Source organism: Bufo gargarizans, chromosome 11 (genome assembly GCF_014858855.1).
Source record: "Bufo gargarizans isolate SCDJY-AF-19 chromosome 11, ASM1485885v1, whole genome shotgun sequence".
Taxonomy (NCBI): domain Eukaryota; kingdom Metazoa; phylum Chordata; class Amphibia; order Anura; family Bufonidae; genus Bufo; species Bufo gargarizans.
Window position 1 is genome coordinate 78556153 of NC_058090.1, and position 72089 is coordinate 78628241.

Below are 72089 nucleotides of genomic sequence, written 5' to 3' on the forward strand. Positions count from 1 at the left end.
GTTTTAAAAATGAAATCATTGTGTAAAACTTACATAAATAAATACAAAATTGTATACATATTAGGTATCGCCACGTCCGTGACAACCTGCTCTATAAAATTACCACATGATCTAATCTGCCAGATGAATGTTGTAAATAACAAAAAAAAGTGCCAAAAAAGCAATTTATTGTATCCTTGCCGCACAAAAAGTGTAATATAGAGCAACCAAAAATCATATGTACCCTAAACTAGTACCAACAAAACTTCCACCCTATCCCGTAGTTTCTAAAATGGGGTCACTTTTTGGCAGTTTCTACTCTAGGGGTGCATCAGGGGGGCTTCAAATGGGACATGGTGTCAAAAAAAACAGTCCAGCAAAATCTGCCTTCCAAAAACCGTATGGCATTCCTTTTCTTCTGCGCCCTGCCGTGTGCCCGTACAGCAGTTTACGACCACATATGAGGTGTTTCTGTAAACGACAGAATCAGAGCCATAAATCATGAGTTTTGTTTGGCTGTTAACCCTTGCTTTGTAACTGGAAAAAAAAATTTTTTATGGAAAATCTGCCCAAAAAGTTAAATTTTGAAATTGTATCTCTATTTTCCATTAAATCTTGTGCAACACCTAAAGGGTTAACAAAGTTTGTAAAATCAGTTTTGAATACCTTGAGGGGTGTAGTTTCTTAGATGGGGTCACTTTTATGGAGTTTCTACTCTAGGGGTGCATCAGGGGGCTTCAAATGGGACATGGTGTCAAAAAATCAGTCCAGCAAAATCTGGCTTAAACAAACATACGGAGCACCTTTCACTCTACGCCCCGCTGTGTGGCCGCACAGTAGTTTACGGCCACATATGGGGTGTTTCTGTAAACGGCAGAGTCAGGGCAATAAAGATGCAGTCTTGTTTGGCTGTTAAACCTTGCTTTGTTAGTGGAAAAAATGGGTTAAAATGGAAAATTAGGCAAAAAAATTTAATTCTCAAATTTCTTCCCCATTTGCCAATAACTCTTGTGCAACACCTAAAGGGTTAACGAAGTTTGTAAAATCGGTTTTGAATACCTTGAGGGGTGTAGTTTATAGAATGGGGTCATTTTTGGCGGTTTCTATCATGTAAGCCTCACAAAGTGATTTCAGACCTGTAGTGGTCCCTAAAAATTGGGTTTTTGTAAATTTCTGAAAGATTTCAAGATTTGCTTCTAAACTTCTAAGCCTTGTAACATCCCCCCCATAAAAAAATATAATTCCCAAAATAATTCAACATTTAACATGAAGTAGACATATGGGTAATGTAAAGTCATCACAATTTTTGGGGGTATTACTATGTATTACAGAGGTAGAGAAACTGAAACTTTGAAATTTGTAAATTTTTCCAAATTTTGGTAAATTAGGTATTTTATTATGCAAAAAAAATATTTTTTTTTTATTTCATTTTACCAGTGTCTTGAAGTACAATATGTGATGAAAAAACAACCTCAGAATGGCCTGGATAAGTCAAAGTGTTTTAAAGTTATGAGCACTTAAAGGGACACTGGTCAGATTTGCAAAAAATGGCCTGGTCCTAAGGTGAAATAGGGCTGAGTCCTTAAGGGGTTAACCATAACCTGTCACCTTTACCCAGTCCTCTGCCCCCCTTAATCATACCCAGTGTCACCCATATCCAGTCCCCTGCCCCCTTAATCATACCCAGTGTCTGTCACCCTTATCCAGTCCCCTGCCCCCTTAATCATACCCAGTGTCACCCTTATCCAGTCCCCTGCCCCCTTAATCATACCCAGTGTCACCCTTATCCAGTCCCCTGCCCCCTTAATCATACCCAGTGTCACCCTTATCCAGTCCCCTGCCCCCTTAATCATACCCAGTGTCACCCTTATCCAGTCCCCTGCCCCCTTAATCATACCCAGTGTCACCCTTATCCAGTCCCCTTCCCCCTTAATCATACCCAGTGTCTGTCACCCTTATCCAGTCCCCTGCCCCCTTAATCATACCCAGTGTCTGTCACCCTTATCCAGTCCCCTGCCCCCTTAATCATACCCAGTGTCTGTCACCCTTATCCAGTCCCCTGCCCCCTTAATCATACCCAGTGTCACCCTTATCCAGTCCCCTGCCCCCTTAATCATACCCAGTGTCACCCTTATCCAGTCCCCTGCCCCCTTAATCATACCCAGTGTCACCCTTATCCAGTCCCCTGCCCCCTTAATCATACCCAGTGTCTGTCACCCTTATCCAGTCCCCTGCCCCCTTAATCATACCCAGTGTCTGTCACCCTTATCCAGTCCCCTGCCCCCTTAATCATACCCAGTGTCTGTCACCCTTATCCAGTCCCCTGCCCCCTTAATCATACCCAGTGTCACCCTTATCCAGTCCCCTGCCCCCTTAATCATACCCAGTGTCACCCTTATCCAGTCCCCTGCCCCCTTAATCATACCCAGTGTCACCCTTATCCAGTCCCCTGCCCCCTTAATCATACCCAGTGTCACCCTTATCCAGTCCTTTGCCCCCTTAATCATACCCAGTGTCACCCTTATCCAGTCCCCTGCCCCCTTAATCATACCCAGTGTCACCCTTATCCAGTCCCCTGCCCCCTTAATCATACCCAGTGTCACCCTTATCCAGTCCCCTTCCCCCTTAATCATACCCAGTGTCTGTCACCCTTATCCAGTCCCCTGCCCCCTTAATCATACCCAGTGTCTGTCACCCTTATCCAGTCCCCTGCCCCCTTAATCATACCCAGTGTCTGTCACCCTTATCCAGTCCCCTGCCCCCTTAATCATACCCAGTGTCACCCTTATCCAGTCCCCTGCCCCCTTAATCATACCCAGTGTCACCCTTATCCAGTCCCCTGCCCCCTTAATCATACCCAGTGTCACCCTTATCCAGTCCCCTGCCCCCTTAATCATACCCAGTGTCTGTCACCCTTATCCAGTCCCCTGCCCCCTTAATCATACCCAGTGTCTGTCACCCTTATCCAGTCCCCTGCCCCCTTAATCATACCCAGTGTCTGTCACCCTTATCCAGTCCCCTGCCCCCTTAATCATACCCAGTGTCACCCTTATCCATTCCCCTGCCCCCTTAATCATACCCAGTGTCACCCTTATCCAGTCCCCTGCCCCCTTAATCATACCCAGTGTCACCCTTATCCAGTCCCCTGCCCCTTAATCATACCCAGTGTCACCCTTATCCAGTCCCTTGCCCCCTTAATCATACCCAGTGTCACCCTTATCCAGTCCCCTGCCCCCTTAATCATACCCAGTGTCACCCTTATCCAGTCCCCTGCCCCCTTAATCATACCCAGTGTCTGTCACCCTTATCCAGTCCCCTGCCCCCTTAATCATACCCAGTGTCACCCTTATCCAGTCCCCTGCCCCCTTAATCATACCCAGTGTCTGTCACCCTTATCCAGTCCCCTGCCCCCTTAATCATACCCAGTGTCTGTCACCCTTATCCAGTCCCCTGCCCCCTTAATCATACCCAGTGTCTGTCACCCTTATCCAGTCCCCTGCCCCCTTAATCATACCCAGTGTCTGTCACCCTTATCCAGTCCCCTGCCCCCTTAATCATACCCAGTGTCACCCTTATCCAGTCCCCTGCCCCCTTAATCATACCCAGTGTCACCCTTATCCAGTCCCCTGCCCCCTTAATCATACCCAGTGTCACCCTTATCCAGTCCCCTGCCCCCTTAATCATACCCAGTGTCACCCTTATCCAGTCCCCTGCCCCCTTAATCATACCCAGTGTCACCCTTATCCAGTCCCCTGCCCCCTTAATCATACCCAGTGTCACCCTTATCCAGTCCCCTGCCCCCTTAATCATACCCAGTGTCACCCTTATCCAGTCCCCTGCCCCCTTAATCATACCCAGTGTCACCCTTATCCAGTCCCCTGCCCCCTTAATCATACCCAGTGTCACCCTTATCCAGTCCCCTGCCCCCTTAATCATACCCAGTGTCTGTCACCCTTATCCAGTCCCCTGCCCCCTTAATCATACCCAGTGTCACCCTTATCCAGTCCCCTGCCCCCTTAATCATACCCAGGTCACCCTTATCCAGTCCCCTGCCCCCTTAATCATACCCAGTGTCACCCTTATCCAGTCCCCTGCCCCCTTAATCATACCCAGTGTCTGTCACCCTTATCCTGTCCCCTGCCCCCTTAATCATACCCAGTGTCTGTCACCCTTATCCAGTCCCCTGCCCCCTTAATCATACCCAGTGTCTGTCACCCTTATCCAGTCCCCTGCCCCCTTAATCATACCCAGTGTCACCCTTATCCAGTCCCCTGCCCCCTTAATCATACCCAGTGTCTGTCACCCTTATCCAGTCCCCTGCCCCCTTAATCATACCCAGTGTCTGTCACCCTTATCCAGTCCCCTGCCCCCTTAATCATACCCAGTGTCACCCTTATCCAGTCCCCTGCCCCCTTAATCATACCCAGTGTCACCCTTATCCAGTTCCCTGCCCCCCTTAATTAGACCCTGCCCCCATTTAATAAAAGATATTTGGTAAAAAAAAAAACAATAAGAACAGGTACTCAATATTTGAAGTCTGCTCCCTCCCTGTCTGCAGAGCACCGGCCGCCGCCCTCACACATTGAGCGGATCCTTCCGCGGCTCTCTGTGAAGGCGCAGCACTTGGACGCTGTGCCTGTGCCCCTAAGCTCCTCCTCCACGCTCCGGAACCTGATCTGACAGCTGCAGCGGCTCAGCTCGCCTCACACAATCTCGGGCCGGCCTGCTGTAAGAGACCGACTGCAAGCTGTGTCGGCCACTGGGCGCCCCTGTTGCCATGGCGCCCTGTGCGGCCGCACAGCTCGCACACCCAAAAAGCCGTCCCTGACTTTGAAAGGGCTGTGGTATATGTTAAGGGGCATGACTGCGAGATGAAAGAACTGTCTATGCCACACCTTATAACCACCAGGATTGATGTACCCAAAAGTTGGCAGGAATGCTCCAACCACATTTTTGGGATTTTACAGATGGTTGACATTCCAGCTGTCTGTAGCTACAGGGGAGGGCAGTATTTAAGGGCGGTCATACAATATGAGCAAATTAATTTCCTACATTTTCTTAACCACTTCAGCCCCCCTAGCTGAAACCCCCTTAATGACCAGGCCACTTTTTACACTTCTGCACTACACTACTTTCACCGTTTATCGCTCGGTCATGCAACTTACCACCCAAATGAATTTTACCTCCTTTTCTTCTCACTAATAGAGCTTTCATTTGGTGGTATTTCATTGCTGCTGACATTTTTACTTTTTTTGTTATTAATCAAAATGTAACGATTTTTTTGCAAAAAAATGACATTTTTCACTTTCAGCTGTAAAATTTTGCAAAAAAAACGACATCCATATATAAATTTTTCGCTAAATTTATTGTTCTACATGTCTTTGATTAAAAAAAATGTTTGGGCAAAAAAAAATGGTTTGGGTAAAAGTTATAGTGTTTACAAACTATGGTACAAAAATGTGAATTTCCGCTTTTTGAAGCAGCTCTGACTTTCTGAGCACCTGTCATGTTTCCTGAGGTTCTACAATGCCCAAACAGTAGAAAAAACCCACAAATGACCCCATTTCGGAAAGTAGACACCCTAAGGTATTCGCTGATGGGCATAGTGAGTTCATAGAACTTTTTATTTTTTGTCACAAGTTAGCGGAAAATGATGATTTTTATTTTAATTTTTTTTTTTCGTACAAAGTCTCATATTCCACTAACTTGCGACAAAAAATAAAAAATTCTAGGAACTCGCCATGCCCCTCACGGAATACCTTGGGGTGTCTTCTTTCCAAAATGGGGTCACTTGTGGCGTAGTTATACTGCACTGGCAATTTAGGGGTCCAAATGTGTGAGAAGAACTTTGCAATCAAAATGTGTAAAAAATGGCCTGCGAAATCCGAAAGGTGCACTTTGGAATGTGTGCCCCTTTGCCCACCTTGGCTGCAAAAAAGTGTCACACATCTGGTATTGCCGTACTCAGGAGAAGTTGGGGAATGTGTTTTGGGGTGTCATTTTACATATACCCATGCTGGGTGAGAGAAATATCCTGGCAAAAGACAACTTTTCAATTTTTTTTATACAAAGTTGGCATTTGATCAAGATGTTTATCTCACCCAGCATGGGTATATGTAAAATGACACCCCAAAAAACATTCCCCAACTTCTCCTGAGTACGGCGATACCAGACGTGTGACACTTTTTTGCAGCCAAGGTGGGCAAAGGGGCACATATTCCAAAGTGCACCTTTCGGATTTCGCAGGCCATTTTTTACACATTTTGATTGCAAAGTACTTCTCACACATTTGGGCCCCTAAATTGCCAGGGCAGTATAACTACGCCACAAGTGACCCCATTTTGGAAAGAAGACACCCCAAGCTATTCCGTGAGGGGCACTGCGAGTTCCTAGAATTTTTTATTTTTTGTCGCAAGTTAGTGGAATATGAGACTTTGTAAGGAAAAAAGAAAAAAAAAATCATAATTTTCCGCTAACTTGTGACAAAAAATAAAAAATTCTAGGAACTCGCCATGCCCCTCACGGAATACCTTGGGGTGTCTTCTTTCCAAAATGGGGTCACTTGTGGCGTAGTTATACTGCCCTGGCAATTTAGGGGCCCATATGTGTGAGAAGTACCTTGCAATCAAAATCTGTAAAAAATGGCCTGCGAAATCTGAAAGGTGCACTTTGGAATATGCGCCCCTTTGCCCACCTTGGCTGCAAAAAAGTGTGACACATCTGGTATCGCCGTACTCAGGAGAAGTTGGGAAATGTGTTTTGGGGTGTCATTTTACATATACCCATGCTGGGTGAGAGAAATATCCTGGCAAAAGACAACTTTTCCCATTTTTTTATACAAAGTTGGCATTTGACCAAGATATTTTTCTCACCCAGCATGGGTATATGTAAAATGACACCCCAAAACACATTCCCCAACTTCTCCTGAGTACGGCGATACCAGATGTGTGACACTTTTTTGCAGCCTAGATGCGCAAAGGGGCCCAAATTCCTTTTAGGAGGGCATTTTTAGACATTTGGATCCCAGACTTCTTCTCACACTTTCGGGCCCCTAAAAAGCCAGGGCAGTATAAATACCCCACATGTGACCCCAAGGTATTCAATGAGGGGCCTGGCAAGTTCATAGAATTTTTTTTTTTTTGCATAAGTTAGCGGAAATTTTTTTTTTTTTTGTTCTTTTCTCACAAAGTCTCACTTTCCGCTAACTTAGGACAAAAAGTTCAATCTTTCATGGACTCAATATGCCCCTCAGCGAATACCTCGGGGTGTCTTCTTTCCGAAATGGGGTCACATGTGGGGTATTTATACTGCCCTGGCTTTTTAGGGGCCCTAAAGCGTGAGAAGAAGTCTGGGATCCAAATGTCTAAAAATGTTTACGCATTTGGATTCCGTGAGGGGTATGGTGAGTTCATGTGAGATTTTATTTTTTTGACACAAGTTAGTGGAATATGAGACTTTGTAAGAAAAAACAAACTAAATATATATATTTCCGCTAACTTGGGCCAAAAAAATGTCTGAATGGAGCCTTACAGGGGGTGATCAATGACAGGGGGGTGATCAATGACAGGGGGGTGATCACCCATATAGACTCCCTGATCACCCCCGTCATTGATCACCCCCCTGGTAAGGCTCCATGATTTTTACGGATCCACTGATCGGATCCGCAAAACACATGCGGACGTCTGAATGGTGCCTTACAGGGGGGTGATCAATGACAGGGGGGTGATCAATGACAGGGGGGTGATCAATGACAGGGGGTGATCAGGGAGTGTATATGGGTGATCACCCCCCTGTCATTGATCACCCCCCTGTAAAGCTCCATTCAGACGTCCGTATGATTTTTACGGATCCATGGATACATGGATCGGATCCGCAAAACACATGCGGACGTCTGAATGGAGCCTTACAGGGGGGTGATCAATGACAGGGGGTGATCAGGGAGTCTATATGGGTGATCACCCCCTGTCATTGATCACCCCCCTGTAAGGCTCCATTCAGACGTCCGTATGATTTTTACGGATCCATGGATCGGATCCGCAAAACACATGCGGACGTCTGAATGGAGCCTTACAGGGGGGTGATCAATGACAGGGGGGTGATCAATGACAGGGGGTGATCAGGGAGTGTATATGGGTGATCACCCCCCTGTCATTGATCACCCCCCTGTAAGGCTCCATTCAGACGTCCGTATGATTTTTATGGATCCATGGATCGGATCCGCAAAACACATGCGGACGTCTGAATGGAGCCTTACAGGGGGGTGATCAATGACAGGGGGGTGATCAATGACAGGGGGGTGATCAATGACAGGGGGTGATCAGGGAGTGTATATGGGTGATCACCCCCCTGTCATTGATCACCCCCCTGTAAGGCTCCATTCAGACGTCCGTATGATTTTTACGGATCCATGGATACATGGATCGGATCCGCAAAACACATGCGGACGTCTGAATGGAGCCTTACAGGGGGGTGATCAATGACAGGGGGTGATCAGGGAGTCTATATGGGTGATCACCCCCCTGTCATTGATCACCCCCCTGTAAGGCTCCATTCAGACGTCTGTATGATTTTTACGGATACATGGATACATGGATCGGATCCGCAAAACACATGCGGACGTCTGAATGGAGCCTTACAGGGGGGTGATCAATGACAGGGGGGTGATCAATGACAGGGGGTGATCAGGGAGTGTATATGGGTGATCACCCGCCTGTCATTGATCACCCCCCTGTAAGGCTCCATTCAGACGTCCATATGTGTTTTGCGGATCCGATCCATGTATCCGTGGATCTGTAAAAATCATACGGACATCTGAATGGAGCCTTACAGGGGGGTGATCAATGACAGGGGGGTGATCAATGACAGGGGGGTGATCAGGGAGTCTATATGGGGTGATCATGGGTGATCAGGGGTTCATAAGGGGTTAATAAGTGACAGGGGAAGGGGGGGGGGTGTAGTGTAGTGTAGTGTTTTGTGGTACTTTACAGAGCTGCCTGTGTCCTCTGGTGGTCGATCCAAACAAAAGGGACCACCAGAGGACCAGGTAGCAGGTATATTAGACGCTGTTATCAAAACAGCGTCTAATATACCTGTTAGGGGTTAAAAAAATCACATCTCCAGCCTGCCAGCGAGCGATCGCCACTGGCAGGCTGGAGATCCACTCGCTTACCTTCAGTTCCTGTGAACGCGCGCGCCTGTGTGCGCGCGTTCACAGGAAATCTCGGCTCTCGCGAGATGACGCGTATATGCGTCGCTGAGCGCAGGGCTGCCACCTCCGGACCGCAGATCTGCGTTAGGCGGTCCGGAGGTGGTTAAAGGGGATCAACCCTATTATAAACCAGGCAACCTGGCGAGTAGGGTTGACTTTGCTGATTAAAACGATACCTGTCTTATGAAAATCGGTTGCAGCATTCCCGAGAAAAAGGCTGCAAGAGAAGGCTTCAGTGCACCAAGAGGTGGAGCCTAATGATCCTGTGCAGCTCAGCTTTCCAGTGCTGGCCACACCCCTCCGTTCACTGAAGGCGCACTTGCATACAGACTAATAGTATTTTTTTCTCTGCAACATCACAACCGATTTTCACAAGACAGGTATCATTTTGATCGTAAGGACAAGCCCTATCAGGCAGGACGTCTGGTTTAGTAGAGTTGATCCTGCTAAGACGTGCCCTTTAACCACCTCAGGACCTCCGAACGCAGGATTGCATCCTGGCGGTGGCCCAGTTATTCCTTATTTCCTGTGAACACGCGCACACAGGAGCACTCGTTCACAGGATCGGGAGGTAAACAAGTGGATCTACAGCCTGCCAGCGGCGATCATTCGCTGGCAGGCTGTAGATGCGATTTTTTTTAACCCCAAAAAGGTATATTAGACGCTGTTTTAATAACAGCGTCTAATATACCTGCTACCTGGTCCTCTGGTGGTCCCTTTTGCTTGGATCGACCACCAGAGGACACAGGCAGCTCTGTAAGTAGCACCAAACACCCAGTGGCGTAGCGTGGGTTGCCAGCACCCGGGGCAAGCCAAAAATTGCGCCCCCCCCCCCTACAGGCACGCCCCTTTTAAAAGATACTGTAGTAGATCACTAGCAGTCCTATGTAACACCACAGATAACATAGTGATAACTCTGAGTACAGATAATGTAGTAGATGGGTGTAAGCCCCCAGAATTCAGAACACGCACAGTGTGATCTGAAGTCTGGGGCCGAATGCGGCAGGGTGGGCCAAATTCTCAATCTCCTCCCCCAACCCTACCGTGAAACAGATATGTGCATGGACATTATTATTACAGTATAATACCGCACCATACCTGTTACATCCAGTGACGTCTCCTGTGATGTAGACTCTCCTCGACGTCTTCATTCAGAGATAAGACCGCTATGATACTTTCTTTCAGCCGCTTCTCGTCTCTTCAGTTTCACAGAATTTTTTTTAGGTTCCTCACTTTACTCTCATCCTCTCCTTCCTTGTGTCTCAACAACTCATCCTGCTGCCCCCCAATACTGTGCTAGAGCCAGATAGTCCCCCATTCCTCATAATATTATTTCCTCCTGTATATTATAATGGCCCCCTCTTTATTATTAATATAATGGCCCCCTCTTTATTATTAATATAATAGCCCCCTCTTTGTTATTAATATAATAGCCCCTTCTTTGTTATTAAAGGGGTTATCCCATCTTAGACAATGGGGGCATATTGCAAGGATATGCCCCCATTGTCTGATAGGCGCGGGTCCCACCTCTGGGACCCGCACCTACAACAAGAACGGAGCCGGGGAGAGTTGTGGCTGGAGGACCCCGGGTTTCCCAGTGTCCAACCACCACCAGGCACAGCTCCCCACCTCTCCCATTGAAGTGAATGGGAGCGCACCGCACATGCGCGCCCAACGCTCCTATTAATTTCTATGGGGCCGACGGAAATAGCCGAGCCAGCGCTCTGCTTTTTTCGGCGGCTCCATAGAAATGAACGGAGGGCGGCTACGCATGCGCAGTGCGCCCTCCTCCACTTTCTCTGCTCCGTTCTCCTTGTAGGTGCGGGTCCCAGCGGTGGGACCCGCACCTATCAGACAATGGGGGCATATCCTTGCGATATGCCCCCATTGTCTAAGATGGGATAACCCCTTTAATAGCCCGCTCTTTATTATTAATATAATGTCCCCCTCTTTGTTATTATTATAATGGCCCCCTCTTTGTTATTAAAGAGGGGCCATTATATTAATAATAAAGAGGGGGCCAATACATTAATAATAAAGAGGGGGCCAATACATTAATAATAAAGAGGGGGCCAATACATTAATAATAAAGAGGGGGCCAATACATTAATAATAAAGAGGGGGCCAGTACATTAATAATAAAGAGGGGGCCAATACATTAATAATAAAGAGGGGGCCATTATATTAATACTAATGTATTGGCCCCCTATTTATTATTAATATAATGTCCCCCTCTTTGTTATTAATATAATGGCCCCCTCTCCCCTCCTCTCACCTAATTACACAGGGTGGGACTCTGCACTCCGGGACTGTCACTGACTCAGACTGTCACTCACTCTGGGTTGCTTAAATTACTCTCTGCCTGGCCTGGAGTCTGGACTTCTGCATCTTCATTCATGCTCCGGCTATTGGCTCTGCACTGCCTTTCCCGCCTGGAAGGTGGGCGGAGCCTATCGGGAACTGCCGTGCATGCCCCGCCCCCTCTCCCCTCCTCACTCTGCTCTGCAGCCGGACGCTGTGTGAAGAAAAAAAAAAACACAGCGTCAGGCTCGATTTAACTTGTGCCAGCCCAGCGGACAGCCGCGCCCCCCTGCAGTGTGGCGCCCGGGGCAACGGCCCCCCCGGCCCCCCCCACGCTACGCCCCTGCAAACACCACTACACTACCTCCCCTGTCACTTATTAACCCCTGATCACCCCATATAGACTCCCTGATCACCCCCCTGTCATTGATCACCCCCTGTAAGGCTCCATTCAGACGTTCGTACGTGTTTTGCGGATCCACGGATCCGCAAAACACATACGGACGTCTGAATGGAGCCTTACAGGGGGGTGATCACCCCATATAGACTCCCTGATCACCCCCCTGTCATTCATCACCCCCTGTAAGGCTCCATTCAGACGTCCGTATGTGTTTTGCGGATCCACGGATCCACAAAACACGCACACCGCGGATCCACAAAACACGCACACCGCGGATCCGCAGAACTCGGACACCGGCAATGTGCTTTCCGCATTTTGCGGATCCGCACATTGCCAGAACTATATAGAAAATGCCTTTTCTTGTCCGCAATTGCAGACAAGAATAGGACATGTTCTATAGGCTCTACAAAAAACGCAGTGTTCGCCCAATCAGGCCTGATCTTGTGCGCACACTTGCGTTCAGTCAGCCCCACCGCAGTGACAGAATATATTTATTTCTGATCACTGCAAAAACACCGTAAAATCGCTGCGGCGCTATAAAAAGATAACTTTTGAGGGGCATGGGGAGTTCATAGAAGATTTTTTTTGGGGGCACAAGATAGCGGAAATTGATTTTTTTTTTTGTTTTTTCTTACAAAGTCTCATATTCCACTAACTTGTGACAAAAAATAAAATCTCCCATGAACTCACCATACCCCTCACGGAATCCAAATGCGTAAATTTTTTTAGACATTTATATTCCAGACTTCTTCTCACGCTTTAGGGCCCCTAAAATGCCAGGGCAGTATAAATACCCCACATGTGACCCTATTTCGGAAAGAAGACACCCCAAGGTATTCGCTGAGCGGCATATTGAGTCCATGAAAGATTGATCTTTTTGTCACAAGTTAGCGGAAAGGGAGACTTTGTGAGAAAAAAGAAAAAATCATTTTCCGCTAACTTGTGCCAAAAAACTTCTGTGAACTCGCCATGCCCCTCACGGAATACCTTGGGGTGTCTTCTTTCCAAAATAGGGTCACTTGTGGGGTATTTATACTGCCCTGGCATTTTTGGGGCCCTAAAGCGTGAGAAGAAGTCTGGAATCCAAATGCCTAAAAATGCCCTCCTAATAGGTACTCATTGGAATTTGGGGGAATTTGTAAAAAGTGGTCTGGTCATTAAGGGGGTTTAAGCTAGGGGAGCTAAGGTTGTTAAATTTGCCTAAAAGGTATTCTAAAAAGTATCACGTGAATACTGTACATCTTTCACAAATGACTGTATTCTCTAGGCAACTGGGGAAAACCAAACGGCACTGAAATGCAAGGGCACTGAGGACACATGCATCCGCCTCGCAAACCAAGCAAATGCTTGGCCCACAGAAGAGAGGGACCATTGCCAGCTGTAGAGCAGTAGCAGAAGTTTACAACAGTCCTGAATTTGCAAGGACTGTCCCTAATTTTCAGAGGCAGACCGTTCAATTTTGAGCTAATATGTGGGTTTATGTAAGCAGTGCCCATAAATGGGCATTCCCACCCAGGATTTGGGTGTTCCTGGGGGTGGGCAGCTGACATGTCCCAAATTTCCGAGCTGCAATACATTTCTGAGCTGTGAGGCTTCAGTTGACTTAGTTCGGTGATGAGGCGGTGCCAGGGTTGCACTACCAATGAGGCCAGGTGAGGCGATTGCCTTAGGCAGCACCGGGTAGGCGCAAGAGGGGGGCAGCGGAAGAGCCATGGGCAATGAGTGTTTTCATTGCGGTAAAGGGGTTAAGAAATTGGCATTGGGGGGGGGGGTCCGTTTTCGTCTCAGGCAGCGGAAAGGCTAGGTGCACCCCTGGACGGTGCTCAGAGTTGCCCCTGGGGGGCCCTTAGTATAGCGTTGCTTGAACGCCAGTATCACACTAACGGGCAGACTTCAACTGATGCGAGGAGGCTCACTAAGCCAAACGCTCCAAGACCCTGTAAAAAAAATTACGCCAAAGAGAAGGCGCAGCCGGCGTACGCCAAATCTGTGGCTCGGAGGATTTATAAAAAATGCCTAATGTATTAAAAATGTACAAAGGGCCCAATTTTTGTGTTGAACTGATTTGCATAAAAACAGGTCTGCCACGAAATGTCCTTTGTTCACAGGAAAATAGCGCAAATTGATAAAACCTAGCGGCGTCCTTAAGGCACCAGTGGTGTGCAATGCAAATGTCAGCAGAGCCTTAAAAAATATGTCAAACGTGTCATTGGTTGCTATAGGCAACAGCACTTTAGGGGAGATTTATCAAAACTGGTGTAAAGTAGAGCTGGCTTAGTTGCTCATAGCAACCAATCAGATTCCGCCTTTCATTTTTCAAAGCTCCTTTGATAAATGAAAGGTGGAATCTGATTGGTTGCTATGGGCAACTTAAGATACTTTTCCTTTACACAAGTTTGATACATTTCCCGCCTTTATTTCTACGTCTCTCCTCATTACATAGAAGCAATCCAATCACGGCTCTGGGGATGGGCGCAGAAGCGTCCCGTTGTCCTGGCAACAGCTGATGACGTCTCTGCTCTCACATTGGCTGGAGGCATGGGAATTGCGTGCGGTCACGTGACGTCACTTCCTGTCCGCACTGGGGCAGCGGAGATGGATGTTGTTTAGCAGTAGGTAAGTAGGCGAATGGCGTCGTCACCTACCGCAGCAGGAACCGGGCTGCGGGCTCCTTCTTGGTCTGCAGTAAGGGGAGGGGGGGAGGAGTAACCCTTTCACTGCTGCCGGCTGGGTTAACCCTTGCAATCCTGCTTTGCTGAGTGCATTGATTTTTCGGCTATTTATTTGTCTTATTTTATGTTATTTATTTATTGCATTGATTATTTTATTACTCCTTTGATTATGATACAAATGCAGTAGTTTGTTTAAATATATATGTATGTGTTGTTTTTTTTTCTTAATTTTTATTTTATTATTATTATTATTATTATTATTATTTTTTTATCTCCCATTAAGATCTAACTATGCAAAATATATAGGGAAAAAATGTTCTTTTTTATTTTATTCTTTTATTTTTAATGAATTTTCCAATTTAGATATATTTTATTATCTTGTATATGTGTGTATATAAATATATTTATTTTGAAAATGTACCTAAATGTAAAGGGTTAAGGCCTCTTTCACACTTGCGTTGTCCGGATCCGGCGTGTACTCCACTTGCCGGAATTACACGCCGGATCCGGAAAAACGCAAGTGTACTGAAAGCATTTGAAGACGGATCCGTCTTCAAAATGCGTTCAGTGTTACTATGGCACCCAGGACGCTATTAAAGTCCTGGTTGCCATAATAGTAGCGGGGAGCGGGGGAGCGGTATACTTACAGTCCGTGCGGCTCCCGGGGCACTCCAGAATGACGTCAGAGCGCCCCATGCGCATGGATGACGTGCCATGCGATCACGTGATCCATATGCTTGGGGCACCCTGACGTCACTCTGGAGCGCCCCGGGAGCCGCAGAGACGGTAAGTATGCTGCCCCCCCCCCCCCGCTCCCCGCTACACTTTACCATGGCTGCCAGTACTTTAGCGTCCCGGCAGCCTTGGTAACCATTCAGAAAAAGCTAAACGTCGGGTCCGGCAATGCGCCGAAACGACGTTTAGCTTAAGGCCGGATCCGGATCAATGCCTTTCAATGGGCATTCATTCCGGATCCGGCCTTGCGGCAACTGTTCAGGATTTTTGGCCGGAGCAAAAAGCGCAGCATGCTGCGGTATTTTCTCCGGCCAAAAAACGTTCCGGTCCGGAACTGAAGACATCCTGATGCATCCTGAACGGATTTCACTCCATTCAGAATGCATTAGGATAAAACTGATCAGGATTCTTCCGGCATAGAGCCCCGACGACGGAACTCTATGCCGGAACAGAACAACGCAGGTGTGAAAGAGCCCTAACTCGCAGCCAATCGTCTTTTATGGGCTCCCCAAGGGAACGCTACAGGCAGCCATTAATTTCAACGGCAGTTTAGCATTAGGCCATGCGTTGGCTAAAATCCGTAAGAAGTCTGCATGTAGCACGCGTGCATTTGGCAGCGGGGGAAAATGTGCCCCCCCCCCTTACCCTCCGTGGTTGGACCCTTCCATGGCATCTATATAATTAACGGCGCAAGGTCTTCATGGTGAGACAGCTTCACGCCTAGGTGGAGATTTACCATCTCCCAATCCCTGTTTTTGGCGTTAAGGGCTTATGCAAACGACTGTATGTATTTTGCGGTCCGCAAAACATGGATACGCAAAAAAAAAGGATGATATCCGTGTTGCATCCGTTTTCTTTTTTGTGTCGATCCATTGTAATAATGACGTTCTATTTTTTTATGAACCAGACATGAGGACATACGGACACGTTTTTTTTTTTTTTTTTTTAAAGCCCCATGGAAGAGAATAGTTCCGCATATGGACCTGTAAAGAAACGGAACAGTGCCTGAGCCCCTAGAAGTCGGGTTAGAGGAGGAAATGATTTGAAAATATTTTTTATCAGACCGCCAAATCAGATTCCCAGTCTACATCAGACCTCAGAACAGACCCCTCATTTTCCTCCGACTTCCAAATCAGGCCCCCAATCCTCATAAGACCTCAGAACTGTGATGGTCAGTTCGCAGTGTTCGCCAGCGAACATATGCGGGCTGCCATCTTTAGTAAGGTAGACTCACCTGTCCCGGCGATGCACAGGTAAGGGCTTACCTGTGCATCGCCGGGACGGGTGAGTCTACCTTACTAAAGATGGCAGCCCGCATATGTTCGCTGGCGAACACTGCAAACTGACTATCACTGCCTCAGATAAGACCCCAGATCTTCATCAGACCTCGGGTAAGACCCCAGATCTTCATCAGACCTCGGGTAAGACCCCAGATCTTCATCAGACCTCGGGTAAGACCCCAGATCTTCATCAGACCTCGGGTAAGACCCCAGATCTTCATCAGACCTCGGGTAAGACCCCAGATCTTCATCAGACTCCTAATATTTATCAGATCTCCGAGCAGACAAAATATAAATAAAATAACTTACCTCACCTGCTCTGGATGGAACCGCCTCTCTGAGGATCTGGCGAGCTATTCCTGCTGCGCAGCACAGTGACCTGATGTTGCACAGCATCAGGTCATAATGTGCGCTTAAGCTCACTATGTCCTGATGCTATATGCAATCAGGAGACACTGTGATGCTTGCAGAAGGCCAGGGATCGGTAAGTACAGCCAGCAGCCCTACACTCACTGCTCTCCAGTCCTACTGTACTCATGAGCGCTCCCATAATGGAACTGCTCATTAGCATTGCTTTATAAGACGCAGTTACATTTCCCGTCCACTTTTTAGAGAAAAATGTGAGTCTTATCAAGTAAAAAATATGATATGTTAGTTTGGTAATTATAGTGCAAGTCTCTAACAGAGATATTTACATTTTCTGGTATGTATTTTGAATTTTTTTGGGCCCATTTTTATTAAAAGTGACAACTTGTGTTACAAAAATATTGGTTGTGACTGTGGAATTTGCATCTCGCCAACTAACAGTAAGCCTTTCACTTATTAATTTGCTGTGTGCCCACAGGAGATGTCAAACCTCTCTTGATTAAGGGGGTTTTCTGGGGCCTCAGGATAGGTCATCAATATCAGTTCGGTGGTGGTCTGACACCCGGCACCCCCACCGATCAGCTGGTGCCAGGAACTATACAGTGGACGGAGCTGGAAGCAGAAGGCTTTTTGAATGGTCACTACACAGTAGAAGGAGCCTTCTGCTTCCAGCTCTGTCCACTGTATAGTTTCTGATGCAGGTCGGCTGCCTTGAAAAGCTAAAAGGTCGGGCTACCGGGAGTCGGACCCCAGCCAATGAGATGTTAATGGCTTATCGTGAGAATAGGTCATCAGTATCATCTGTATCTAAGTTTTAATTTGTGATTTTTAATGTGATGGTCTTGTTATCTACTACTGTCGTCCAGGAAGTCCAGGTTAAGGAGCGTGAGGATGAGGAAGTTAAAGAAGAGGACCTCATTGAGGAATGCTCCTGCCAAGGCAAAGAAAACATCTCTAAAGGTGGTGTACATTTCACTTCATTTGTGTGACAGTGAGGAAAACCGGTGGTGGGGAGATGAAGCGTCCGGTAGACCTTTTACCAACTGACACCCATGAAAGCCTCCTAACTGATCAGTGTCACCATCGGACATGTCTTCTATAACTAAGCAACTGTCTACCTATCGGAGGCCATGTAATGTTGTGTTCTCCTCTAGAAGAACAGCCTAAAACTCTGCAGAGTGGCTCAGGCTGGATGATAAATCTGAAGCACCTTCACACCCTCGTCTAGGCTATGGCACCTATTGGTTGGCATACTTTACACAATAATTTTCTGCCAAAAGTTTGGCTGCATCTTAATCCATGTTCCGTTTCCACCTAAACCACACCACTTTCCCACAAAGCCACACCCATAGTGCGGATAGGGCACAGTGGATTATTGCCACAGTAGTAAATGTGGGCAGCTACCTTAGACAGCGTAGAACTAGACTAGATGTGTGTGTATCTATATGATAGTCATGTAAGTAATTTTTAATTATTTCTTGAAAATTATTATTATTTTTTTGCGTGTGGGTTTCCCAGCGATGGAGATGCCAGGAAAGTGGGGCAACAGTACAACTTGCCTTGACCAGGATATTTTGATAAAAGGCCAGCCTTTGCCCTGAGTAAAAGAAAGCCTAGCCATGACTCTATCGTTAAAGCACGCAATGTTTGTAGTCTTTCATCAGACACTGAGACATCAATGTACTTATATAGGGCTGAGGTGTGGTACTAAGCACGGCCAACCGACAAGAGAGGCACTCCAATACCTTTCGAGTCTTTCTTTCTGTAGGGGGTCAGTTACCATCTTTTTTTTTTTTTTTTTTTTTTTTAAAGGCGTTGGATTTTCTTTTCTGGACTTTTCGAGGACTTAGACTATACTTACAGAACGTTGCGCTCGCAGTAGGTCAGCTTGGATATTGCCTATCTGCCATTAATATGATGGAGTCAGGTGCAAATTATTTTATATTCAAATGTTGATGTTTCTGATTTGACGGTGCATTTTTAAATAAAGTTTTGTTGTATGTTCAAGACTGTGGCAGGGTTCGAAGACATTGCGGTGTATTTCTCGAGGGAAGAATGGGCGTCTTTAGAAGAAGGACAGAAGGAGCTTTATCGACAGGTCATGATGGATAATTACCAAACTTTCTACACTTTAGGTAAGTTAATTTGGGAAATCACACATTTTTTTTAAATGACCCAAAGGGGTTGTTTGGGGAGTCTTCCCCCATCTTCCCTAGACCTGCTGAGCGAAGCATAGTTTGGTGGTCCTGGTTCCTTTGCTCCCCTGCTTCACTCAGGTGTCCTGCTGTCAACATCCGATTTGATACAATTACAATCAATGACTGGACCTGTCACTCTTGCGTCACGTCACATGATGCAAGCGGGCAGATGTGGACCGTGGGGGAGTAGAGTATTCCAGCCACGTGGGATCAAAGGAGTCAGGACCGAGTGGTGGAGAGAAGGTAAGTATGCTTCCCTTTGCAAATCTGGCCAGAAGGGACAGTCTGCCACCAAAAAATAACCCCTTTTAAAGGGTTTCTCAAAAAGTTTAAAGGGGTATAACTGCAGAATAAAATGTATTCAATAAGGGGTAGAACGGATTAATTTAAAAACTGAAACAATACTCACCCTTACCGATCCTTCTCTGCTGACACACTTATTTTACACAGGACCTCTCAAACATTTTTCTGCTGGGACTTCACCAGCTAGAACATAATGACGCATAATCCTCTCATTGGTCATAGTTCATGCCAAAATTAAAAATTACCGCAATTAATCTTAAAGGGGTGTTCCTATCTTAGACATTCATGGGGGGAGGGCCTCACAGACTGAGAAGGTGACCGTTGTATTCCGCACAGTTTCATGCTGCCTGTCCTCTCTGCATGTTGCATTGTTTTTTAACAGTAGTTGCAGTTTTAGGGTGTTGTGTTGCATGATTCTAAGTGAATGTTGTGGTCTACTTACTTAAAAAAAAAAAATGCTATTTAATATTTTTTTAAATTGCACAAATGCACCCTTCTTTCAGGTCACCGTAATAAAAAACCCACATTAATATTACGCCTTGAACAAGGAAAAGACCCATCAGTAAAAGGCTGGGGAGGGCATTTCAAAGCACAAGGTAAGTTTCTGTCTGTGAAGGTTTTCATTCATCGAGGTCATGTGTCACTATTGATAAGTCAGAGCAACTGGACTTTTCTCTTGTAGATGTTTCACTAGTCCTTCGACTGGCTTTTTCAATTTGAATGGCTTGTACACAAAATGTTATTAAATACTGGTGACTCATGCTTCAGTCAGCATAATCTATTTATCACAATCCACACGAGGTCAAGGACCTCCTGGAGGTAAGAGGTTGATTGCAATTTGCATGACTGAAGCTATTATAACATCTTATCTTCAAACAGGTCCTTGACCGTCTTCTGATGATAAACAGATTGTGCAGGCTGAAGTGTGAGTCGCCAATATGTCCTCAGGATAGGTCATCAGTATCTGACAGGTGGGTGTCCTTCACCTGGGCACCCCTGTCGATCAGCTGTTTGAAGAGGCGGTGGCCTCCTCCAATCCAAATTTTTCTTCACATTCGATTAGATGTTGGTTTATCTCCTTTCTTATTTGACATGCAGACATCTGATACTTCGCTTAGTACCCTTCACTTTGCCTCCTATCAAACAGACAACAACCATCAAGAGAATAGTATTATATCCCATCTTCAGCGTGGTCCCACGGTTTGCTTTTGGGCTTTCTGTGTGGTTAACATGGTGATATTTAAAGGGGTTGTCCGGGTTCAGAGCTGAACCTAAACATATCCCCATCTTTACCCCTCCGGCCCCCCTCATATGAGCTGAATCACGCAGGACAAAGGCATTTTATGGAGATCCGGGGAGGTACTGGGCTCCATGGGGACTGCTCCACCTAGCAGTGAGCCTGGTGACGTCACCCACACTAATGGACGGGCTTTAGCGCTGCCCTAGCCAGCAAACCAGATGGGGCAGTGCTAAAGCCCGCCCATCCGAAATGCTACGATGCTCATATCAGTGGCGCTGGAGGGGTGAAGATGGGGATGTGTCCGGGTTCAGCGCTGAAACCCTTTATCAGGAGAGGAGATTCAGAGTAGCATACTTATACTGTACCCCTTCTACCGTGAAGTTTATCTTGTTCTCTGGAAGGACACTAGTGACCAGCTATCCTACTCGTCACATGCAATATATATTTAAAAGTCTAAATACTTTGTGCCAATTGTTACCTTAATGTCCCAGTTTCCATTTCTTTGTTCTGCCATCTTTCTGAGGCCTGCTGATTGACATGCAGTATTTTTTGTTCATATATTCATTGACAAGTAAAATGTAAAGTTAATATATTCATCTGTTATGCCGTCCATATCTTTTGTCAGTCAACCTCCAGTTTTCTCTGCTCAATCAATAACCTATAGCTATTATCCTCCCACATCACAACCTCTTAACCTATCTCTTAGACTTCTCCTGCGCTGCACCTGTAATCTGGAGTGCTTTGCCTACGAGGAAAGCTGCCTATACACATAACAACAATTGTTGGAATGGTTGTCTCATTAAGACATCCACTCTCTATATGCTCTGTTAGGACCCATGCGCAGGAGAGGAGGTGCCCTACTCCCACCTAGACCCAGTTGAATTCGAAACACTAAAGATGTTCTTCCATGAAGAACATTTCCCAATTAATCACATGAATATCTCAACAATGTGAACCCCACTGATCAATAGAAAGGGGATCCTGAGCTCCCTGTTCCTTCTCACTGCATGGCTAGTGTAAAAAGAAGTTTGAATGAAGTGGTGGCTGCTCCATTCAAAGTATATGGGACTGATAGAAAAACCAAGCACTGTATGTATTCAGGACCTTCCAGATATGAAACTAATCTGGACATGTAAATATGGTTTTTGAAGTCGTAAAACAACCTTATTGTTTTAGGCGTATTATTATCTGCTTTAGATGTATTCAGTCCTGACTCTCTGCTTTATGGCCATTGGTATTTCTTCATTACTTTTTATTATTTGAAATCTATTTCTTGAAATGTCCATATCTTGACTTGACTTTTTGGCTGACAAGGTTCTCACAGTGCATACCTTTGTAGATACCTCCAGCAACCAAACGGATGAGCTGCATACCTCACTGTTTACACCTGATGGATTGGCCGTAGAAGGGATACGTTTGGTTGATGACTTAGAAGGAGAACCTGATGTTCCACTTAAAGAGGAGAGTCTGACCGTCAAGCGTCGATACAACTTCCGAGACCGTGTTGAAGTAGCATACTCTGTGTTTTTTGACGATGAGATAAGAGAGCTTAAGAGGAAGAAAGGTTTACGAACCAAGTTAAACTGCGATAAAATAGAGCCAATGGTCTGCGGACTATACTCTTGTAGTGAATGTGGCAAAAAATATAAGCAGAAGTCCACCCTGGTCCAACACCAAAAATTGCACACTGGAGTGTCATGCTTCGTCTGTATGAAATGTGATAAGTGTTTCACACAAAGGTCTAATCTTATAAGACACGAAAGAAGCCATGCTGTGAAGAGACCATTTGCCTGTCCTGACTGTGAGAAATGTTTCAGTGATTCCTCTGCTTTGCATAAGCATCAGAGAATTCATTCGGGACTCAAGCCATATAAATGTTCGGAATGTGACAAAACTTTCAGCATCAGTAATTACCTAATTGTTCACCAGAGAGTCCACACGGGGGAGAAACCTTACGTTTGTGACAGGTGTGGGAAGTGTTTTGCACAAAGTTCTGCGCTCATCACACATTCAAGAGTACATACCGGTATAAAACCTTACGGTTGTATCGAATGTGGAAAGGGGTTCACAACTAGTTCTCACCTTATCACTCACCAAAGGACCCATACTGGAGAAAGACCGTATCCATGTGAAGAATGTGGGATGGCCTTCAAACACAGCACCCATCTTGTGTTACACAGACGTAGACACACCGGGGAGAAGCCATTCAGCTGTGATAAATGCAGAAAAAAGTTTTCTCAGAAAACCCATTTCTATAAACACCAGCAACGACATCATGAAGATGAATGATGTCACAGCTAAGTCCAAATACCTCTTTACATCTGCTTTCATTTTAGGAAACACTTTTGTAAATGCTTGCCTAATATGCTTTTTTGATGTAATTTAAAGCTGGCCATACATTTGAGATAATGATCGCACGCATTGAGGCCAATCAGTCATCCATGGGATTGTTTAAACAAACGATCCCACCAACTAAACTACCCGACTAAGCAGTAATTATTATTATTATTATTTTTTATAAAAACAGACTCCCTGGTGCTTGAGCACAATGGCAAGTGATTGGCTGAATTCGGCCAACATGCAGTTCTGGCCGATGAACGGACAAAGTTTTTCAGCAAGGCGGATTGCATTTTCGGCAGGCAAGAGTCTGCCGTCGGTGATGGCGAATAAGCTTGTTAGCGCTAGTTTTTCAAATGACAGTCTGAAATGTGCCATTCTGGCCAACTTTAATCTTATGTGTATGGCTACCTTAAGCCTTGTTGGCTTATGTGTTGTGTTAACCTAACAACATGACAACGAAGGTGGACAGCATGGACTGTTGCATTCTTTCTAGTCCTACATTCCTCCCTAGTTGGTGGCACTATCATTTCAAGGTCCTTTTCAATTCTCACAGTGACATGTCATACGTTTGTACCGGTTGAGGTCTAGGTGGTGAAGCACCTATTGATAGCTTCACCAAACTAAGTCAGAAGGGCTCAGCTGAGTGTTGTCTCCTTGACTTTGATCAGCTTTTTCCTGGAAGGGTTTTCTGCAGATCAGAATTTATGAGCCCAGTATATCTAGGTAAAAATGGTCAGAAAGGAAGCGGTGCAGTGGCTTTCCAGTGGTGGTGGGGCTCCTTGGCATCTTGGTTCCCACCAACCAAAAGTTCAGTTTGATAGGTCATTTCTTGAATGGACTAAAGCTAGGTCACCGTCTGGAAGAATAAGACCTGTAAGTTTCTTGTTCAACCTTTAATAGTAATCCATCACCAGTAACCATGCTACTGTTCAGTGCTACCTCTGTAGCGTCAGAAACTACAACAATGCAGCACAAACTAGCTTCCCAACAGCGCCAAATACCAGAATGCACCACAAAATGCCTTTTCAAGAGTGCCAGACAGATGCCAAAATATAGCACAAAATACCTCCCTACCAGCTCCAAATACTGCCCAAGGTACACCAACCAGCAGCACAGAATACCTCGCCAGAACCTGCACTTCCATGATGGCCATTGCCGGCCACCATTTTCTGTCCTCCTTCAGTTTTCTGTAAATAAGATGTGGACGATGAGGCTGAAGAGGTGAGACGTGTGCCACAGCACTGTGTCAACCCCATCTTTAGCATGATGTCTGGGTCAGCACTGCCAAACATACGGCATTCTGCCTTTGGTGCTGTTCCTAAATTACAGTACCTCAACGTCATTAACATTAACGTACATTAACCCCTTAAAGCTATATGATGTATCACACAGCTCTGTAGATGGAACTGTAAAACTGTTATCTCTGTCAGAAAGAACAGAAGTTTTTTTGGGGCGAATATTGCAAAGACTCTACATCTCCACACACAGGGTTTTTTGATGGGTGTCCAAAGTGTGGATTCTCTGTGCTGATATTTTTCACGGCTTGTGGACATGCCCTAGGATTCGGGCATTTTAGAAACAGGTCTTGACTTTACAGGTCTGACTTTACAAAGGCTCATTTGACCTATCCTTTTGCCATACGATCCAGTTTGGGCAGCCACGAGAAAGGCATTTTTACAGGTGTGGATTGCTCCGCAGGCACCTAATAGGAGATTCTTTTTAAGGAAGTTGTCATACAAGTTCCAGATGGAATGGCTGGAGGGCTGTACTCAGGGTAGCGGGGAAAAAACTTTTATATTAACACTCCCTGGGCATGTACGACTTAAAGTGAAAAGTCACTTTTTTGACCACTTGGTACCTAGAAAGGGAGGTACTGGGTGACCCTCCTATTCCATGACCCAGTTTCTAGAGACTTATTGCTGGGTGTGTGAAGATTCACCAGCTGCAATATTATCCTTTTCGTGCCCCCCCCCCCCCCTCGAAATATTGTGTATATATATTTTTCTCCTCTGAGGCTTTTATGTGATGGACTCATTCACCAGCATCATATTCTGTGCATGTCTATTGCATGATGATTGATATGGTTTACTGTGTATGACTTGTTTGTAGAAAAATAAATAAAAAAAATTAAATATGGCTTTGGTATGTGGACAATGTCTTCCTACTCTGGCATGGTTCCAGCATGAATAGATCACATTTTGGATGGAGATTGATGATAGATTTATCCATTATTTAGATGTTGATGTGTGTAAAATTGAAACCAATTGATAAAAACATTATTTTGCATCGGAAGAGTTTTCATGTCCCCCCCCCCCCTAACTTTTAAAGTCTTTCCGAAAAGTCTGTTTCTTAGAACTAGGGATGAGCGAACCCGTGGAAGTTCAGGTTCGCCGGCTTCGGCTGAACTTCAGGTCAAAGTCCACCCATTAAAGTCAATGGGGACCCAAACTTCACTTTATTATTTTCCGTTATAACGGAAAATAATAGCATTCTTAAGACTAAATGCTAAATAAAATGGCTATTGAGGGGTTTAAAAAACAAACAAAATAACTCACCTCATCCACTTGATTGCGCAGCCGGTATCCTCTTCTTTATTCTTTCTGCAGGACCTGCAAAAGGACCTGCCATGACGTCACAGCAGGTCCTTCTAGCTTCATTAAGCAAGACCTGTAGTGACGTCACCGCTCTCACCAAGTGGTGAGTGCGGTGACGTCATCGCAGGTCCTGACGAAAGAAGAGGATACCGGCTGCGCGATAAAGTGGATGAGGTGTATTTTTAACCCCTCAATGGCCATTTTATTTAGCATTCTGTCTTAAGAATGCTATTATTTTCCATTATAACCATGTTACAATGGAAAATAATAAAATCACCCAAACCCGAACTTTAGTGAAAAAGTCCGGGTTCGGGTCCCGGTCCTCGAACTCGCAAAGTTCGGTACGAATCCAAACTTTGCAGTTTGGGTTCGCTCAACCCTACACATTGGCTTTTCAACCAGAATTTTGATTATGAGAGAAATAAATATTTTCTAGTGAATACATTTGTGTACTGTAGAGAAGAGATAAAGTGGGGAATCAGGTTAGACAATTGCCCCAGATGTCGTCAGACCATGAGAATAAAAATGATGACAGTAGATTAGATTAGTAAATTTTTATTTCTATGTATGATAACCACGCCAGACTTTTGAAGCAGTGGGATGTACTTAAAGGGGTTCTCCAGTAATTTCTTCCAGTCCGTAGTTAGCAGTAATGTGTGGAAGGAAGATGTTTTACATAGTACTTACATGTTCCTCACTCCAGGTCTCTGCTGGCACTCACACCAGGCTATGGGCTCTCCTGTCCAGGTCCTGACTGAACATGGCCACTTCTTTTCTTGTTCAGCTGTAGTAGAGTAAAACGGGTAAAGTGTCTACATCCAGTCTGGACCTAGCCTGAAGAGCTCGATGCCTATTAAAGAGCAGGGAGAACTTCTGCAACGGCGGATCAAAGGACAAGTAAGCACTATGTATGACATCTTCCTTCCACAGATTTTGACTAACTACAAATTAGAAAAAAAATTGACCGGAGAACCCCTCTAAGAGTGAACCCAAATATGGCACTGTGTATAGGGAAGTACCCTGATTTGTGTACCATATTGGGAAGTCATTAGCCAATCATTTGGTCAGAGCAGATGTGAATCAAAATAGGTCTTTTTGGCTTCTGAAAATGACATAACCTTCTCATTTATTTTGCCAATATTGTTCTTCTATTATCACAGGAGCTTCTGTAACTCCTCCAACTAATGGTAAGGAAATTCCTATTCCTAGGTATTTTACCTGTAATAGCTATAATGTTTAGAGTTGAGCGAACCTGCCTTTTGGCAGGTTCGAGTTAGGGGTCGGGGTTTAAGTGAATTGCGTAATGGATTCCATTCTCACGGAATCCATCACATAATTCAATGCCGACATGCCAAACGGAATGCCTTTAGAGGCATTCCGTTGTTCATGCTGTCATAATACAAGTGTATGGCCAGCAGAACGGAACCTTGGAGCTGGTCATACACTTGTATTCTGCGGCATGCCGGCATTAAATTACATGATTGATTCCGTGAAAACTGAATCCATTACGTTATTCAATCAAACCCTGCCCAAAAGGCAGGTTCGCTTATCTTTAATAATGTTATATACGCATTGAAATTCTCTTGTGGCCTGGTCTTTGTTGGGCAGACAAAGTTAAGTGTGGGTAAACATTATAACATAAAGGCGTTTAAATGGAAGAAGTATGATTGCAAGACACTTTTTTTTTAATGCTATAGGGTATTTGATCTTAGATGGCGTGTGTTAGAAGAAATTGAGGGTGAAGATGTAAAACAGATAAAAACAAGAGTAGGCCAGAGAGATGTCTATTGGATCTACTGTCCAGAAGCTTTAAATCTGAAGAGACTTAAAGCGTTCTCCAAGAATGATTTCACTAGCCTCCACTAGAATGTAAGCAGGACTGGTTGCCTCCACTTACAGAGCCTCATAATGGGGGCAGGGCCTCACTACAATAGCTCTAATACGATATGCCATCATGGCTGAGCAGCCTGACAGGAACGCTCACCAATGTGCGCTATATGCAAGTGCTAGAGCGTACTGAGGCCCTGCCTCCTAAACCTTAGCCCCACCACCTAGGCAGCTCTTCAAATGGAGGTGACCAGTCCTTTTCACATTCTAGGATGGGATACTTGTGGCTATTTTAAGTAATTCCCGTAGAACCCTTTTAATCAGGGTGTACCGCAGCCACTCGAGTTTTAGTGCCTGTGTTACCGCCTGTATAACACCAAGCTTTATTAGGATTTATTTTGTTAAAAATGTAGGTTAATTTGTAAAATGAGATGTAAATAGTGTGCTAAGTATTTGCTGATGTATTTTGTTAACTGCTATCTAATGATGTATTGTATCTGTATTATGATTTTCTTGGATCACAGCAATCATGTGACTTTGGGTAACCAACATGTCACGTGACTTTAGCTATTTTAATCCCATATGGGAATCACAACGTATGCTGGAAGAAAGGATTGAAGAACATTGCAAGCCGATCAGTATGATTGTTCAACTCCATGCCACTGGACAAGTGTTTCTACTTTTGGACTTGTTTTGGACAGTGAACTGTGGTGAATATATTTGGGTCATTGATTTATTGCTGTTTGATAGTAGAGTGTTTGTTACAGATACATATATTAAGAATTTATAGAATGGCTGCAATGCTTTCATTTGTTAGACTGATACTGTCACGAATAATGGGGAGAGGAGGGGCACCAGAAAGGCCACCTCCTAAGAAACCCCTAGAACTGGCCATGACTCCTGTCAGTATGTATAGACCCTGAAGGTGGTAAAATACATACGCCGGAACCTAAACACCCTAGAAGCCCTGATATGCCCTAGAGGTGGTGAAAAGGAAAGAGACTACCGGTTCCTTCCCAGGTAAATGAACCAGCGTCTCCCTGAGGCCTAGTTACAACAAGCACAAGGGAATAACCTAATACAAAAGCAGTACAACTTAACTTATAGAAAATGGAAGAGCAGGAACACAGGAATGTCTACACACCAAATATACCAAATCCAAGCAGAGAATATCAACCGTATAGTATGAAGTGTGAAACCAAACTAAATAGGGAAGCAGTAATGACCTGCCAGCAGCACCTGACAAGTGGTGTGGTCATTACCAAACCACAACACTGAGAATCAAGAAACTGTCAGTTAACCTCACGTGGAGACAATCTCTCTGATCTTCTAACCTGTGTCACAGAAGGTACCGTGACAGATACTAAGAGGATGTGAGACCCTCGATATACATTGCCAAACATGGGTCCAATCATACCTATTACATCCAGGAACTCACAGGTGGCATCTCCTCTTATTGTAGATGTTCCCTTTTCTCATCTTCTCCATTCGACCCAGACCACCATGACTTCTTCTTTAAGCCATGTCACATCTCTTCAGAGTTTAATTGGAAAAACAGGGGGCACACCAAATAATACACGGAGTGCAAAGGGTGGTAAAAAGAGCATATAACAATATAGCCTGACCCAAGAAAGAGTCACAAGAACCACCCCATGAATGCACATCCGACAATAAGTCAATATAAAAATATATATGAAGTTTATTAGACACACCAACAGACACACATTAAAAATTGTATACAATTAGAACAAAGTGCGGTATGCAATATAATATATGTAACCGACACTCACAGGTCCACTGGGTTGCCACAAAATGGGCATGTACATTATAAACCAGCATGTAAAAATCCAATACAAAACATGAAGCAAATGTACAATGAGGAAAGACCACTAGGAATGAAACTGACCATGATAAGGTCTAATATATAGAGCCAAACCTAGATAAGCCGCTTGTACAGTGGACCTGGAAGAGTGAGAAATGCCCAACACGTATCGCCGGAGCAATCCGGCTTCCTCAGGGGTGAAGCTGGCTCTTTATATTAGACCTTATCATGGTCCGTTTCATTCCTAGTGGTCTTTCCTCATTGTACATTTGCTTCATGTTTTGTATTGGATTTTTACATGCTGGTTTATAGTGTACATGCCCATTTTGTGGTAACCCAGTGGACCTGTGTGTGTCGGTTACATATATTATATTGCATACCGCACTTTGTTCTAATTGTATACAATTTTTAATGTGTGTCAGGTCTAATAAACTTCATATATATTTTTATATTGACTTATTGTCGGCTGTGCATTCATGGGGTGGTTCTTGTGACTCTTTCTTGGGTCAGGCTATCTCTTCAGAGTTTGCCACACAGACGCCGTAACTTCATTAGTTTTTCAACAATCTCTCCAGCACAACACAAACCGCGCAGCCTGGTGTCCCAACAGTGGCATGCTGCTGCTACCCTGATACTGTGCTCCCCACTGTCTCATATACTATAATACAGACATAATAGTGCCCAGGAAATAGTTCACCTGAAAGTGGTGTCAGAATAATTGTGTGAAGCATAATAAAAGTGGTCACCCAGTTCCCCCAAAATAATCGGAGCACACAGTGCAATTGACAGTTATACTGCTCCCCATAGTGCCCCCAGTCACAATGAAGTACCCAGTAGTAAAAACAAAAAGAATCATAGAAATATGGTCCCTAAGAGTGGCCCCAATAGTAATAATGCCTAACATAGTTCACCAGTATATAGTTCAATAACGCCCACTATTGTGCCACCAGTATTAATAATGCCCCTCTTGTGCCCCCCAGTAATAATAATCTATACTGCTCCCAATAATAATCTATACTGCTCCCAGTAATGGCCATAGTAGTATGTTCCCAAGTGTCTGAGGAAAGGAAAAAAATAAATGCCTGACTTCTGTTCCATGCTGCTGTCTGAGATGTGGTGCAAGCTTCAGGTCTGTGTCCTGGCGCAAGTGGTTGGAATGACATCATCATACCTGAACCGTCATCTTGTGCTCTCATGGGCTTCAGGTCTAACGGCCTATGGCTTATAAGGGTGAACGATGGGGCATGAAGCCATCGGCTCCCATGCTGAACGGCAGTATCTAACTTTATTAATGTCCTGAGGACACAGATACAGTTACATTCAGGGAAGTGACCCCTTACAGTTTGAGAAGTGCTGATCTTACGTGTCTAAGGGCTGTTCTATTTCAACAAGTCTTATTTATTTATTTTTTTCCTCTGGGGTCATAAGCCACCACTAGATAAGATCGAATATCTTCTAAACTAGTCAATTTTAAAGCAAGTTTTCAAAAAATTCAGGTCTAATCCAAATTCTAGTCTACTCGATTCAGATTATTATTATTTTTTTTACATCAGCAATTTTTCAAATCAGAAGATAGGAAAGATGAAGAAGGCTGATCACATGACCCCAGGCGGTATGTACAGTATATATACACACAGGCAAGCATTTCCTGCCAAAAAGCGAAAACCATTTGTTTACCCATAGTCATGTATGTCGTCGTTCAAGAGCTTGAAATGAGTTGCACTCAGTCCTAGAAGACCCCCGAATGTCATCCATGACTTTTTTCATGGTCATGGCAATTGGAGCACTTTTTCGATTTATTTGGACTCAAAATGAATTGCCCAACCGATTCAGCTTAGTCGCTGTACGCTCAGTAGTTGCTATTCTGGGTACTGCAGCATTGGATCCCCCCAGATAGGCCCTCAATAATGTTATCTTGAGCAATCTCTAGAAGCTCTTATTATGATAGAGACAAGTACATTAAATTCAAGCACATATCCAGTGTATCATGCCTAAAATATTGTTGAAATTACATTGTCATTAAGACCATTAACATGTTTTTCCTAAGTGTGTTCCAGAAATTGCCTTTGGGAGGGACTCTCCTGTGGCAGATGTCTCTTGTATAATCATTAAATGACACCAACACATTGTAAATCCCATATGGCTGTATCTGGTAGCGATGGTTTTTGTGATATATAAGTCTTCCAGTTCAGTTCCTCATTATTTTGTAATGATTATCAACCGGTTTGACTCCTCATTATTTCTGCACATGTGTATATAGCTTATTACATATTTACTTATACCCGACATTGACAATTCAGTAAAAAATGACAAAAGAACTCCATATTATTTAGCTTTTTTGACATTGATTTCTGTGATTTTTCTTACATAGCATTAAATAAAATGATATAGATTATTGTCTATACCCCGAAACTGTACTCTGAGATTTATCATCTTAAAGGTAAGAGACAGCCATTAAGTTCTTCTAGTTTCTTTTCTTCAGTCTGCTCTTCTCCCCAACGCTTACCACTCTCATGATTTGGCCTCCATTGGGTGAGTGAATGGAGCCGTATGGACACATTTAAGGAGCACACGGGGACGTTTTCCACATGTATGTAATAAACAAGTGACTCGAGCCTTTGAGCCTTACTTATGCCATTTCTCATCCAATGATATAATCAATTTCCTAAATTACTAGTTGTATTGCTTAAAGGGGTTGTCTGGGCAGACATTGATAACTCATCTTTAGGATAGGTAATCAGTATTAGATCCGTGGAGATCTGACACCCAGCACTAACACCGATCAGCTGTTTTTGGCAGGCGTGGAGCTGGAATCTATCCAGTGTACAGAGGCTTCAGGTTCTGCTCAATAAACTGTATAGTTTCCAGTGCGACGGCAGACCAAAACAGCTAATCGGTGGGAGTGCTGATCGGTGGGACCTCCACTGATCTAATATCGAGGACATTTCCTGATGATAGAGCACCAACATCTGTAGCCCGGACAACCCTTTAAAGTTGGGATGCCCAACTTGCGGCCCTTCAGCTATTTCAAAACTAGAACTCCTAGCATGCCTGGACAGCCTACAGCTTTTAGGGCATGCTGGGAGTTGTAGTTTTGCAACAACTGGAGGGCCGCAGTTTGAGCCCCCCTGCTTTAAAGCATAGATCTGTTGCACAAAGTATCAATATTCGTTCTTATAATATATTTGATTTAAAAAGAGAGAAAACCTTTGTTCTATGTTAGCCAGTAAATAGAACAGATACAAAATGAGAGTCCTCAGTCATTGGTACCTTTTTTAATGGCTAACTGAGAAAATGATGACAAACTGAAAGCTTTCGAGACCTCTTAGGCATGGTAAAAGACTATATCTGAGGAGTCTCATAGTTATGCACAAAAGCACATAGGAACATTGTAGTCCACATCTCCAGATGTGGACTGAAGGTGATGACCAGAAGCACAGCATTGAGACCTTTTTGCTGTTTTTTTTTTTCATAGGTCCATTGATTCTTAAAGATTGGCAACTGTATGTTTGACCATGGCTTTAAGAATGCCTTCCACCCATCCAGAAATGTGCTCACTGAAGATGCCTACTTATTATTGGTCTCCCTGGATTTTCAGGTTTGTGTAATATTCAAAATCACCCATAACAACTTTTTCTTAGGTCACAGCATTTATTTTCAACTCTCCGGTACAGTATTGGGAAGTAAAATGACTGTTTTACGGGCCACAATACGTGCACTGGCCGACAACCCGGGATGCCCACTTTTGTGCCCCCTCACTCTAGTTGTGGCCCCCTTTTGCCTCCAGTCTGCAGCTTTATGGAAAAAAAAAACACATGCTTACCTTCTTCCCTGATGACGTGCTCCCACACTCCCATCGCGCTGCTGGCTGTGCTGGAGGCCGATTCCTGGTCTTTTAGCGCTCCTTCCACAGCCAGCAGCCCAATGTTAAGCCTGCAGGTGGAGTTGCACCTTCTGCGACCGTGATCGTTACGCTCCTGCTAATAACCTTATTTCTTAAGCACCTTCCCTTCGGTAAAGGTGCCATATACATCCCAGGGAACCATTGTAATAGGTTCGGGACAATTTAGCCCATCCACAAACTGGCCCTTGAAGAGCCCGGAAGAGCATTCACTCTATGGGAGCGCACACAACAGGAGCAGGGGGAAGGAGGTGGCTGTGCGCAAGATAGACTACAACACGAGAAGTAGGTCTGGCCACCAAGAGGCTTCTGGCATTACAACATTGTTGTCAGGAGCCTGCTGTCTTCAATAACTACAGCAACATTTCCCTGCAGCAAAAAATATGCAAAGCAAGAAGATCTGAGAAATCAACAGCCACAAATACAGCTATGTAAAAAATTCATGGGGGAGATTTATCAAACCTGGTATTAAGGAAAACTGGCTTAGTTTCTTTTAGCAATCCATAAATGTCAACTTTTCATTTTTTCCAAGCTCCTTTGGAAAATTAAAGGTGGAATCTAATTAGTGGATATGAGCATCTGATCCAGTTTTTATTTACACCAGCCTCATAAATCTCCCCCAGTGTGTGTGTTTTTACCCCCAACCTAACTTTAGACCCCTTCAATACATTAGGTTGACAACCATTGATGTTCAGTATTATGCAAGCAGTATTTTCTTCCCAGGTTCAACTTGTATATGTTTTATATTTAACCTATATTTCATATTAAAAAATATATTTTTTTTCTATGGATATATATCATATATAGATTTACTAGTATTTTATTTGAAAAGCATCATTATTTTTTTAAGATTCTTAATTTTCTTTCTATAATGTGTTAGTAATAGAAAAAAAAATATACTGTTATCTTTTTTTACTCACATCTCTGCAGCTCTGGTCTCTTCACTTTTGTGGGCCAACAGCAGCTTGTCCTATAGCTGTCAAGCACCTGCATCTCCCAAGAGTGCATCGCAATCAGCTCTTGATAAACACTTCCTCCCATACATAGAAAATGGCCCCTCACACACAACACCAGAGATTCCACTAATAAATAGCCCTATCGAACACAATGCCATTTCCTTCTCCACTTCCCACATAGAGCCTATAGCCATTTAATTCTCTGAATTTCAAATTAGGGATGAATGAAAGGTGTCTGATCCGCTTCATCTGCCTCTCTATGAGATCACTACACTGGCATTCAGAGGAGGGAAATTACTGAGCTTCTCAGTCCATTACGGAGTGTTGGAGAAAGTGGACTTGAATTTCAGCCACAGGAGAAACAGCTTGGGGTGCTCCCAAAGAGGAAACTGTAAGGTACATAAAAAAGTCTAAATCTTTTATTTTGCTTGTATATTGCAATAATACTTCATTTGACATGCCCCATTCACAGCACAACAATTCACTTTATTTGAAAATTGTACATTTCATCCATTTTACTTAATTTTTCCAGAAGAAGATGAATTGTGATAGATTTTCATGTTTCAACAAGCAGAATGATGACCACTTCTAATCAATCTCTAGTCTCACAGTTCATTATCTTAGGCTTCCCTAACCTCGGTGGAGCTGAAGTCTTCTTTTTCATTCTTCTGAGTATTATCTACATCTTCACCCTTAGTGGTAATGTTCTAGTAATCTCCCTAATCTGCAGTCATCGTCACCTTCATATTCCTCTATACTTCTTTGTTGTAATACTTTCCTTCCTGGAAATCTGGTACACTGCAGTCACTATTCCAAAGATGCTGATGAACTTACTAAATGAGAAGATGATTTCTTATGTTGGATGTCTTCTCCAAATCTACTTTTTTCATTCTTTGGGCATTACAGAAACCTATCTTCTAACTGCCATGGCCTATGATCGCTACATGGCTATTTGCAACCCTTTAAGATATCCATCGATAATGACAAACTGTTGCTTCTTTCAGTTAGCAGCATGTTGTTGGGTTGTAGGATTCTTTGGACCATTGACTCAGATCATCTTGCTGTCTCGCCTTTCCTTTTGTCATTCAAACACGATTGAACACATCTTCTGTGACTTTACTCCACTGATAAAGTTGGCATGTTCTGACACATCACTCAACGTCACAGTTGGCTTTGCCATCAACTCATGTCCTTTTCTTCCTGGCCTTTGTATGCATTATCATGTCCTACCTCAATATAATATCTGCTGTATTAAAAATAAAGACAGTAGAGGGCAGGAAAAAGGCTTTTTCTACCTGTGGTGCCCACCTTACGGTTGTCCTGCTTTTCTTTGGCAGTGTAGGTTTTATGTATGTCAGACTGACCAATAATAGTTCAGTGAACTATGATCGTGTGATGGCTGTCATCTATTCGGTTCTAACTCCAATGTGTAATCCGATCATTTATAGCCTGCGGAATCGGGAAATTAGAATCTTGTTGAGGAAGAAGATCAGTGACCTATTTAGAGGGTTTAAAAGTGTGTCCCAAGATTGAACCTATCCACTGGTTTGGTGATGTCTAAGAGTCCCACCACACAGTGACTCATATAGAATTGTCTACATCCACCTACCTTGTGGGGAAGGACTGGCCCCACATGGTATTAGTGACATCTGAGATTTGTGGGTTGAACGTGCCCCAAACAGAACTCTTGCTATCTTTTGGCCCTGTGGAGCTGAACGGGCCCCACACACTGCTAATATAAACTTTGTGAACTAAGTTGGATACATGTGAATACTGTTGATATCTGCCACACGCAAAGCGTAAAATATACAGGCACCGATACATTGCTCGATTTTATTGGAATAAGAAGCGCACTGGTACATACTGTGGAGAAAAAACATCGAGAAAAGCACCTACTAATATTCTTCTGGGATAACTTCATGTACACAGCAATCTATCACTACTATACTCTTTGCCGGATTAGTAGAGACGATAGGCTGTATGAACTATCTAGATTTGTACAGTATCCATATACGGTTACAATCAAGGAGCAATAGTATTCTATATTTCTAATATTTATGTATTTAAATATATCTTAGGTTGGTTATTTTATTTTTATATTATCCTAAGTCGGCTACTACTGTATATTCAAGTTTTTTACATAAATATTCGTTCATAATCGCTTGGCAGGCTGTTTCGGCATAGAGCAGCCTGCTGGTTCTCATAGGTAGCCGAATCCCTCTTGACTGCAATGAGGTCCAGTGATAAGCCTTCCGATAAATGCATTGTCTCGGCAAGTTATAAACCGTTGCATGCAACGTTTTTTTGTTTTTTTTTGTCTGGCCAACAGCCAGCATTTGCACCAGATCTCTGAAATGGAGATGTCAACATAGCCTAAGCAAAAAAATGGAGTCTACTAGATTTATTAGATTATTAAAATATGATTTTATTAGATTTATTATTAGACTTGACAAAGGGTCTATTGAGTTGAGCGGAAACGTTGCAGATGCATGGGTGAATAAAGACGTCCATATTTTTTCACTTATGTTTTAGAGTGCCTCCTCTTTCTCTATTTTGTTTTTATCAAGTATTGGATCCTAGCCCTTGATCTTAAGAGGGATTGCATTGGTGCATTTAAAGTGTGCTGCTTTTCTTTTTCTTTACTTACTAAATTTACTACCTTTACAGAATAGATATGAAGTTCTAAGAAATAGAGAGAGAAATGTTCCTAATCAAGAGGAAAAAGGGACACGTGTAACAGAAGAAATAATAAAATTTTAACTAAATAAATATGAAAAAGCACACCCAGGATCCACCCAAAAAAGAAATCTGTGCTGGATAGAGGAGGAAAAAGAAAGAAAGAAATACAAGTCCGAAAGCAATACAAAAAAACCCAAAAAACTGAATTGAAAGGTATACTCTCATACCCTAATGGAAAATGAAGAGAAGGTTCTATCTAAAGGTCTCGAATTTGCTCCCAGTAAGCAGATTAAAATATTTCTGACATATGTAGATATTGTGGGGACTCGCTCTGGTAGACAGGATTAGCGGGCGCATTATAGAGGCAACAACAAGTTCTTTGGATGATACAGTTCAGTGTTTTCATTCACACTTTAGGCAAGTGACAAAACAAGCAGTCATATTCAAACAAAAAGTCACCTTGTGGTGTTGGTGTTAATTCACACCATGCTGCAATTCTGCCTCAAAGAGTTCTTGCTGAGAGTTCTTGCTGTAGCAAGCCTTCATCCAGACACAAGGTTGCCAGGTCCCAACACAGAGACCCAACTTCTGAGCCCAGTTGCCTATTTAAGGACAGCCAGGTGCTGCCAAACCACGGACCGACATTTAAAATCTGGTCCGGTGTTTGACCTCACCTGGCTGTAAATCAGTCCAGCAGCACATGCTGGGAGGAAAATACCTGTTTTCCCAGACCAAACCTCTCACTGTGTCACAATATACATAAATATGTGAGAAAACGAAATGTAATTTAAATATTCCGTTTACAACCAGCACCCCCCAATAATGCAAACTTAGAATTAGAAGTGATACACTCAGGTCGAAAAAAATATATTTTTTTTTCAAAAAGTAAAGAAAATGAATGAATAGAAGCTTTAAAAAAAAAAGGGGCAATCAATGGATTGGAAAATATCTATTATGATGTTTTATTATATGCAAATGAGCCTCTAGGAGCAACAGGGACATTGCCATTACACCAAGAGGCTCTGCTCTTCTGCAACTGCCAAACCCCCTGTACTTTGACAGGGCCAGATGTTATGATGTTTTTACTGCCTGCCCCTGTCAATCAAAATGCAGAGGGCATGACAGTTGCATAGAGAGTAGAGCTTCTAGGTGTAAAAGCATCACCCCTGTTGCTCTTAGAGGATCATCTGCATATATTGAAACATTTTTCTCTGTAATGCAGGGAAAATATGAACATGGGAACAACACGGATGTTTTAAGCTGCCAAGTGCACATGCAACAGGTCAGCCAGTTTCAAGGTACAAATCTGCTGACCGATGCCCTTTAAATGTAAAACACCCTGTTTATATAGTAATATACCAACTACTGAAAATACAGAAAGATCTAATAACCCTACCCGAGACGCCCATAATGTCAGGGATACATTTCCTCACTGGCAAGTTGACTAAATGTGTAGACTTTTGTCTACAGAAGTATGTTACCCAAGCATCATCATACCTAAATTCTACCCATTCTACCTAAATTCTACCAATTCTAGCCCTCCTGCGCATATATAAGTGGCTCAGCCCCCTTCCCAGATGCCTCAGTGTCAGGGTCCTTGTGTCCTGCTAAGGTTCCTGTTTTCCGCTTGTGTTCCTGTGTGTCACGGTCTCTCCCGTGACAGGGGTCAGAAGATGTAAGAGACTGGCTGCACCTGATGTGATCTGACAGCCTCTTTGGTTTCACTTGTTTCTGTGTTGTTGCTGGTTGCTCTTGTCTCAGGTGTAGCTTAAGTGGTCATTCCAACTTCCTCTATTTCGTCTGGTCTCACCCATCATGCAATGCAGTTGATAGCTCCTTTCTGGTTGTGGAAGTACCGGTGTTTGATTCTGCTCTGAGTTACTGCTCGTCCGCATACTTCGGAGTTAAGTGTCTTTTCCCTAATTTTGGTTTGTTGTATTCCCCAATCTTTTGGTATTAAGCATGAGGTAGTCTCCTGTTCCTTCAGCTGGGAAAGAACAGGTCATCTTTTCTCCTGACACTATTTCAAGGGCCCTTTAGGATCACATAGGGCTCTAGGTTCCTGCGTACGAGCATTTCTACCATCGAGGTCTGTTCATACTGACAGTAGTCAGGGCTTGGTTTAGGGATTCACTAGGTGGTGACCTTTCCCCTTTCCCTAGTTTCCAGGCCTAGTACCTTTTTTCTCTTCCCTCTTGTGTTCGGTGTGGAGTTTACTACCCACACTGTGCCATGACACTGTGTTCCTGACTAGTATCTGTATCCCTGGACTCTGCTACCTGTTAGATCCCTACCTGCTTGCCTTGACTCTCCTGTTGCCGATCCGGATTGCCTGACCTTTTGCCTGTCTGACTACTCCTCTGCCTCATCCTTCTGTCCTGCACCTCTGGTACCTTTCTCAGGTACCTCCTGGTCCGCCTGGATACCTCCTCAAGAGGTAGCGACCTGGTGTTCCCCTCAGGAAAGTCTATCCCCACCATCAGGGGTACTGTGAAGATCCAGGGCTTCACTTAGACAACGCCCTTAGAGAAGGTAGGACACGTGGCACAATGGGTTCACACCAGCTGGTTTGTGACGAATACGAAGGACTACTGTTTTCCTTTTTCACACAGCATAGCTATAATCATGGCCAAATAAAGAATATAAAAAAATTGGCATATATTGTTCGTAAATGACCCTCATAGTGTCTCTACACTCTAAAGGGTATTACAGTAGCAAACCTGAGGGGCTGAAGTTTATCGGGTTCGAGTTGGCCAAGAGTAAATGGTGGGGGGAGGATCTAGTGAAACCTGACAAAGCTGAATAAGAAAAGTCAAATGGAACAGATTGGGGACATTGCAGCCAAGGGACATGAACCTAGAGTTTGAACCTAAGTTTGACAACTGAGAGACTTTTGGGTCTAGTTAAGTAGTTTCTGACTAGCGCAACAGTCAATGATTTTTTAGTTCTAATCAATGTTGAAATATATTCTTATGGAAGGAGGCTTAAGCTTTTCTCTATACCATAGATTTTTGTATTTTTTTTCATTTAGGAGCAATTAAATATAAGCTTGATTTCTTTCTTGGAATGAGTCTAAAGGCTGGAACTTTACAGACTGCATTGATCAACCGCAATCACTGTTATACAGAGATGAATTTAAGGTCACATGACAGGTTCATCAGATGTCAACTTTTAGAGGACACTGCTAAATGACATATTCTAAAAGGAACATAGTGTTACAAAGCGGATGTTGAATTTGCTGTGTCACTTGAATATGTTTGGCTTTGGACTGCTATTTAAGTGACCTGCTGTTATTCACCTGATAACCCTGGTACAAGCTGCAGAGGAACCACCAGGCCACTCCCTCTTGGAGTAGTCTTTGTTCAAGTGATTTCTGACACATGGTAAGCAAGAGACATTGGTGTGCAGCATCAATAGATCAGGCAAAACTTTGGGTCAGGGACCAGCCAAGGTCAAGGTAGGCAGAGTATTTTGAATCTGATAAACAGTCCAGGGTAAGGGTGGGGAGATCTGGAAGAGGTCAGGCAGCTAAGAGTCAAATACAGGAAAGAGGCAGAAGTTGCTACACGGGCACACGAATGTGGAACAGCACACCTTTTCAGAAAGCTACTGGCCTAGAATTTGTTTCCCAGGCAGCTTCCCACTGGGATATATGCCTTAAATACACCATGGTGGCCAGCCATTAGTTAGTGATTATTACAGTTCACAGTGCTGGCCCTTTAAGAGCTGAGGGTGTGCTGGTAGTCATGCTGGTAGAGAGAGAGACGGTTCGAGCAGGCAAAAAGAAGGTCACAGCATGTGTGGAGGTACATTGCTACTTCTCTTGCCAGGCCCTCTCAGGAACGGGTGGAAAGAGGCTGGTGGGTCCACATCAACAGAGAGGGCAAGCAGAGCAGCGGCGGCTGCTTATAATGGGTTCCCTTATAAGACATCACCTGTCCACAGGAGATACGTGTTTGTTTGGTTGGGGTCCAACTGCTAGATTCACAGCTGATGATCAGAAGAAGATCCTTGTTTCCCCATTGGAATGGAGCGTCAGCCAAGCATGCTTGCTGCTGCTCTATTCAACTCTATGGCTTTTTGGAGACAGCCAAATGCTTAGAGCTCCATTCAAACAGAGGAACTCAAGAGTTCCTGCAGTCAGACCCCACTAATGAGACACTTATCTATCCTGTCGATAGAGTATAAGTGTTTTTAATGAAATGACCGCTTTAAAAGCAATTGATATGAAAAGTAAGTGGCAGATGAGGTTTAACACTGACAAATGTAAAGTTATGCACATGGGAAGGAATAATGCAAGTCACCCGTACATACTAAATGGTAAAACACTCGGTAACACTGACATGGAAAAGGATCTAGGAATTTTAATAAACAGCAAACTAAGCTGCAAAAACCAGTGTCAGGCAGCTGCTGCCAAGGCCTATAAGATAATGGGTTGCATCAGAAGGTGCATAGATGCCCGTGATAAGAACATAGTCCTGCCACTTTACAAATCACTGGTCAGACCACACATGGAGTACTGTGTACAGTTCTGGGCTCCTGTGAACAAGGCAGACATAGCAGAGCTGGAGAGGGTTCAGAGGAGGGCAACTAAAGTAATAACTGGAATGGGGCAACTACAGTACCCTGAAGGATTATCAAAATTAGGGTTATTCACTTTAGAAAAAAGATGAGGGGAGATCTAATTACTATGTATAAATATATCAGGGGTCAATACAGAGATCTCTCCCATCATCTATTTATCCCCAGGACTGTGACTGTGACGAGGGGACATCCTCTGCATCTGGAGGAAAGAAGGTTTGTACACAAACATAGAAGACAATTCTTTACGGTAAGAGCAGTGAGACTATGGAGCTCTCTGCCTGAGGAGGTGGTGATGGTGAGTACAATAAAGGAATTCAAGAGGGGCCAGGATGTATTTCTGGAGTGTTATAATATTACAGGCTATAGCTACTAGAGAGGGGTCGTTGATCCAGGGAGTTAGTCTGATTGCCTGATTGGAGTCGGGAAGGAATGTTTTATTCCCCTAAAGTGGGGAAAATTGGCTTCTACCTCACAGTTTTTTTTTTTTGCCTTCCTCTGGATCAACTTGTAGGATAACAGGCCGAACTGGATGGACAAATGTCTTTTTTTTCGGCCTTATGTACTATGTTACTAGGTACATTGGAAAATTGTATACATTTTCATTATACTGGTAAAAACCTTGATTTACTGAACATCTCTTCAAGCTGTTTTTTTTTCTTGTTTGTCTGTCTGTCTGTCTGTGTAATAATAGTCAGATCCAACACTGCTTCATATAATTAATCCTGAAGGGACAATGGTAATTATGAAGCTTCAAAATAACATTTTCATCATGGCCCTGTTGAATGTAGCCATGCTGTTCTGAGATTTTACCAGCAGCATAGCTAGCTCATTTATTAGTCCCATAGCTACTAATTAAATCATATGATTCTATGAAGGCCAATTATCCAGCAGAGACCTAAAGAGTAGAGGTAGAAGGATACATTCTGTAGTAATCCTAATGTCTTGAATTGACTCTGAAGTCATTGTTTATGTCAATGATTCAAGCATGTGTAATATCTCACGTTACGGTTCAGGACTAATCTACACTGAAGTGTGGTTTCTTTGGTGATCAATGTTGGGAGGTCAGGTGTTACTGTAGGAGAAACTTAGCATTACATGGCACCCAGCGAAAACAGCCAGGATTGAAGCTGTTTGGTCATCTTTTAGTTTTCATATATGTCTTGAAAAAAGGTCATCTTCCCCTTTCTATATGACCTATCAGGCCATAGGGACGTCAATAACAGGTTCCCTTCTCTTAGCAAGGGCAGAGACCGCTAACGTCTCTTTTTCACATGGAACTTGACCAGTAAATATATTGCACGGTCCATCTTCAGTTTAAAAAGGGATTGTCTTGGTCGTAGAGATTAATTAGAAATCCCCTTTAGTTGAGGTCTATGCTGACCATTTGACTGTAGGACCCATGCATGGTTTGTTCCAGTGTATGGTTATAGTAGACATTACTATATTGTCCAAGATTTAGATATTGATGGCCCATATTCCAAAATATAGGTCCTCAATATCTGATCAGTGGGGGTTCAACTACCAGCACCCCAGTGATCAACTGTTTGAAAAGCCGCGGTGCTCCAGGAGCACGTGGCCTCTTCCTAAGCCAGTGACGTTCTACGGTCACATGGCCTATGAGCACCTCAGTCCATTTCAAGTGAATGGGGCTGGGCTTCAATACCAAGCACAGCCACTATACAATGTTTGTCATTTTACTTGGTAAGATTTGAGGAGATCAGGATGTGCCTCAGCCTCTTTAACGGGTGATATGGGTGCCGGGAGTTGGACCTCCACACTGATTAGATGAGGAAGACCTATCCTGCGAATAGGCCATCAATATCACAGTCTCGGACAACTCCTTTACTTCATGCACTTGGAGAGGACTTTTATAGAGACAGGAGTGTTATGCTGGTGTTTTGGGGAATTACAGAAGAGATTGCAAGAAATGATCCTGATCTAATAAGGTCTTAGCCACCTAGTGTTAGAGATAAACATGTCTACTAGCACAAGTCAATAGCTTTGCAAATACCACAGTTACACCTGCATATGGGTAAAAAGAAGAAACAGTGCTCACTTTTCAAATATCCAGCTTCAGATTGGTTTTGTGGTTGCTCACTGATCTGCTTTATTGCTGCTTGTATAGCATCTTCACTTGAGTCACTTCATGTCTTACATGACCATTGCTCAGGGTTTAAAGATTAAGGACATGAGCTCCAAGACGTAGGTCCTATCCCCTATCAAAATACATATTTGAATAAGTGAATGAATTTTACTTCCATACTGATACTGAACAAAGTGGACTATACAAACACAATGACTACTACAATCATACACTGTCAGAATAATATTCAAATACTGTTTGACCAATATAATGACTGTACAATAACCATGTAGAGATATATATCAGTTCTACTAAAGCACCCCACAGACTTGTCATTGCAGTCTAGTTGATACACAGTTGATCTCTTCTACTTCTTAGTTTTTTTCCATCTGGCCCAGATCGCCATAAGGACTGCTTCCAATCATGACTTGTATCAGCAAAGTTTGTTGCCAAGAAACCTTTGTCTCCTCGCTTTTCCAGTATCCTCCCTACCAATTTCCATCACAGTACTCCAAATACTGTACTTCAGAAATAATGGATTCATAACTATAGTCAACTCCCCTAAAATAGTGGCACCCCTACAAACAAAGAATGCCAGATAGGTAGTGACCCTAAAAATAATAGTTCCATGCTGTGTCCCAAACTGTAATGGTGAACTACAGTAAAAATGCCCACCTTTAATAGTGCCCTCACAGTAATAGTGCTTCACCTCTATGTTCCATACACAATAAAAGTGCACCCACATACTAATAATGCCCATCTTTGTAACCTTAGACAGTAATAATCCACCTATTATGCCCAAAAGATCAAAAATGAGCACCTTTGTGCCTGCTTCAAAGAAATCTTGCCCCTTTCAACCCCTAAGCAGTAATAACTACCTCTCTTTGTCCCCTAATATGTCATGGTGTCCTCAGAAACAAAATGTGTACTCACCTAATCCTTGTCTGAAGGTGAGTGCAGTGGCTGAGGCAGGATACAAATGTATGGAAGTTTGCAGATGGTTCATTTTGCCTATGGAGTGAACTGCTGCTTATTAGGAGTAACAATATTTAGGCAAAGTTGACTTGGCCCAACATGCATTACCGTCTTACTCCACACCAAAGCAAATGCTGCACTGTGGGTGACTGTAATGATCTACCATGTGATGTTAAAGGAAATGTGTCACCCAATTATTTTTTTTTCTGCCAGTTAAAATAATAAAAAAATATATGTTAAACATAAAAAGTGATTTAAACACACATTCCCTCCTAAATAGTTTTGCATTGGAAAAGACAGAAGTATGTTAGTCTCTCCCATAACCCCGCAGGAAATATATTATACCCTAAAGACCATACCAAATGGAAAGGCTCCAGGCCTAGATGGTTTCCCCATCATTTACTATAAAAAATTTCAAACATACCTCTCCCTCACATTGTCACTCTTTAACCCTTTCCCGCATTATCACGTACATGAATGTGGTGCTTTGCCGCATTTCCACGTGCTCGTACGTGATGCGATTAAACATGGAGAAATGCGCTGACAGTTCAGTTTTGCCGGAACACGGAGGTTGCTAGGCAGATGGACCAATCGCAGCGCAATGATGCGATTTAGGGAGGTACTGTGTGTACTCTCCTCCTCCTGATCGTCCCAATTCCTGTCAGGAAAGCGATCAGAGAAGGAGCTTTGTCGGAATCAACTCACCGCAAAAGTTTTAACCCCTTCATTGCCGAAACGCCACATTTCTGTGCCCTAATCAGTGACACAGTTCTGTGCCTCATCTGTCAGCATGTCATCATCAGTTCTGTGCCTCATCCCCTGCCTCACACATAATTAACCCCATCAGTGCCAATTTGCCACTCTTTTGTGCCTGTCACTCCAGCCTGTCTATCCGTCAAGACACCTGTCACTCCAGCCTGTCTATCCGTCAATACACCTGTCACTCCAGCCTGTCTATCCGTCAAGACACCTGTCACTCCAGCCTGTCTATCCGTCAAGACACCTGTCACTCCAGCCTGTCTATCCGTCAAGACACCTGTCACTCCAGCCTGTCTATCCGTCAAGACACCTGTCACTCCAGCCTGTCTATCCGTCAAGACACCTGTCACTCCAGCCTGTCTATCCGTCAAGACACCTGTCACTCCAGCCTGTCTATCCGTCAAGACACCTGTCACTCCAGCCTGTCTATCCGTCAAGACACCTGTCACTCCAGCCTGTCTATCCGTCAATACACCTGTCTCTCCAGCCTGTCTATCCGTCAATACACCTGTCTCTCCAGCCTGTCTATCCGTCAATACACCTGTCTCTCCAGCCTGTCTATCCGTCAATACACCTGTCTCTCCAGCCTGTCTATCCGTCAATACACCTGTCTCTCCAGCCTGTCTATCCGTCAATACACCTGTCACTCCAGCCTGTCTATCCGTCAAGACACCTGTCACTCCAGCCTGTCTATCCGTCAAGACACCTGTCACTCCAGCCTGTCTATCCGTCAAGACACCTGTCACTCCAGCCTGTCTATCCGTCAAGACGCCTGTCACACACTCCCAAGTTACATAAAAAAATAATAACCCTGTCACTATGTGTGCCATCCTCCTGTGTGTACATGCACATGTCCTGTACTTGAGTGGCACCATTCTGTAAAATATAAGTCTCCTATGCCGATTTGTGCCACCTATAATTGTAAAATACATTAATTAACCCCTTTTCTGCCCCAATAAGGATATTGGCACTACTCTGTGCCCTATACTAGACCCCTGTATATAATTTTCAGCCTCCTGAAGCTCATCGCCAGCCATCTATGCTACCTGTCATCACAGAATGAAGTACCGCACACCACTGTCGCTGGTGCTCGCAAAAGACTTGTTAGTCGTAATCTGTAGTAGAAAAAAATGCTGCACACAGCTAATTCAATTTGCCATTGATCAGTGAAATGTATTATTCACAATTTTTTCATGTTGCATACATGATCCAGTGGATGCCCATATATCAGTCACATTGTATGAGTACCGTACGTTTAGGCCTTCTTCAGCGGTATATGATCCAGCCCACCCGCCGTCACTGCCAGATCATATACCGCTAAAGAAGTTCGATATATTCTGAAACTTACGGTACTTATGTGACTGATATATGGGCATCCACTAGATCATGTATGCAACATGAAAAAATTGTGAATAATACATTTCACTGATCAATGGCAAATTGAATTAGCTGTGTGCAGCAATTTTTTCTACTATCTTTGCTACTTGTGACACCTGTCAATAACTGCCAAGTGACTCAGGGACTTTTTATCCTAAAGGATATAAAGGATTTAAGTTCACTGTTCAATAAAAATAAAAAATACAAAAAAAAAATCTACTTTAGTTTTTAGTCTAAAGGTACTAAACAGCTTTTCACTGCCGAAGAGTCATATGCCATGCTTTTTGAGGACACTGACTCCCAACAGTGGAGATGAAGTGACATTTTTCGTTTCATCTTACTCAAATGATTCATCTAATGATGAACCCCCTCATAGGCGTCCTAGGGGTAGTGTTCAGTCGCAGCCCCGTACAAGTGACTCTTCATGGATCCCCGCAGATAACTATGTGCCCCGGGTGCCTGAATTTACAGCCACTTCAGGCATCAATGTAGATACCACTGGTTTCAGTGAAATTATTTTTTTCAAATTATTCTTCACTGATGACCTAATTAACTTGATGGTGGAACAAACAAATATATATGCAAATGGACCCCTACTGACATGACTGAAATGCAAAAGTTTTGGGGACTTTATGCATGGGCATTATAAAAAAAACAACAACAACACGTTCATATTGGAACAAATATATTCTTTATCATACCCCTATTTACTTTCTTGCCATGCCTCAGACCCGTTTCGAAGCAATTCAAAGATTTCTACACTTCAGCAATAATAAGGAATGCCTACCCCCAAGCGACCCCAGTTATGACAGACTCTTTAAAATTAGGCCAGTGATTGACCACTACAATTCCAAATTTGGTCAAGTATATAACCACCAAAAATGCCTCTCAGTGGATGAATCATTGGTCCACTTTAAAGGTCGATTACATTTCCGCCAGTGAAGTCGTATAAGGCCTATGAAAGTGTATCTGGGTATACATTGCACTTTCGTATTTACGAGGGTAAAGATTCAAAAATTGAGCCACCCGATTGTCCCCCAGTTCTGGGTATAAGTGGGAAGATAGTATGGGATTTAGTCAACCCCCTGTTTGACCACGGATACCATCTATATTTGGATAATTTTGACAATAGTGTCCCTCTCCTGAAGTACCTTGTTGCCAGAGGCATAGGCACATGTGGCACAATTAGACAAAATAAAAAAGGGCTCCCTAAATCCTTTATAGACCAGACAGTGCGTCGTGGGGAAATTTGATGTTGCTAAAATACAAGGACAAACAGGATGTTCTTGTGTTAACTACCATCCATGCAAATCAGTCCACCCCAGTCCCAGTCCAAGGAACCACAGAGTAGAACATCAAGCCTGTGTGTATCCAGGATTACAACCAGTTCATGAGCGGAGTGGATCTTTCAGACCAGGTACTACAGCCCTACAGTGCCTTAAGAAAATCTAAGGTGTGGTACAAAAAATTAGCTGTGTACCTAACCCAAGTGTCACTATATAATGCCTTTATTATCCATAGACCAGCTGGTCATGGGGGGACCTTCTTGGAATTTCAGGAAAAAATACCAAAAAAATTGATTTTTGGCATTCAGGAAGGAGAGGGCAGTATTTCAGTCAGCAGTGCTTCTGGGGTCTCAAGAATAATACATGGGCAGCATTTCCCTGGAGTACTTCCCCCACAGAAAAAAAACTGCAACCCCAAAAAAAGTGTCTGACCTGCCCCTCTAAACCGGGCCTCTGCATTGGAGAGTGCTTTCAAGTTTCACACCTCCACTGATATCCATTAAGTTCATTTCATAATTTCTTAACTAATCCATGGGAAGACATTTTCAGTTAAGCATTTTTCCATTTAGCAATCCAATAATAGCTCCCCCCCCCAAAAAAAAAATACAACTTAAAAATTCCCATTATACCCCTAGATGACATATTGGGATGATATATTGGGTGTTTCCTGAATAGGGGAAAAAATGGGGAACATATCCTGGGGTGCATTTTCTCCTTTAACCCCTTGTGAAAATGAAAAATTGGGGTCTGCTAGTAATTTTTCAGAAATGTGTGCTTTGAAATCCTTTAACAAGTGTTTCTGCCTTCTGTGAGACACCTATTTGCTGAAAAGTACCCTTTCCACCACTTAAAATGTTCGTACGGGGGTGATACTTCCAAAATGGGGTCTCTTCTTTGGGTTTTTAATTTCTGAAGGGTCATTTTATTAAATGGGGCATTTCTTCAATTTCCTTTTATGTTCTGGCCCCCCTAGAGCCCTGTTTTTGCAGACCGTGTCTTCAAATGTGACATGGTGCCTGAAATTATTCTAGCAAAATCTGCCCTCCAAAAGCCACTTGGTGTTCCTCCCATTCTAAGCCCTGCTGTGCGCCCATACAGCAGGCTACAATGAGATTCAGGTCTGGAGAAAGTGCAGACCACTCCATTTGAGGTATCCCAGTCTCCAGGAGCGGTTCCCTAATTAAGCAACCTTGATGAGCTGGCATATTGTCCTCCATGAAGATTAAATTAGGCCTGTGTTGTTCATGCAGAGGCACAATGACTGGATTAATGATGTCATTCAAGTACTGTAGTATGGGTTTGTCACTGTACCATTTACAAACTGTAGGGCAGTTCTGTATTGATTAGACACACCTGCCCACACTGTCACACTACTACCACCAAAGGCTCGTCTGGTGACAACAGTCGTTGGCAGCCATCATTTCTGCTCAGCGTGAATCGACTTTCATCAGTGAATAGCAGTGAGGCTCACTGGTCCCTCATCCAGTGTAGATGCTCCATGGTCACCAGCACACCCTTGTTCATAATGTATTTCAGTATCACCAGCAGGCCCTCGCCCCTAATGTTTTAGATGGTCAGATCAGCAGTAGGCACTCGCCCCTAATGTTTTAGAACAGGTATCCTCAAACTGCGGCCTTCCAGCTGTTGCAAAACTACAAATCCCAGCATGCCCGAACAGGCTACAGGTATTAGCCTACAGCAGGGCATTGTGGGAGTTGTAGTTTTACAATAGCTGGAGGGCCACAGTTTGAGGATGCCTGTTTTATAAGGTCAGATCAGCAGCAGGCACTCACCCCTAATGTTTTAGATGGTCACATCAGCAGCAGACCCTTACCTCTAATGTTTAAGAGGGTCACCAGCAGGCCCTTGCTCCAATAGTTTTTGAGGGTAACCAGCAGGCCATCAATCATAATTTTTCAAGGCTGTGTATGATGCCCTCCTTTATGTGTAATAAAGGGTGTATTGGAGTGCCGGTTCCTTGTAATTTTTGGCAGCCCTTTTACTTGGTTGTATAGGCTTTATGAGTGTAGGAGTCCCACTACCTGAACTATTGTACCACAATGTGAATGCGGCCCTCCTTTATGTGATATACAGGTTGTATCAGAGTGCCTCTTCCATGTCATTTTTGGCAGAACTTGCACTTTATATACAAGTAAATATACAGGTAAGAATGTTTCCTATCAATTTTACCTCTAAAATCGGTTTTCTCTTCGGTTTGGTGCATATTATTGTCAGTCTGTAAAAGTGGCGTACTACTCGGACAACACCGTTCCCATGCAGCGACCTGGGAGTCCAAGATGCATCCAGACATCCTCCCCATGCTGTTCCCGAACCATTTCAGTGGTGTTTCCATCAATTTCTGACCTTTTCCTATGAACCAGGCACCCTCCCCTCTTCAAAACAGGGGGTACCTGGTTTAATGCTCGGGTTCTCCCGTTGACTTCCATTGTGCTCGGGTGCTCTGTAGGTGTTCTACTCGAGCACCCGAGCACTTTGGTGCTCGACCAACACTACTTTTTGATAATAGATCCGTGCATCACACAACAATAATTCAGTCATACGTGACATGCATAGATTTATAGGTTCGTTAGTCCAGTCCATGCACTGCAGACCATAGATAAATTTACAATGAAATGATAGAAAGATATATTTTAGAGCTAGGAGTCATTGTATCATTGTGTTACTTAGGCAGGCACTCATACCATGTGTGTATAAACACAGGCAGGCATAGGCCGTTATTTTTATTTTTTTATTTATTTTATTTATTTATTTTAAAAAACTGATAATTTATTGTTTTTGTTGTCTGTTTATTTCTACTGTCCGTCTGCCCAAAGCCTTGTATGTTGCCATCACTGTGCGATTACTAATGCTGTCCTGTCTGGACACAGTCCAGAGAAGTCAGTGATACATGACCTTTCAGGGCAATTGAGACACTTTGGATTTGAGTCGAATTTATTTCGACTGAATCAAATCAAATGGCTGAATCAATAGAATTGGAACAAAAAAAAAATTGGAATTTCACTTTCTCTAGTAATACATATATAACACAATTAGCTTTAAATGTAACAGTCATAAAAAGTGATTTTTCATAAGAAAAATAACTTTATTATGTATTACTTCTGCAGCAGCATTATGCATAAAGCTATCTTTTGCTTTTCCTTATGTTTTTCCCTTAGTTACCGCTGTTTTAACCCCTACAACACGAGGATCCTCTCAAGATGGCTCCTCTGCCAGTTCTGTGAGGCTAAAACTGCCTTCCCTCACTTAACACACACACATGCTGTAGCCTGCAGCTCCCTGCCAGCCAATCAGATTCGATTGCTAAGAGACACGCCTCCTCACTCTAAAACCTAATGCAGGCATGCAATGTTCTTCTGTCTTCTATTTATACCAAAAGGAAGACAGACAAGCCATACAATAGTCTTTTAAGGGACCAGTGAAAAGAGACAGGTGACATTAATGAAAGCTGTTATTATAAGGTAATTACAGATCTTTTGACAATCATTGACAGACTAACTCAGGTATACATGCCTAGCCCTAATAAACTAGCAAATACAAAAATAATAATGACGCTTTAATTTCTAGTCAGTGCTATAAATATACGTTGTGACTTTCCCTAAAGATAAAGCTTACTAATTATCACTTAATTTCCCAAGCCCTTGTACCCTCGAGAGCCTGAGACGCTACATAATCTCCTCAGAAAAAAAATAAGAATAGACATCAAAATTGTATTTTTCAAAGGTATCCCATCAGCCGTTACCTATATAGCAAGAGGAATGTATCTTTCATTGCGGACTTCAGTAGCAGGAACTCATTAATCTGTGAAGCAAAGATAATGGCCAATTATTAGTCGTCTATACCAGTTATTACTTCCATTTATGTTACTATTACTGTAAAATCCCTTTAAAGAGGATCTCACAATACAATATATATTATGGACTAGATCTTTTAGACCTGATGAGGCTGGTGTACTTACTTTTAAAATCAATGTCAGAATAGCTGTGCAATCCTATTTGAAAAATTTCCTGCCTTTGACTGGGGCTGGACTTTAATATTAGGCAGAAAAAATTATAGAAGTGATTACCGTATTTGTCGCCCCATAAGACACAGTTTCCCCCCTGCGTCTTATGGGGCGAATACTAATGAAGCGCTTTATTAGTACCAGAGGACTGGGAAGCGGTGAAGGATCTGTACTCACCGCTTCCTGGTCCTCCACTCGGCTGTCTGCTGTGCAGGGCTGCGCACCATGTGACCTCACTGTGCGCAGCCATCACAGCTGACAGCCGAGGTCCAGGAAGAAGAGAGCGAGCGCTGGTGGTGAGAAGTGGCGGTGTCCAGGAGCAGGAGAGGTAAGTTCTTTTATTTTATTTTATATGCACTGATGGCTGACAGGGGGGGCATGATGGATGAGGGCTGATGGCTGACATATTAACCACTTCATTACCAGAGTGTTTACACCCCTTCCTTACATGGCCAATTTATTATTATTATTATTATTATTATTATATAAAAAGGGGGGAAAATGTGTGTACATACGGTATGTATATTTTGTGTATACAATGCTTGCAATACTATTACTAAACTTTCTATAGCTATACCTTTTTAATTTTTTATTCTTTTTTTTTTATTAATTTCATTTTAATTTCATTTTTTTTTTACTTCATCCTTCCAAAGTCGGGGCAGGAAGGAGTTAATTCACCATGACCGGACTTCTGTTCCATCAGGCAGCTAAGCTGACGGGCTCTTTATCTCTGGTCTCTGACCTCCTAAACAATCATTATAGTTCAATTCTTATGTTACTGATAAGAATGTGGCTCAAATAAGTGTTTATGACCTTTTAATAGTTAAGCGAGAAGGTTTATTAGACGCCCGGTAAAAGTGAAAGTACCATTTCCTTCAGCTAGACAAATAGTTAACCCTTTGCGACAGCGGCTCAATATTTTTAATGAAGACCAAATGAAAAAAAAATATTTTAAGCCCAAAATGAGTACAATGCAATCATAAAAAATTGCCCCAAAGGTGTACATAGCCTTTGAATTCTCCACCACTTCAGTGCCAAGGCGTTCATTGGTGTTTGTTCAATTGTCTTGCAACATTGACTTTAGGTACATCCACTTGACCACTTTGGCCAATCAGTGGCCTCAGCAGTTGCATGTTGTGCATTCTTCTATCACCGCTGAAGCCATTTATTTCACTGCAGAAGTCACATGGATGTACGGTGCAGTGTCAGTAAAAGTAAAAGACCTTTGAGGACAATTGAAGCATCGACACTTAAGTGACAGCATTTTACAGGTGAATAACCTTTGCCTTCTTCTTAACGAACGTTTACTGCAGTTCATTTGTAAAACTTTTGGACAATGCCTTTAACCCCTTAAACCACCACGATGTACATGTACGTCATGTTGGTTGGAGTAATGTATGGAGCGGACTGCTGCAGTGAGTCCACTCCATACGCAGCGGGTGCCAGCTGTATCATACAGCAGGCACCCGACCGCAATGACTGGGAATGTGGATCTCGCAGAATCCTGTCATTTAACCCCTCAGGTGCTGCGATCAACGCTGATTGCGGCACCTGTGAGGCAAAGCAGAGAGATGTGGCTCCCTCTGCCTTACATTCAGGGCCCCAGCAGTGAAATCGCAGGCCTCAATCAGTTACCATGGCAGACTGGACACTTGTGAAGGCTTTCAGGCCTGCCATGGTAAGCTCCCTGCTGCTGTGTGCTTAAAGCATAGCGGCAGCGTGTGAAAATCCTATTCACCTAATAGATCTCTAGTAAGGTAAATAGGACAAGGGGTCAAAAGACTAGCTAATAGTTATTAAGTAAAAAGAAAGAAAAAAACATTAAAATATTAATGATTTTAATTACTCTCCTTTCTCTATTTTACATATAAAAATATATATAAAAAATGTCTGAACTATTAAAATATTAAAAAAACAGTCCTGTGCGGTGGATGCCATAATTGAAAAAATATGAAAAACATATGATTTGCCATCTTTTTGTCACCTTTCATTTTTTATTTATTTATTTTTTCAATTTAACCCCACAAATATTTTTTCCCCCCATTTTTAAATAAGACATGGTAAATTAATAATTGATTTGATTTTATCATATTTTATTTGTATTTTTTAACGCATGCACATTGTGGATTTTATATTAACACGTGTAACTTGATTGTGATTTTAATTAAATTTTATGCACATTATCTAACATTGTGGTACAAGTGTTGAGTGCTCGCCCTAACTTCAGTTATATATTGATTATTCACTTTCAGAGGGTGGGTGTCCCTCTTATTGGGCTAGTAGCACCTTATCCAGAACTCTGCCTGAAGTGAGCCACCACCTTGAGTACTAGTAAATTTAAATGGTGCCCTTAAAAATACAACTTATCTCACAAAACAAAATAAGCCCTCATATGACTATATGAACGGAAAATGAAGAAAAAACGAAAATGTGAAGCCAAAAATGCGTCCGATACTTGCTTTATTTTCATATTTTCAGATCCATATTATTTTGTTTGTATGCCAAATCTAATGCAATGGATGTACATGGATTTTGAAAGTTTATTGAAGCTTTAGCCTGAACGTTTTTTGAGCCTCTCCAGAAATGAGTTCATTTGTAGTGGAACTAATTTCAGACATGATGACTTTCATGAATTCAGCCTAGCTCGTAAGTACTTTTGGAGTACAAATTAGCAGAATTGAATTCCTTTATTTATTTTTGATTTACAATTTATTTTTGAAAGTTGAATTAAACTAGCATATAATAAATATACATAGAAAGTGGAAAAAAAAAGATATATGTCAATAAAGTTTAGCTAAGGAATGGTAGAAGATGGAAGGGGTGTGAATAAGATTTATAATATTGTTTCCCCCTTTTGATCCGGAGGAAGATAGGAAACCCATAAGGCATGGACCAATCTGTTCATGTCTAAAAAGGAAACATTCTCCAGACTTGCACATCAGCGTTCAGCCTTTCTGTTCTCCTGCTCCGTTTAGGAGCAGGAGAACTGAAAGGACGGATTCAGCACATAACTGAGCCTAATGGAGCCTACGGACCCCATAGACTATAATGGGGTCCGTTAGGTTTCCGCTCAGAAGATGATTTTGGAGCGGAGACAAAAGTTGTGCGTGCAGGACTTTTTGTCTATGATTCAAAAATCTTCCTCCGAGCGGAAACCTAAGAGACCACATTATAGTCTATGGGGTCCATAGGCTCCGTTCGGCTCAGTTATGTGCTGAATCCATACTTTCCGTTCTGCTCCTATAACGGGGCAGGAGAACGGAAAGGTTTAACGCTGATGTGAACTCTGTCCTTTCCGTTCTCCTGCTCTTTTAACGGAGTAGGAAAATGTAAAGGCTGAACGCTGATGTGAACTCAGCCTTAGATGTTGTATTCAAGACAAAATAAATTGAATTCCTTTTAATCTTTCCTCATAACTAAGACCTTCCATGCCCCTTTTGTTTTGTTTTGTTTTTTTGTACTTTCTCCAGTTCTAGGGCATCCTTTCTATAAACTTGTGCTTATATAACATAGAGAAGAAAAACATATGACATATCCATGTAGGTATAATTTGTGGCATAAAAAAAAAAATTAGGTGTGTGTGTGTATATATATATATATATATATATATATATATATATATATATATAAATAAAAAGCCCTGCACTGCCTCCACATAACTTCGGCAGATCCACCGCTACTTCGAAATGTAAGAGAGCTTCCAGCTGTCTTACATTTAGACTATTTTTTACACCTAAAACATGTCCCCTCCCCCACCCACACCACGCCCATATTTTAGACCTGGCGTGAGCCAGCTAATTTAGGCATATTTCTGTTTAATAAATGACCCCCTATGTATATATACACTGAACTGCTAACATAAGTTGTTTTTATTGTTCATTACAGGTCTTGAAAACAGTACTCTACGTGGTTGATTATGAAAATGTTCGATGAGACTGCTGTTTCTACTCAATACTCTGGTACAGCATTTACTGTCCTCATACTGTATATTTCTTGTATGTTACCATAGAAATAGGTAGAGAGGATAGTAATTCTAGGCTGATATTTACTTTGTGAGTATCCAGCTTTTAAGTGCCATCATGATGGTTTACATTTTGAAGTCTGAAGCTCATATGATAGATTGTGTGGTTTGAAAAACCTGTTTTCAAATAGAGACTTAAGGAATTCCAAGATAATAGAAGGGGTCACCCTGTTCAGGACCCTTTTTCTATTATCCAGAGCAGAGGGATGCTCCATTTATAGGATCCAGTATGACCATGCGTTACACAGCCATTAATTTCAGTCGGGTACTATGTAATGCTTCTTTCTCCCTGTGGGGGTGCTGCAGTAAAACACTTCCTGCCAAGTTCCTCCATAGTTTTCAGTTCATCGCTGAGGTTCTCAGCAGGAGACTCTGTGATCAGCATGTCAAGAGACCCTTCTGGTGAAATGGGTTTGTACAAACTAGAACTCACCAGCCCTCAACTAGACATAACACAGTTTTTGCCTGGAAAGTTCCAAGCATAATAGCAAAAGAAACATAAATGACCAATGGTTAATGTGCTTTTAGATTTCAACTTTTCAAGAGGCATCATAAATCAAACATCAGTGGGAGAGTTTACGTTGGTTGGTTTCACAGATGTCGAAGAACTTCAAGTTCTCCTTTTTTGCTTATTTTTTATGTTTTTTCTCTTAAACATTACTGGCAATATCTCTATTTTGTGGTTTGTGACTTATGATTCAAGTCTCCATACCCCTATGTATTTTTTCCTGGGGAACCTTTCCTTTTTTGATATTTCCTTTTCGTCTGTTGCCGTGCCAAAAATGCTATGTGACTTCTTATCTCAGCAGAAGACCATCTCGTTTGGTGGCTGTATTGCTCAGATGCATTTCTTTCATTTTCTGGGAAGCTCTGAGGTTACTTTACTCACCATCATGTCTTATGACCGTCTGGTAGCAATAAGCAACCCCTTACGTTATTCAGTCATAATGAACAGAAAGCTTTGTGTTTGCCTTGTCATCGGCTCTTACATTACCGGCTTTCTTCATTCTCTCTTGCATACCTTGCTTACAGCAAAGCTTCCATTTTGTGGACCTAACAGGGTCAACCATTTCTTCTGTGATGTTAAACCAGTGCTGATATTAGCCTGTGCAGATATTTCCCTAAATCTCAAACTTCTCACCATGGTAACTGGGTATCTGGCAACCACATCTTTTCTACTAACCCTCTTTCCATATATTCTAATCAGTAAATTTCTTCTGAAAATACAAACCGTTCAAGGTCGAAAGCGAGCATTTTCCACCTGTAGCTCCCACCTCATGGTTGTCTCTCTCCTCTTTGGAACAGCCATGTTTACCTATTTGGGACCTTCTTCGCAAGATATTTTAGATCATGACAGAGCTGCAGCTGTGCTATTCACGGTCATTACTCCTGCTCTAAACCCAGTTATATATACGTTACGTAACAAAGACATGAAAAAAGTAATGAAAAAAGCTATTCAGAAGTGGTTGAAAATTTAAAACAAGAAATGTTATGATGAAAATAAACTGGAAAGCCTTGATTTTCTTAAGGATCGTTATGGTGAAAATGAACTAGAAAACCATGTTTCTCATATCTTTAACCTTAATATCCAGAGGCATACATAAAAACACAGAGAACACGCCATAGTGTAGATATTTCAAGATAAGGTAATAGCAGAGTGCATGTTTATGCTCTCCAGAGTAAGGATGAGTTGATATCACTGTTTCATTTTCCATTCTTCTAATTCATATAGGACTTAATTTTTTAATTTACAATAATGGACCTCAGATGGAAATGGCTAAAACGGATGCAAAACGGGCATAACAGATGCTTGAAATACAGGATCCGTTTGTATAGTTTTTTCTGTTCTTTTGATGGATCAGAAGAACGGAAAACGAAACGGTGATGTGAACCCAGCCTGAGTTGTTTAAATGTGAGGCACATCACTGAGAACTGCTTGAACTTTTACGGTGATTGTGGTTCTCCTTACACCTGAATTTCTTACCTCTACAAAACCATCCACCAGTAAGAGAGCAGGATCCAACAGACTCTGTCAGTAAATCCAAGATCTGGAAAAAAGGAAGTGTATTAAAATTGTACTGTGCATTTGAAGGTCCATCTGACCTCCTCCTTAGGTGCGTATAGCTGAACAGAAGTTCCTCCAGAAGAACATCATTATAATCAAGGGTGTGCAAAGTTGGCTGAAGGACATGGAGTTGAAGACAAACACCAGACCTTATTCTCCTATGTTGTTTTATACTGGGCTGAACTTCATAGTAGTTTCTTTGTATTTGGAAGTTGAACAAAGTTCTGTCGTGTTGTAGATATTTTAAAGAATGTGTTGGCCCTACAGGGCTAAATGGGCAACAATATGGCAGAGTAAACATTTTGGGACACATCATTTATCTGCTATTTATGTCCTGATTAAATCACTATCATGTAAGTCTACAATGGAGAAGGATGTGGGTGTTGATAATAAACTACATTGTAACACTCAATGCCAATCTGCTGCATCAAAAGCCAACAGGAGAATACAATAGTATTTTAGTGTCAGATATGCCAGAAATGTTTAAAGATGGGAAAATGAATTCATGAACAAGGGTTACCAAAACTAAATGCGGAAAATGTTAAATGTTGATGAAATATAATGTATCATTAAATGAGTATGTGAATGATCCCTATAAAAACCAATGAGTTCAAAAGCAGCATTTTACTGTCAATACCAAAAACTTATGGCACATGCTCCCGCAGGATTTGATAATTAAAGAGGTATTCCCATCACTTGGATATGCCACCAATGTGAGATAATTGTGGGTTCATCTTCAGGGACCTGCTTCTACCTCCAGAATGGCCCTCGAAAGTGAAGGAGAGCACACAGCGCATGCACACCCACTCTCCACTCAGCACAGTGGAAATTCCGAATATAGATGAGCGCCAGACTCCCATAGTGGGGAATGAAGGGGTGGTGCATGCGCAGTACGCTCTCCATTCAATTATATGAAACTGCCACAAAAGGCCAAGTGCACTTGCATGGAAGTGAATGGAGACTATGCTCGGTGCACTCACCCTCACTTTCAGAGCCCCGTTCTGTAGATAGGAGTGGGTCCTATCTGACACTGGTGGTATATTAATCCCTTTAAAGGGAACCTGTCATCTGGATTTTGGGTATAGAGCTAAGGACATGGCTGCTAGCACATCTGCAATATCCAATCCCCATAGCTCTCTGTGCTTTTATCATGTCATAAAAAGATTTTATATATATGTAAATGAGGCTACTTACGTTACGTGCCCACTATGAAGGAGCCCAGCACCGCCCCGCCTACTCCGAATCTCCTCCTTGCTCCCCGAGGTCACAAGGCTAGAACGCTGTAATCTTGCGATGCGCATGCGCAGTGTCGGCATAGTGTTCCTTCCCTGTGCTGGCATCAACCTCAGGGAACGAACTGTGCATGCACTAGCTCGCGCATCGCGAGATTACGGCGCTCTAGCTTTGTGACGTCTGGGAGCAAGAAGGAGAGTCAGAGAATGCTGGACTCATCTCTCAAGCATGGAGGAGACAGGACTCATCTAAGGTTAATTTACATATCTAGAACATCGTTTTTTTGACACAATAAAAGCACACAGAGCTATGGGGACTGGGTATTGCGGATGTGCTAGCAGCCATCTAGCAGCCCATGTCCTCAGCTCTATACCCAAAATCCAGGTGACAGGTTCCCTTTAAAGTTAGAATAGATCTACTGTTGGAACACTATGGTCTACTTTTCACTTCCTGTTAGGAATCGGCACCAGGAACCACCCCCTTGATAACTGCCATTTCAATTTTTTCATAATTCGGTAGTACAAATGAGGAAAAGTATTTTGATATCTTTCAGAAGAAGCCATATGCTGAGAGATAGGTTGGTAAGGAGTCGATTTACTGAGAGAAAAATGAGCATGTGGTTGGGGAATTGGATCCCAAAAGGGAATCGTAGATGTGGGCATTGCCCGTACTGTAGGTTTAACCCCCAATGGGATGTTTTATCCTTCGGAGGACTACAGCATAAAGTCAATTCTCTAATCACATGCAAAAGCAAGTCCGTAGTCTTTCTCATACAATGTAATTGCGCCTGCTTTTACATAGGAAAAAGTATTAGACACTTGTGTGACAGGTTTAGGGAACATGTCAATTCCATAGTGACAGGAAAAGGGTGCCCTAGACTTATAGAACATGTAAGGTCAATACATAATGGAGTATAATATGTATAGCTTGGAAGAAAGAAGAGACCGAGGGGATATGATAGAAACTTTTAAATACATAAAGGGAATCAACTCGGTAAAGGAGGAGAGCATATTTAAAAGAAGAAAAACTACCACAAGAGGACACAGTTTTAAATTAGAGGGGCAAAGGTTTAAAAGTAATATAAGGAAGTATTACTTTACTGAGAGGGTAGTGGATGCATGGAATAGCCTTCCTGCAGAAGTGGTAGCTGCAAATACAGTGAAGGAGTTTAAGCATGCATGGGATAGGCATAAGGCCATCCTTCATATAAGATAGGGCCGGGGCTATTCATAGGATTCAGATATATTGGGCAGACTAGATGGGCCAAATGGTTCTTATCTGCCGACACATTCTATGTTTCTATAGCAAGGCATTGAGTTTTGCAGGTATTGAAATTGTCCAAAATCCCCCACAAGGAGGTGATAGACACAGTTTACTATTGAGAAAAGAAGCTAGCTGGATTATAAGCTCAGGAGCAATGATAAAAATGATATGAGCATGTTTTTGTAAACATTGTAATTGTTGTGCTTTTGTTTGTTCTTTGTATTCTGAGTTTTGCTCGTTTTGAAAACCGCATTGATTATAGAGATCTGACTCACCTAGGGCGGTATTTGTTAACCCCCGCTCAGATGACCCAGTGCGTAAGAGGTGACGCAAGAGCGTCATCACGTTAGTGGCCTGAGGAAGCGCTGCGGCACGAAACGGCCGTCGCCACAAGTGTTTGCCTGCAGTGTGTGGTCCGTCCAATGCCTATGACAATTTTATCCGTGGAATAAAGAATACTACTTCTCATTTTTGGTGAGTGCTGCCCGATTTCTCTACCTATCTATTTACACTCAAAGGACTATTGTGGGCAGAGCACCGCTACCGGGGAAGTTGGGTTACAATCCGGTCGCGGCTGATCCAATGTGTGTGTTTGTGAAGGAGGCTGAGCAGTGCCACCCCGTCTGTGCTCATTTATATAATATATGTATATATATATATATATATATTTTTATTATTTTTATTTTATTTTTTAACCCTGATTAACCTCTGAAAGGCATGATCTGCAATGAATGCGCCATCTGAGGGGTTCAATGACGGGGGCGGTAGGATGGGATTGCCATTCCCCCATCATTGCGCCCGCTACTTACAAATAAAAGCAATTTGTGATTTAGTAATTTGTCACAAAGCAAATTTCTTTGTGAAATTTGGCGAAGCAGCCAAATCAAATTTTTCATAACTTAGCTCTTCACTAGTTGAGGCTAAGTCACAACAACCTATATGGACTTTGGCCATAACTGTATCTCCTCACTTTCTTGCTGCCATGTCCTTCCACGGACTGTATTCACCACAATGTCCCGGATCATTGGTATCAGTGTGTGGAGGAAAAAGAAGGACTTCTTGAACGGTGCCAGACAGAAGCAGGAGATTGCCAGGGTAATGTGTTACATTCTTTTGGATTCTTTATTATTATGCAGACAACGCGTTTTGAGGATGAAAACCTCCACCTTCAGGTCATGATTGCGGAGACAGTAAAACAGTGAATTTAAAAATGTTTTTGTGGTCACTCTCTGGGGTAGGAGGATTGACCCGGCTAAAAAGAAGACAGTTGGCATCAGTACCCAGTCCAACAGCCAGTCACCAGTGTTTAAAAGATACCAAACATCATTATCTAAAACTAGTTGCCCTGTAGCTAAATCTATAGCAGGGGAAGAGAGGACCCATCAGGGGACATAAATCTGACTCTATGCCACCATCATCTAGAGGATACAAAGTATTGTGACGTATAAACAAGTTACAAAATAGCCCGCGGTTCAGCAGGATAAGGACTAATGCATACGGCTGTTATTTTTGTCCGCATCCGATCCGCATTTTTAGATTGACAGTTTAAAAAATATATAAGTATAAACTAAAAGGGTAAAGAAACACGGTATGGGCCATTTCCAACATCACATGTTAATATAATAAGTATACATAAAGTTTAAAAAATATATAATAAAGTATATAGGATCCTCTGAGAAGGGGTAAAATTTGACTCATTAACAGTTTGGCAAATTTATTGATGGGAATTCTGTTCTGTTCATATTGATGACTAGGGTTGAGCCTGGTTCGACCGAACTTCAGGTCAAAGTTTAGGTTCGGGACCTGAACTTGACCTGAACCCAAACCCCATTGAAGTCAATCGGGACCCAAACTTCACTTTATTATTTTCCGTTAAAACATGGTTATATTGGAAAATAACGTAATACATAAACGGAATGGGGCATTCCATTTTGCATTCCGTCATAATAGAAGTCTATAGGAGCATAACGGATCCGTCCTGGTTTCTGTTATGCAGGACAGGACTCCAGCATAACAGAAACCAGGATGGATCTGTTATGTTCCCATAGACTTTTATTATGACTGAATGAAAAACACAATGTCCCTTTTGTTTTCCGTCTTAAGAATTACGTTATTTTCCGATATAACCATGTTATAACGGAAAATAATACAGTGATTCATAAATCACCCGAACCCAGACTTCAGTGAAAAAGTCTGGGTTCAGGTCCGGGTATCCGAACTCCAGGTTCACTCATCCCTATTGGTGACCATTAGGAATTACACATATTACTCCTTATAATGTAATTCTGGAGATTATATTACTTTAGGGTGCATCCAACAGAGAGGCTTATTTCCCTTTCATGTTAGCATGATTCTAACTGCAATAAGCTTATTTTAATAGAATGAAATAAAAAAACCGCCTGTGACCTCACGTTGTGCGCTTCGGGTAACAGCACAGCCACCGCAGGAAGAAGAAAGCTGGATCCTGGGATCCTGCAAGAGAGGTAAGTTGATTTTATTTTATGTAATCTGAGGCATGGGGGTCTTATCTAAGGTCTGAATGGGGGTCTTATTTATATTGGGGCTCTTATCTGAGGTTAGATTGGGGGTCATTCACATTGGGGTCTGAGCTGAGGTCTGATTGTGGGTCTGATCTGAGGCCTTATTGGGGTCTTATTAACGTTGGGGGTCTGAGCTGAGGTCTGATTGTGGATCTGATCTGAGGCCTTATTGGGGTCTTATTAACGTTGGGGGTCTGAGCTGAGGTCTGATTGTGGATCTGATCTGAGGCCTTATTGGGGTCTTATTAACGTTGGGGGTCTGAGCTGAGGTCTGATTGGGGGTCTTATTGGGGCTGTGAGCTGAGGTCTGATTAACATTGGGGGTCTGATTGTTGTCTGATCTGAGGTGTAATGAAAAATATGTTTTTATTATTGTCCTCCTCTAAAACCTAGTTGCGTCTTATGGGCCGGTGCATCTTATAGGGTGAAAAAGGTAGCTATAGAGACTACATCAGGAAAAATGTTATAGGCTAGTAGGAATAACAGAGCATTGCTCCCATTAGGGTGATAATTAGCAGTTGTGATGTATGATATATTTCTCACCATCCTTGTTATAATTAAACAATTTTTTTTTTCTTGTCTTGAATTCAGTTATGTCTTATATTCAATTATTTCTGTCTTTTTAATTTCCTATGTACAAGTTTTGTGAGCCTAAAGCTCCTGAGAACATTCAAGTTTTGAATAATACCACTTGTATGTTTAGCATGTTTTTTTTTTTTTTTTTACCTGGACTTGGTACCTAGAATAATATAGTATTGTAACCCCTTTTATGTTATGTTTAACTTACAGATACAACTCTTAATTATAAGCAGGTATATATTTTCCCGACCAAGCCCAAAAACCTGGGCATAAGGTGAGTACTCCATATGTACACAAAATCTTTGAATTTAATATGCTTGTTACAATATGTTATGATTAGTTTGTAGTTTTTCTTTTTCTTCTTCTTTTTTTAACTATCTATGGGCTATACAAAGGTTTCCATGATCTCATTCAATCCATTTTGGGTTAAGGGTCTGAAGATGATGGATCCCGTAGACCTTCCTTTTTTGAAAGACTTCAAATCTTTTGAGACAGGTAGGTGCAATTTGGTCTATTGGTGTTTTTCTTTTTCTTGTGTGTTTAAATGTTGTCATGATAAATACATTTTTTTTTAATATTGTCTTTTGACATTTTATCTGTGTTGGTTTAGCCTACCATGCAGGGGTTGTGTGCTTCTACCCACGTCTTGGAGTCCACAGACACATCCTATTACATACACCACACATTCGGATTGGCATGTAAGGTGATATTTTATAAGGAATTTTTCTCAGTTTTTTTTTTATGAAATTCCATTTTTCCATGGGTAATTACTTTGTGACAAAGGCAGCAATTTACTTTGCATCTATTCTTTACTTTGCCTAATTTCAGTTTTTTTGTTTTGTTTCTGGCCTTTGTGCATGTTGCTTTGGATGTCTGGGATTCAATATATTTTTGAGGGTGGGTGCCCTCTTGAATGTCACCCTTGGGGCTTCAGGGAGTGCCTCCTTTAGAAAGATGTGAAGATGTGCTAGTGCTTTTTCAGTATCATACAGATCTTCTTATTTTTTTTATATTTTTTACTGTGCCTTAGGATTTCTTTTTGAGTGGTGTTGCTTATTCTCATTTTTGCATTTTCTATTAGTGCTTTTATCTTTAAATATTTTTTCTAGGGTTATCAGATCTTCAAAAAACATCTCGGGCATCTCGGTTTCAGAGAGATATTTTTACTTGCTTGTGAATTGTATAATCTTCTGAAAAGTTTTTACGGATATGTTTTAGTTGGCCGTAGGGAATATTTGTAACAAAAAGGTTAACCAACTTTTTTAATGTATTTCAATGGCTTTTCTCAAAAGATGGCACAAGATAACACTGTGCCATGTGTTATCAGAGTTATTAGAGTCAGTATTAGCTTGGCTACATCTGTATGATGTCTAGGAATTCAATCTTCTTGTTTATATCAGCTGTAAAGTTTATACACCAATTTGTGTTGTTCTAAAGCAGATTTTTTTTTGTCTCCCTTCCAAATTAGAAACAAATTGTCAGTATAAAGTATTTCGTATTGTAGACTATGAAGTTCTCCTGTATTTGCTTGAGTTTAATGTATAGTTCCTCAAAATCTCCCAAAAACAGATTGGCAAAAGACGGTGCTACTCGTGTCCCCATAGCGGTCCCCCACCATTGATGGTAAACCTTATTGTGATATATGAAATAGTTGTTCTCCAAGATAAAACGTAGGCCTTTTGTTAATAAGTGAGGCTCCATTCACACGACTGTATTTTTGGTCCACGTCCAATCCACATTTTTTGTGGATGCAGACCCATTCATTTAAATTGGGCTGCAAAAAATGCAGACAGCACACCCTGTGCTGTCCACATCTGTACTTCCATTCCACAGCCCTGCAAAAAAGATAGAACATGTCATATTCGTGCCCTTTTTGCAGACAAGAATAGGAATTGTTATAATGGGTCTGCAAAGAAAACGGATGCAACGCAGACGTCACACAGACGCTATTTGTATTTTTTGTGGATCGGCGTTTTGTGAACCACAAAATATATATAGTTGTGTTAATGCACCCTTAATCTGTGAAGGATCCTTAGTAAGAATTGTTTTGTGTACACATTGTATCCCCAGGTCATGCTGGATATTTGTGTAGAGTGATGTAACATCCAGAGTAAAGAAGAGAGGATCATCTTGCCATTCCATCCATTGTATTTTTCATATCAAATGGCTGGAATCTAAAAGAAAACTTGGGTAGTTGTTGGAAAACCGGTTAATGGTGGCACAATTGGTATTTGCCTGATGGGCTTACCTGGAAGACTTTTTTGGTCTTATTGAATCTTTAGAAGGTGGTAGAAGTACATGTTGTTTTTTTTTTCTTCAACCTTACTTGGTGCGGTTTCTGCCTTCCCTGCAAAAACCGCACCCGAGAAAATAGGAACAGAAACAAAATGTATCATCTAACAAAAGGGGCTTGAGTTACCAAATTAAAGGTAAAATGATGTGTGAAAAAATGGGGCTCATCTATCTTTTGGAGTGTCTGTGTGGCCTCCAATATGTGGGATGGACCATGCGCAAGTTGAAGACACGAATACAAGAACATATTAGAAACATTAAAAGGGGCTTGGAAAATCATAGTCTGTCTTTACATAAAAAAAAAAAACGCATGGTAAAGACCCAAAAGGGTTAAAATTTTTAGGCATTGAGGTAAATAACATCTGTCGTGGAGGAGATCCGATAGCAAATATTAATCGACGAGAGGTGGAATGAATATATAAGATGGGAACCTTGCAGCCATTAGGGCTAAATATTGATTTTGATCTAAAACCTCTTTTAGTAGAATAGATAAACAAGGTGAGCAGACTTTAGTTTTCCTTTCTTTCCTTTTAAGAATGTGGGAGTTCTAATTGGCTAAAAACTGACCATGTCATGTGACAGATTTGTGAATGAAATGAAGGGTAGGGGTGGATTTTTGCTTAATAGTAAACTCCTATTGGTCTCAATAGACCATGTGATGGTTTACAATATTGCGAAAAGGGGGCACTAGTCACTTTAGAAGTCTGTTGTTGATTATTTAAAAAAAAGAGTAATGTTTTATGGATATATTTGATGTAATTTGTCTACTGTGGCAGCGCGATCACCTTATATAGCAATTGACTCTTTTTCGATAGTTGCATAACTGACCTCCCTGGGCAACAGTTTCCGGCTCAAATAGGCTACTTGGTGCGCTCCCCTGTCCTCTCCACCCTGGCTTAAAACTGCCCCCAGTCCAAACATGGAAGCATTTTACAAGAGCTTGTTTCAAGGTTTGGAAGGCTGTCTCACACTGTCGGGTACGTTTTTCTTAGTCAGGTCTGTCAAAGGTTTGGCCAGGGCGCTATAGTTGGGGACAAAGCGTCTATAGTAACTGGGTGTCCATAAAAAAGCCATAACTTGTGTCTTGGTACGGGGAGTGGGCCAATTGGCAACAGCCTCATTTTTAGCAGGCTCTGGTCGTTGTTTCCCACATCCTACCCTGTGTCCCAGATACTGAACTTCCGCCATACCAACGTGACACTTCTTGGATTTCAAGGTCAAACCAGCTGCCCTGATCCTGTCCAATACGGTCCCTGTGTGTTCTAAGTGGGCTTCCGATGAGTCGCTGAAGATTGCTAGGTCATTCAGGTATGCACACGCATATTCCTGGAGACCATCTAGGAGACGATCTACCATTCTTTAGAATGTAGCTGGGGCATTATTCATCCTGAACGGCATGACCCTAAATTGGTACAAGCCGAATGGGGTGACGAAGGCGGACTTCGGAACAGCATCCTCGGCTAGGGGAATTTGCCAGTAGCCCTTGCATAAGTCGATAGTAGTTAGATACTTCCCTCTATCAATACAGTCCAACAGTTCGTCTACCCTAGGGCACCAGGTTGGCGTCTGTAACTGTTTTATCATTAAGTCGCCGATAATCTACGCAGAAGCGGTTCGTATCATCCCGCTTCGATACTAGTACCACCGGTGAAGCCCAAGGGCTTTGAGAATGCTCAATGACTCCTAAGCGGAACATCTCCTTTATATCTTTACGGATCCTTTCCCAGACTGCCTCGGGGATGAGGCGGGGGGGTTGCCTCAACGGAGCCTTGCCCGGAGTCTCTTCCCTGTGGGTTACTAGTCTAGTGTACCTGGTCTCCTTATTCTCAGAAGCTGGGGCACATACGTCCGCCACTTCTTCCTCTCTCCCTTTGTACTTCTTGAGCATGTTGATGTGAAATGTGCGCTTCACATCCTCGTTCTCACAACTGGCTACAGTGTCACTTATCTTCCCAAAAATCTGGTATTGTCCCTGCCAGGCAGCCTGTAGTTTGTCATGCCGGGCCGGTTTAAGTACCATAACCTTCTGTCCAATTTGAAAACTAGTGTGTCGGGCCTTCCGGTCATACCATACCCGCTGGTACCACTGGGCCACCTGAAGGTTCTCACCTACTATCTGAGTCAATGCCTCCATATGGTCTCTCAACTCCAGCACATATGGTACCACCTGGGTCCCTGCTGACTCTGTGGCCCCCTCCCAGTGCTCCTTAATAAGATCTAGGGGTCCCCTCACTCGCCTCCCGTATAACAGCTCAAAGGGCTAAAAGCCCGTAGATTCCTGCGGCACCTCCCTATAAGCAAAGAGGAGGTGAGGCAAGAAACGCTCCTAGTCTTTGTAAGTGGCCGTGTACGTCTTTTTAGCATTTGCTACAGAGTTCCATTAAATCGCTCACAGAGACCGTTAGTCTGGGGGTGATACGGGGAGCTCATTAGGGGGTTTATCCCACAGACTTTCCATAGCTGATGTGTTACCATCGCCGTGAATTGGGTACCCTGGTCAGATAGAATCTGCTACTGTCTCAGCCTCAATATTGGGCACCGCTACTGCTTCAGGGTAACTGGTGGCATAATCCACTATGGTTAGAATATAATCCTTACCTAAGTGACTAGGTTGAGCCAGGGGCCCTATTAAATCCATCGCTACCCAACTAAAAGGTTCTTCAATGATGGGCATGGGAATCATTTCAGCTTTAGGGTGGTCATCTCTCTTACCCACCCGTTGGCATACTTGACAAGTTTGACAATATCGTCGGACATCATTAGAAATTCCTGGCCAGAAAAAGTCTTGGGTCACCCGGTGTGACGTCCGCCAAATTCCTAAATATCCAACTAAGTGGATGTTGTGCCCTATTCTCAACAGCTCCTGCCTATACTTTTGGGGAACTTCTAGCTGACATTTCTGTTTGGGGCCTGAGGCATTTGTCCTAGAATCGGTTAGCCCATACAATCGGCTACCTTCCCACACATACTGCTCCCCCTCCAGTCCCCCTTGATCAGTTACAGCTTTTTCCCTGTACTTTAGTAAGGTGGGGTCTCCCGCTACCTCTTTCCCAAAATCCTCAGGGGTATCCCAGGATAGGGGCTCTACTGTCACAGTCGGGGAAGTGGATGTTACCTGGGTCTCCGGAGTTTGTGAGGGATTTTCTGTAGCGCGACTCTGGGCTCTGGTAGTTACAGCGTGAATCTCCTGGTTAGGTGTAGGCATAAAGGCAGACCCAAATCATTGCCAAGTATCACATCGGTGGGCAAATCCTTCATGACCCCCACCTTCACAGTTCCAGACCCCACACTCCAATCCAAATAAACCTGGGCAGTAGGGATTCTATAGACGGCTCCCCCACCCGAACAGCAGTAGATTTGCCTAGCTGCTTGTTGTCGTTGTTGAGCAAATTTCTCTGAATTAGCGTGATGGTGGCCCTTGTATCCCGAAGGTCTTGGGCAGTTTGGCCATTGACCATCACCAGTTGATGGTGGTGTTGTCGGTTGTCTCCACTGGCTGCCTGTACCAGATTGGTTTCATGAAGGAACCCCAGGGGCTTTTCTCTGGTTAACTCCCGGGACTCTCAAGAAGTTGGGACCGGGTAATCAATTGAGTGAACTGCTGCCCTGGTGTTGGTACCTGCTAGCCGATTCCAAATCAGTCGGGGTTGTTTCAGCGGACAGTCCCTGCGGTAGGTCGCTGAGGTGGTTGATGGCTCCATCCTTGTGGTTGTGCTGGGGCCTCGACCCGAAGTGGTTGGGGTAAAGTTCGTTCTGGTTTCCGAGCCTCCGTGTTTTCATCTGCCATCCTGGCCGCCTCTTGCAAGGTGAGAGGGTTACGGTCCCTCACCCACTCCTTTACATCTGGCTGGAGCCATGTGAAGAATTGTTCCAGTAGTACCAATTGTGGGTGGTTGCCCTATGCAACTGGCAAGCCTACTCTGCATATGAGTCCTACTCTGCTTTCCTGGAATTTCTAAATTTCCTCCGGTACGCCTTTGGGGTTACTGCATACCTGGCCAGGAGCGCTTCTTTTACTCGCTTATAGCTACATAGGTCCTGATCAGGGATGGCTCTGAAGGCATTAGCTGCTTTGCCAGACAGTTTTCCAGCCAAAATTGGAACCCATTCCCCATCTGCTACATTGTGTAGTGCACATTGTCTCTCGAAATCAGCCAAATATCCATTAATTTTGTTTGTGTGCTCCTCAAATGCTTTAAACGCGCTGAAAGGAATTTTCCACGGTTCGGGGTTAATGCGGGTACTGTTCTGTACAACCACTGTAGTTCTCTGTGCCTCCACTAGACGGATTTGTAATTCCCTTTGTTTGTTCGCATTTTCATTCGCACTGTCAATGATGCAAAAGATAATCTTAGGCGAACGGTTTGGCATGAAAGGCACTAGCTGTTCCCTTTTTTCTCTGTCCACTTCGCTTTCCTCCATACGGACAGCCGGGGTTGCTGCGACCAAGTGCTCCCTGTCTAGCTCCATTAGCTCGCTGATGATGAGAGGCTTGGCTTTATTGCTGGAACTGCCCCCACGTACTTTCAGTATTTCTTTCAAAGTGTTGCGCTTGAGTTGGGTGTAGCAGCCTTCCATGCATGCTGCTCTGGTTCCCACCTGGAATTATGGATCCATGGAAAAGGGACAATCCCACTGATGCCACCAAATGAGACGGTCTGACCAACTCTCACCATCACGGGTTCCCCTTTTCTTTAGCCGGACCGCAATTAAGCCATACAGGCGGACTAGTATAACCCCCACACATGAGCCGAGGCTTAATGCTGGGTAAAACAAGTCTGAGTTTATTGGCACACACGCATCCAATTATACAGTACACAAAACACCTCCCCCACAGCCTGGGAGATGATTGAGTTACAAACTAAGCAAACCCCCAGCTTCCCCAGGACAGAACAATACAGAATTGTAAAACACTCCTTTGATGTGATTTTCCTGAACAGATGCAGGGTTCTTGGCATTCCAGGGGGAGGGGGTCTCCGATCGGGTACCGAACAAACAGCCAAAATGAAGGAAATAAACAAACAAAAAGGTGCAAACGAATCCATAGTGAAAGGGCTGTCCTTCACAATTATTATTGTCTGTGGGATAGGATTAAGGCTACTTTCACATTAGCGTTCGGGGCTCATCTTGTGAGTTCCGTTTGAAGGCTCTCACAAGCGGCCCCGAACGCATCCGTACGGCCCTAATGCATTCTGAGTGGATGCGGATCCGCTCAGAATGCATCAGTCTGGCAGCGTCTGTCCTCCGCTCCGCTCAGCAGGCGGACACCTGAACGCTGCTTGCAGCGTTCGGGTGTCCGCCTGGCCGTGTGGAGGCAAACGGATCCGTCCAGACTTACAATGTAAGTCAATGGGGATGGATCCGTTTTAAGTTGACACAATATGACTCAATTTTCAAACGGATCCGTCCCCCATTGACTTTCAATGTAAAGTCTGGACGGATCCGTCTGAGCTACTTTCACACTTAGATTTTTTTTCTAAAATATAATGCAGACAGATCCGTTCTGAACAGATCCCATCGTCTGCATTATATGAGCGGATCCGTCTGTGCAGACCCCAGACGGATCCGCTCTGAACGCAAGTGTGAAAGTAGCCTAAGAATTCTGTGAACGTTTTTGTTTTTGATAGGGTGTCCTCTTGTTCTTTTTATATTTTCGCTAGTAAGATATTGTGTCCTAGAGGGTTCTATGAGTGGTTCAGTAGCCTCGTCAGACCTATTTTTAGCCATCTCGCTCCTTCTGCCACATAGACCACTGATGGCTAATTTCCGGCACCCCAGCTATGGTAAAACTATGACTCCCAGCATGCTCCATTCATTTCTATGGAGTTCTGAGAACAGCCAAGCAAGTGTACTTATTGGGAGTCGTATTTTTACCACAGCTGGAGTGCCGGAGGTTAGCCATCACAGCCAAAAACTGTGCACCCAAAAACCTTTTCAAAATCGCTATGTTTTATTGTCTCTGTAATTAGAGTTGAGAGGACACCCGGATGTTCGGGTTCGACGGGTTCGGCCAAACTTCCCCAAAAAGTTTGAGTTCGGGACCCGAACTTGACCCTGAACCTGAACCCCATTAAAGTCAATGGGGACCCGAACTTTTGAGCTCTAAAATGGCTCTAAAAAAGTAATGGAAAGGGCTAGAGGGCTGCAAATGGCAGCAAAATGTGGTTAAGAGCATGGCAAGTGCTCTGCAAACAAATGTGTATAGGGAAA

General features: G+C 43.0%; 2 protein-coding genes and 1 pseudogene across 4 annotated transcripts; all 3 read left to right on the forward strand.

The window, feature by feature from the left end:
- Window positions 1–14470: 14470 nt before the first annotated feature.
- On the forward strand, window positions 14471–34589 carry LOC122921541 (zinc finger protein OZF-like). Of its 3 annotated transcripts, XR_006387035.1 has the most exons (9): window positions 14471–14504; window positions 17808–17901; window positions 18950–19076; window positions 19946–20038; window positions 26777–26803; window positions 27968–28153; window positions 30819–31855; window positions 32741–32863; window positions 34341–34589. XR_006387035.1 is itself a non-coding variant. In XM_044271583.1 (6 exons), the coding sequence occupies exons 1-6, from the start codon at window positions 14488–14490 to the stop codon at window positions 27976–27978; spliced, it is 369 nt and encodes a 122-aa protein (XP_044127518.1). In that variant the 5' UTR covers window positions 14471–14487; the 3' UTR covers window positions 27979–29037. The 3 variants fall into 3 exon arrangements, 2 of the variants coding, with proteins under 2 accessions (XP_044127518.1, XP_044127517.1); XM_044271583.1 differs by lacking the exons at window positions 30819–31855; window positions 32741–32863; window positions 34341–34589 and having other exon boundaries at window positions 27968–29037; XM_044271582.1 differs by lacking the exons at window positions 26777–26803; window positions 27968–28153; window positions 30819–31855; window positions 32741–32863; window positions 34341–34589 and adding an exon at window positions 22022–25151.
- A 12-nt stretch (window positions 34590–34601) lies between these two features.
- Window positions 34602–35777, forward strand: LOC122921543 (annotated as a pseudogene).
- Window positions 35778–56106: 20329 nt separating this feature from the next.
- LOC122921542 (olfactory receptor 12D1-like) lies at window positions 56107–58166 on the forward strand. Its single transcript, XM_044271584.1, has one exon. It carries the CDS (start codon window positions 56417–56419, stop codon window positions 57383–57385), a length of 969 nt encoding a protein of 322 aa, XP_044127519.1. The 5' UTR covers window positions 56107–56416; the 3' UTR covers window positions 57386–58166.
- Window positions 58167–72089: the final 13923 nt, after the last annotated feature.

Coding starts and splice junctions, on each gene's coding strand:
- LOC122921541 (XM_044271582.1), top strand. Junction 19,077..19,945: donor CCAAACTTTCTACACTTTAG/GTAAGTTAATTT, acceptor CCCTTCTTTCAG/GTCACCGTAATAAAAAACCC. Junction 20,039..22,021: donor AGGGCATTTCAAAGCACAAG/GTAAGTTTCTGT, acceptor ATACCTTTGTAG/ATACCTCCAGCAACCAAACG.
- LOC122921542 (XM_044271584.1), top strand. CDS start 56,417: ATGGTTAATGTGCTTTTAGATTTCAACTTTTCAAGAGGCATCATAAAT.